The sequence below is a fragment of the Convolutriloba macropyga genome, chromosome 2, assembly GCF_964194025.1.
Source record: "Convolutriloba macropyga chromosome 2, txConMacr16.3, whole genome shotgun sequence".
Taxonomy (NCBI): Eukaryota; Metazoa; Xenacoelomorpha; order Acoela; family Convolutidae; genus Convolutriloba; species Convolutriloba macropyga.
The window spans coordinates 13,620,816-13,692,904 of record NC_134469.1 but is presented as its reverse complement, the minus strand read 5'-3'; the positions used below and the strand labels follow the sequence as shown (position 1 = coordinate 13,692,904).

At 35.4% G+C, this 72,089-nt stretch overlaps 3 protein-coding genes and 1 non-coding gene across 4 annotated transcripts in view; 3 read left to right on the top strand and 1 right to left on the bottom strand.

Moving 5' to 3' along the window:
• The window catches only part of LOC142356857 (uncharacterized), a 16,138-nt gene extending 7,339 nt beyond the window's left edge, over window positions 1-8,799 (top strand). The window contains exon 2 of the mRNA XM_075408629.1: window positions 8,401-8,799. Coding sequence (XP_075264744.1) covers window positions 8,401-8,693 — 293 coding nt within the window. The 3' untranslated portion in view covers window positions 8,694-8,799. The remainder of the gene's footprint in view (window positions 1-8,400) is intronic.
• A 5,884-nt stretch (window positions 8,800-14,683) lies between these two features.
• On the top strand, window positions 14,684-28,301 carry LOC142356784 (nucleolar complex protein 3 homolog). Its single transcript, XM_075408582.1, has 6 exons — window positions 14,684-15,229; window positions 15,529-16,344; window positions 16,691-16,841; window positions 22,227-22,406; window positions 22,751-23,011; window positions 27,938-28,301. Exons 1-6 carry the CDS (start codon window positions 14,689-14,691, stop codon window positions 28,281-28,283), a joined length of 2,295 nt encoding a protein of 764 aa, XP_075264697.1. The 5' UTR covers window positions 14,684-14,688; the 3' UTR covers window positions 28,284-28,301.
• Window positions 28,302-28,518: 217 nt separating this feature from the next.
• LOC142356756 (uncharacterized) lies at window positions 28,519-62,870 on the top strand. Its single transcript, XM_075408557.1, has 4 exons — window positions 28,519-28,889; window positions 51,229-51,282; window positions 56,826-56,941; window positions 57,241-62,870. The coding sequence occupies exons 1-4, from the start codon at window positions 28,521-28,523 to the stop codon at window positions 62,759-62,761; spliced, it is 6,060 nt and encodes a 2,019-aa protein (XP_075264672.1). The 5' UTR covers window positions 28,519-28,520; the 3' UTR covers window positions 62,762-62,870.
• On the bottom strand, window positions 57,107-57,179 carry Trnav-cac (transfer RNA valine (anticodon CAC)). Its single transcript has one exon. It is a non-coding gene; the product is annotated as a tRNA-Val (tRNA).
• Window positions 62,871-72,089: the final 9,219 nt, after the last annotated feature.

Below are 72,089 nucleotides of genomic sequence, written 5' to 3'. Positions count from 1 at the left end.
GGTACGAATCGCTTATCTTGTAACCCCTGCATATAATTTTAAAATTGTAATCATACTGCAAAAAGATTGGTTGTCTTCATATTTGAATAAGTTTAAATATAATTGTTCTGATCCCTCTTGAGGAGGTGGGGAGGAACTATATACTCAACTTGTTCAGACAATTTTAACCGATCGGTATATCCATCGTAGAGTTGTGAGTGTTATTAATAGCCGCACAGCGATCGCTTGTGCTATTATTGGTCTTTAGTTTTTTCCATTTCGTCGTCGCGATTTTTGTTACGACCATCTGACGTCACAACCACTTCAAATCTGCTTTTTGTTCATTCGTTCATGCAATTTTAACTGAAGTGCATGTGTGACGTCATTTTCGTTCTTAGTGGAGCGAGTTTTTTTGTTCGTTTGCGTGATTAAATTTTTGGTCACACTTGACTTACCTAACTCTCAAAAATGACTTCCTCACTTTGAAATTGACGTTTATTTACTTTAATTCAAGAGATAAGGTCAAATGGGTGTGTGTGTGTGTGTGTGTGTCACTCTAAATGAAGATTATTTGAGAGCAGCTAATAGAGGCAGAAAAAATTTATACAGATTAAATACAAATTAAATACAAATTAAATCAAAATATAACATATCAGCCTTCAATGAAAAGACGAATTTTTTTAGTCTGTCTTTTCACTGTTTTTTTAGACTGCAGATCTACGAAGCTATTGCGGCTATTATCTGGCAATCTGCCGTCTATGTTCCTTAAAAAGCCAGTGTGATATTTGAGCGAGTTTCGTTTTCTGAGTTAAATTTTTGTGAATGTTAGATCGATTTGCGTTAATTTTATTCACATTTTCTGGAATTTTTGTCTTAAGCGTCAATTTTGCTTAAATATGTAAAAATTGTTAACAATGGTACTGTTGATTTCATTTTTAAAGACAAAAAGTATTGTTGACTATATGATTTAATTTTTTGGCTAAATTTTTTAAAAATCAGCCGTTTTCATCAAAAACTGCACAAAATGAATTTCTGTAGTCCACTTTGATTAAATTTGCCGAGAGTACACACCCAAAATTAACTAACGCAATCTTTGTATTCTACAAAAGGAGCCAGTTCTACTTCCACTTCAATTGACAGTAGTCTGGAATTAAATTGTTGCCGTTTTTTGCTAACTTTGTGATTATTAAAAACGCAGCATTTATTTTTGATCTTTTATCTAACAATTCATCTAGATATATATAACATTCGAAACAATTGAGTGTTCTTAAGGGACGAACAGCAATATCAGGGCTGGTTTTGGTCCAATCTTGGTCTGTTATAATCCAAAAAATTGGGATTGTAATTAGTCTTTTAAAAAAATGCAATCTTTTTTATGTTAATTAAAGAACAGAACAATTCAAATCAGAGCCAATTGTTGATAGGCCCAATTGACTTCCTAAACATTCCCAAATAAATGGGTCTACTTTCTTTACTCGAAAGATTATGGTCGTTTTGACTTTTAAAATTGTTTTATTTTTAAATAAACAATGGCTTATTAAACTTTGCCACTATTTTTCTTTTAATTTGGTCAACTTGTGGCTTGGTGATTTTTTTCACGGTGTTTCTCGTTTGTCACATTATCACATTATTGACAATTCGTATATTTCTTTGTTTGCGTTCAAAATAAGGCACAATTGAACATACTGAAGTCTTTAAAGGCATAGATCAAGGTTTTAACGGCTTCAACACCCCTTTCTCGAAGAATTTAATTGATTTTTTTTACCTTTGTCTTTACCTCTCGTTTTTACTTTGTCGTTTTAGTACCATGAAATTTCCTGCTTAATGATAGGTCTCATTGGTTTTTTATTGAGGAACAAATTAGCCTATATTCTGATTTGAGTAGATAAATGATGGCCTTCATAACTTTGAAAACAATTGTTTCCAAAAATAAAAAAACACTTTCTAACTTCGCACTTTTCTTTTTTTTGTCTATCTGTTACCTTTTCTCGTTAATTACAGATCACATATGACATTTCGGTTGCCGATGGATGGTGCTAGTGTACAAAATCTAACGTTTTTAAAGATTTTTTTATGAATTTACTGACTTCTACAAGGGTTTTTCGCAAAAGAAGTAAACTAATTTTTGATTTTTGTCTACATTTGACCTTTTTGTAGACTTAAGGCGTATTTTAAATAATTACAGGTCTCAGTCGCTTCCTTTGGACGAATAAATGAATCTATTTAATAATTTCTTTTTGCAGCTAATGGGTTTCATGACTTTGAAAATAATTGTTTTCTAAAAATACAAAAGTACTACTTAATTTTGCAACTTTTTCTCTTTGTCTACTTATTAACCATCCTATTTATGAGAGGTCGCACAACAAATTATTCGTGTTCGGGGAAGTTTCAATTAAACATATTTTGTGGAGGAAAATATGGCTTTACGGCCTCGACAGCGTTTCTCGCAAGTTATAATTGATTTTTTGTTGCCTATATTTGTTGTTCTTTTTGTAACTACATACAAAATTGAATGATGTTTTTGTAACAACACAAAAAAATTGAATGATGACAGGGTCTTAATTGTTGATAATTATGAAGTGGTCCCACATTTTTTGTACTGTAGTAGAACTTATTTTGTTTAGTTTTAGTTTTTTCTGACGCTATTTTAGACCTTGTTAATAAGTTTTCTTTTTTATATAAAAATTGAACAGTAAGTTTTGGATGTAATTAATGTTTTTTGTTATTGGTGTTAGATTTTGTTGTTCGTCTTCATTTGCTTTTGAATTAATGGCTTATCTTCTGAGTCTAATGCGGCATTTTTTACTCCACTGAGTTCTTTGCTACACATTTTTTTTTGAAAAATAATTTTTGGGGTTTTTATCTGTGCCTCATTTGGTAGACATTTATACCAAAAATATGGATGAGCGTGTCGGAACTTTTTGTGCAAACGCACATTATCGAGGCTACTTGTATAATAATATGAAAAGGAATGTGAAAATATAAATTGTTTGTGGTTTCATGATCCCATTTAACCAAATTTTGCTCATTTTCGACGAATTGGATCACGCTGTCTGATTTGTTTCGAGAAAGTTAAATTTTGTCCTATTTGGCTGTGTTGCCCACCGAGAGTTGTCGAGTTTTAATACGATTTTTGTTAATCTATTATAACTACTGTTTCTCATGCATTGTAAAGCTGTCTTCAATTTTGTTTCATATTGTTACTTACAATGAAGACACTAAGTTTAGTTCAAATGCTATTTTTTGATTTAAAAGTATTCGAAGATTTCATGTTTGGCCTTCTATATTAGAAATCTTCTTCTAATATTTGAACACAACTACTTTTTCGAGTAGTTTTAAACAAACTGGTGATGGCTGAACGTGTCATAGTGGTTTTCAGACTTCAAGCAGCAGGTTCTGACTGAATTACTTTTGGTAATCCTGTTTCGTTCCTGACAGCTTTCGTTTTCCAATTCCTACTTATCTTTGGTGTAGTATTCATTAAAGCTGCGTCAACAAATCCTTTTGGGGCCTAAAAAGTCAAGTGCATAAAGTCTATCTTCGCCTGGAAAATGTTTGTTTGTCCTCACTGACTGAATGCTGCTTTTCAATTTCTGGTCAGGACCAGAAATTGAAAAGCATTCTGGTCACGCTGGAGCTGTAAATGAAAAAGAAAAGCGAGTTTGTGTAACGCGTGTTTTTTCTACCTCTTTTAAAAGATTGTGAAGGGGCTGAGTTTGTGAGAGGCAGCTTTCTATTCACGTGCGGCAATTCGATTTGTTCACTTTTTATAGAATTTTTATCCTTATTTGTTGAATTGTGTTTACAGTTCGTCCCCAGTTCCTTTGGTGTTTTAGTTTTGCAGTTTTTTCTGGAGAAAATCGTTGAATTGTTGTTCATGACTTGTCTTGCTGTGCTTTTTGCAACGCAAAGAATTTTAATTATTTGAAGTGTCTTTTTGGTTGACTGTTAACTTTTCTGGTTTCTCTTGTCAACAAGAAGGTAAATTGGAATAACAGCGTCTGAACAAAAATAGTATTTATTGGTCTCGAGAGATTTTTACGTGCGGTAGTTTGACTTTTTTTTTTTACTTTCCCGGTTTTCTCTAATTTATACTCCGAAATTCTTCTGCTGTATTTAATTTGTGGTCAAAAATTTTGTATCTGTCTATTGGCCCCTTTCAAATAAGATTTTAGTTCGCTAACGCAGTTCGTAGACCAGGTTTTGATGCTAGTTTTTGATCTCAATAATAAATTTTTCCTTTCGCATAGACAGTTTTTTGCTACATAAATGAGTATGCTTCCAATGGAGAAATTTTCTTAACTTTGCTGTTTTTGTTCTTTTTTTTGTCTAATTGTTACCGATTATTATATAGTGGTTCCATATTTTTCTACTGTAGTACAATTTGTTTTGTTTAGTTTTAGTTTTATCTGACGCTATTTTGACCTTGTTAATAAGTTTTTTTTAAAAAAAATGAACAGTAAGTTTTGGATGTAATTAATGTTTGTTGTTATTGTTGTTAGATTTTTTTGTTCGTCTTGATTTGCTTTTGAATTAATGACTGATCTTATCAGTCTAATGCGGCATTTTTTACTCCACTGAGTTATTTGCTACACATTTTTTTTTTGAAAAATAATTTGGGGTTTTTATCTGTTCCTCATTTGGTAGACATTTATACCAAAAATATGGATGAGCGTGTCGGAACTTTATGTGCAAACGCAGAATACCGAGGCTACTTGTATAATAATATGAAAAGGAATGTGAAAATATAAATTGTTAGTGGTTTCATGATCCCATTTAACCAAATTTTGCTCATTTTCGACGAATTGGATCACGCTGTCTGATTTGTTTCGAGAAAGTTAAATTTTGTCCTATTTGGCTGTGTTTTCCACCGAGAGTTGTCATGTTTTAATACGATTTTTTGGTAATCTTTTATAGCTACTGTTTCTCATGCATTGTAAAAACTATGTCTTCAATTTTGTTTCATATTGTTACTTACAATGAAGACACTAAGTTTAGTCCAAATGCTATTTTTTCTAAAAGTAATTGAAGATTTCATTTTTGGCCTTCTATATTTGAAGTCTTCTTCTAATATTTGAACACAACATCCTTTTTGAGTAGTTTTAAACACACTGGTGATAGCTGAACGTGTCAGTGTGGTTTTCAGACTTCAAGCAGCAGGTTCTGACTGAATTACTTTTGGTAATCCTGTTTCGTTCCTGACAGCTTTCGTTTTCCAATTCTTAGTTATCTTTTGTGCGATGTTCATTAAAGCTGCGTCAACAAATCCTTTTGGGGCCTACAAATTCAAGTGCATAAGGTCTATCTTCGCCTGGTAAATGCTTGTTTGTCCTCACTGACTAAATGCTGCTTTTCAATTTCTGGTCACGACCAGAAATTGAAAAGCATTCTGGTCACGCTGGAGCAGTAAATGAAAAGGAAAAGCGAGTTTGTTTAACGCGTATTTTTTTGACCTCTATTCAAGCATTGTGAAGGGGCTGAATTTGTGAGAGGCAGCTTTCTATTCACGTGCGGTAATTCGACTTGTTCACTTTTTATAGGCTTTTTTATCTTTATATGTTGAATTGTGTTTACAGTTCGTCCCCAGTTCCTTTGGTGTTTTAGTTTTTTCAGTAGAAAATCTTTGAATTGTTGTTCATGACTTGTCTTGCTGTGCTTTTTACAACGCAAAGAATATTAATTATTTGAAGTGTCTTTTTGGTTGACTGTTAACTTTTCTGGTTTCTCTTGTCAACAAGAAGTTAAATTGGAATAACAGCGTCTGAACAAAAACGGTATTTTTTGCTCTCGAGAGATTTTTACGTGCGATAGTTTGACTTTTTTGTACTTTCCCCGTTTTGTCTAATTTATACTCCGAAATTCTCTTGCTGTATTTAATTTGTGGTCAAAAGTTTTGTATCTCTGTTTTTTCGGCCCCTTTCAAATAAGATTTTAATTCGCTCATGCAGTTCGTAGACCAGGTTTTGATGCTAGTTTTCGATCTCATTAATAAATTTTTCCATTCGCATAGACAATTGTGTTGCTACATGAATGAGTATGCTTCCAAATGGAGATATTACAGCCGACTGAGGCCGCCTCGTTAATTGAACTTTATCTGAGGTCAAATTTAGAAACTACTTGAGACATCACAAGACGTGATAATATTTAAAAAGACTTGAAACACATTGCCGAGTCATTCTAAGATATTTTTTCAGTTTTTTGCGCTGCGTGTCAACAAATCAATAACCGCTATTTCTCGGCCTCTGCCATCTTTGATTTTTAGTTATCACACTAATTGTAACGTAATAACATTTATATTGTGTTAATACTGATGTTGAGTGCCTGATATGCAGTTTCTCGAGTTCTCTGTTATCTTGTTTTCCGCGTGCCTTAGATTTTTCTTGTATGTTTTTTTATAGTAATATTTTCAATTTTCCAAAGTTTGAAACTAGTTTTACCCCAGAATTTTTGTCATGTTTCATCTTATTTTCTCAATACTAAATTTCGTGAAGTAAATTGATTTTGGGTTTTCGGCGCATTGAGCGACATACGATAATTGAATTCAAGGCGAGTTGATCATCATCGGACAGACGAACGGCTAGCTAGCACGAAAGTGCGGTTAGCATTGTTATATTTAGCTCTGTTCTTTGCATGGTGATACGCTTGTAAAAATATAGCTCGTGCGACTGGAGGTTGCAAATAATATGCGCCCACTCAGCTGGGGGACACAAACGGAAACAAATCCCTTTTTTGTGAGATGTTTTCACACTTTTTTTCCAGGACTTTGATCTTTCAAAACAAGATACAGTTAACGCACAGTTGGCATTAATTTTCATTAGAGGCCCATGGCTGGCTTTAGTAGTCTTTTAGGATCTTAGAGTGCTGCAGCTGCTGGGAAAGCTTTTAAAAAGTCCTTTTCAGGAGTTTGATTCAAAAATGGTGCAATTTACGTTTTTGCCATTAGAAATGTCTCTGATCATTCCTAAATTGAAAATTTTAAAGTTGACAAAGGTCTGTTGCAAGACATAGTTACTTTTTGTTACCGTTTTGTTGGCTATATGTCTTTGTATTGCAAACATTAGCACGTAAAATGATACTATTTGTGCTTTTTGAAGTTTAACGAAAATTTTTGTCATTTTTGAATGCTCCAGCCTCAGTAGCCAGGGAACCTCCTCTAGGGTTTGTTAAAAGGTTGTTGCATAGTTAGTTTCTAATGGCAACAGACTTGTTTTCAAGATTTTAATATTACGAATTTAATTTTTTTTCAAATTTTCTTAATTTTTAAATCATTTTTCAAATATATCAATAACTATCTTGGCCTTTTTCAGGCTTGAAATTATTTTTGGAGATAATTCTTTTTTGATAGGTTTTGGATAGTTTTTGGAGACAGCGAAATGGTTTTGAAGATTTTATCAACTTTTCAATAAAATTTGCAATTCTTTTCATTTTTGTCATTTTCTATGTTCATAGAAAAACTAAGGTAGAAAACAAAGGGAGAAAAACTCGAGAAACAGGACAAAACCACTAAAACTTAAGACAGAAAAATTTACTGAAAGTTTCTACATTTCGCAATATTAATATGTTAAAAACCATTTTTGAGTCTCGAATCTGTCCAGTGGCACATCTGCAAGACCAAAAAAAATTTCAAATGCCCTTAAAGATGCCTTTAAGGGCATTTGAAATCTTTTTTGGTCTTGCACATGTGCCACTGGACAGATTCGAGACTCAAAAATGGTTTTTAACTTATTAATATTGCGAAATATAAACTTTCAGTAAATTTTGCTATCTTCAGTTTTAGTGGATTTGTCCTGTTTCTCGAGTTTTTCTACCTTTAAGTGCCAATAAACCCTTATCAATGCATGTAAATGAGTGAATGGGTTTATTTAATTCGATGAAATGTGGCTTCCAGGGTCAAAACTCATGAGTTTTATCTATGTATTTTTGTTTAGTTTGTTTTTTTTTAGTTTCTCTAAAGTGATACTGTTTGGCTGGAATTTTTCAATTGGTCTGCTGGTCGGGTACATTAGTTCTAAGTTTTTCTTTCAGTTCTAAAGATTGTATTTCAGGACTTGTTGAAAGCTTTTTTTAAAAAAATCTGAATTTAATTGATATTTATGATATTAATTCCTATTAAAATTTGATGACATGTCTTAGTTGACATGGGCTTTATTGTTTTGATTTGAGGGAAATAATGCTAGAACGGTAGGCACAAGGACCGGCGCGTCAGGCTTTGCCCTTCAATTTCCAACTGGTTAACAATGTTGAATTTCACAGCTCAATTTCTGCGACGTTGTCGTTATTTTGAGAGCTGGATCGATAGACACAGAATTTTACCTAATGATAGAATGGAGAATGTTTTTTTTTCCTTTAAACTATTCTTTTGCTATGTCAATTAAAATAGTCACTTTTGACCAGGATGAAGAAAAATTGGGTATATTTCAGACACATCTGTACAGGAGAACTCAAATGTGACGTTCACGTGCGAGGCAAGCAGTCCTGCTTACTGGCAATGGTTCAAGAATGACCAGGTGTTCATGCAGTACACTGAGATGATGAGGCCTCAGAACAACCTTAGCTTCTACAACATCTCAAGAATTGATGATGGTGCTTATCAGTGCATGTCCTTCCTAGCCGAACCTTTTTGTGATATGTCGGGACCCTTCAACTTGGTAGTACTGGATGCGGCCAAATCGAAAAGGGTAGAAATTGACGATAAACAGAAGAATTTGAGATAGAAGAGATAGCTAGAAGTACGTGTTTGTGAATGTAATCTATTTTGTAAAATAAATGTATCTTTGTTGTCTTATTTTTGTGTCCAATTTACGAAATGTATCTTCTTAATCATTTTCTTGTGACAGATACTTGAAAAGAAATCAAGAACTATCTCATCGTTTTATTACAAATCAAAGAGGAGTTATTGGGATCTCCTGTTTTTTTAAATTTATTAAATGTCACCGAAACAGAATGTAAATGTCGATGCCGCATGTAAAAACAATAGTTTTGGTCAATCTGCTGAACAAAAATCAAACATGAAAATGAGAACGATTCATGTTAATAGCCGCAAAGCTTGTTAATAGTTGAGGATATTATTGGACATCTCTCGGTTTTTTTACGACTCGAAGAGGAGTATTGGAGGTGTTGTCCTTTTTAAAATTATTTTGGAGTGAATTTTGAAGCACGAAAAAACGCGTAAAATTCGGAGTGGTTTGGTTGCTGAAGAATATTGAAGAGCGGAGCAAAAAGAGAGTGGCTTTTTGTTCATACCACTATTTTTGAGAGAGAGAGAGAAATCGAGGTGTGAAAAAAAATTTCTAAGCGAGCGATTTTTTGTTCAGATGCGGCTCTTTAAAACAGTTTTAATCAAAACTATGATTAAGGGGTTTGATTATGACATTTTACTAATTGCTCCCAAAGGAAGTATATTAGTCCTGTGCTTTTTTAATGCGATTTTTTCGCTTGACCGATTTTTCGTCTGACCCATTTGAATTATCGTCCTCAAAACGTGATAAACAGGTAGTGCTCGGAGAGCATTCAAATCTGTTAGAGCCCTATGCCTTACTGTACTCTAAGAATGTGATTCACTGAAACTGTTTTGAGGAGACATTTTCAATGTGAAGGGCGGTTCTTCTTCATCTTAAATATTTGACCCCCCCCCCCCCCCCCTCAGTCACCCCCTCCCCCGCCCTCCGCGCCTCTCAACACTCCCTAATGCTAGCATCCCTAAGCCCCAGCTGGCTACTACCGGAGCCAACCGCCCGACGTTTGTTTGACAATAACTGGCCCGACGGTAGTCGGTTATGTATGATTTTTGATTTTTTTTACAGAGGTTTAAAGGTTGTTGGTAGTTTGTGTCTCAAGCCAATTCGGAGATTTTTCAGATATTTTGCTAAATTTTAGCACATTTAAGTGATTTTTTGCCTATTGTTTTGTTTTAGTCCTTTAAATAGGATTTGATAAGAAGCCTATTACTTAAGGAGTTTCTAGATATCAAGTGATTACAGTTTCGTCTGTATGAAACATTTTTCGTTGACAAATATGAGAATTAGACAAATTGTAAACTTTTTCCTTTTTTTCAGCTTTTTGTTTTTTTCTCATCTTAGACAAGTTCACAATCTTTATTTGACTTGTCTAATGTTTTGAAAGCTTTCCAATACTCTATTTGCTCCAATGAACTTTTTTGGCTCTATTTGTGCTCGTAATATTAAAAAAATTGTTATTTTCACGATTTTTTTAGTTAAGTTTTTTTAAATGCGTTTTGTTTTATTTTAAAGGCTTACTTCTTGAGAATCGGGGTTTTTCAAGCTCTTCTTCTTGTTCCTTTTATCTGGTTGGAAGTGAGAACTAGTTAACTCAGAATCTAACCCTGAGAGGAAATAATAGGTGGTCAGTTTATATATCTTTATTCGATGCTTGTTTCAATTCCAGTGAAGGTCACGCAGCCTATCGCAGCTATTTTCCAGCAATCTTCAGGAGATATAAAATATATGGAAAATATTTTCGAGTTTGTACACCAAAATTTGTACACCGGAATTCATTGCTACACCAAAAGGCATTACTTCTTTCTACTTTTCTATAGGAAATCTTATAATTTATTGCATTAGCAGATGTTTGACATTTTTGGGCGATGAGTGTCCTTTAGTCATCCGAATTCTTGCTCGATTACTTTTAGAGCCAGTGCGAGATACTTTTTGTTACTTTTAAATGTTAGCAGTGTTGTGAGTCTCCATCGATTTGACGCAGCACCGCACCAACTTCACACGTCAACTGCATGTTTATACGGTGTCCCGCTTTTTCACCCCTATTCATTTAACCCCCTATCATTTAACCCCGATTTAATCACCCCTGTATCATTTAACCCCTCTATCTTTTAACCCCTCTATCATTTCACCCCGATTTTAATCTTTCTATAAAATAAGGATAATTAAATTAGCAATATAGTCATTTGGCCATGCCTCACGGGCCATGGCCATGCCTCAGCGGCCCGTGGGACTTGATATGAAACTATCACAACCGAACGTGGGATTAATTTATCCACTTAATTATGACAAAACATGCCTTTAATGTCGACTTCTAAGTGACGGGATGAAATGCTAGAGGGGTGAAATGATAGAGGGGTGAAAAAATCGCGGTTAAATGATAGGGGGTTAAATGAATAGGGGGTGAAAAAAAGTAGAACCGTTTATACAAATCCTTTCGCTTATGGCAGAATGTATTGCCATAGTAGATAGATATTCTGGCAATTTCTGGGAATTATGAAGCATAGTGTGTTTATTCGCATCAATTGTGGAATTTAAAAAAATATTGTCAACGTCGCCTGAAAAAAAATTGTTACCAACGGCGTTAAGATAGTGACAAGTGTAACTTCCTTTATTGATATATTCGGTGCGCAAAGACAAACGGTCATGCGTTCAAATGTTCAGTGCGATAATTGCTGTCAGTTATTTTCTTCGTCCTTTCTCGTCCAACCCTAAACCCGCTCTCTCGAAATCCGGCCGTTGACTTTTGAGACCCCACTCCCGCTCGAAACACCCCACCCGTTTGAGAGCAATACGGCCGACCTTAGTCTGTTGTTTCTTTTCTAATAAGGTTCTAAGAAAAATGTTTTTTTAATTACCGTTGAAAAGGATTTAAACTTTTGAGGATTACGACTACTGTTTTATTTTGACTTATTTGACATAATGTACTTTAGTAATTGATTTAATGTTATTTTTGTCTCTTTCCATGCGATATGAGCTGTGATGAAAGATTTTGACTGAATTTGTGTTTGTCTTTATCTTTCAACAGTTTTATTCAGGGATTCGTTTTGAATTTTTTTGCGATTTCCTGTTGGTTCAATTTGAAGTGTTTAAAGTTTACGTCTAGCAGTGCTTCTAGCAAAAGGTAATGAGCAAAGAATTTCGGAGCGAGATTTTTGGAACTAACTTGGTTCGAAATCTCCTTCTTTTCTAGATTTTAGTTTTCAAGATTAGTTTAAACTTTGACACAGATTTAGCTGAATTTGTACGATGCCAAAACGAGGAAAGAAGTTTCATGATAGATTTTTGTGTTGTCGTTTATAAATTTAGTTGGAACAGAAACTGTTATTGGATCTACAATGGTTATTAATTGCTCTCGAAAGAAGTTTGAACCAATTATTGTAAACGTGTTTGTCTTTTTTATGCAAAATTTTTGCTTGACTATTTTTGCGCTTTTGTTCTAGAACATTGTGACTTTTCAAGATAATTGTTCAAGCTTCACTTCTTCATTTTGAGTAATTTCAATTGCTCTCGTTCTAAAATGAAGTTTGATGCTAATATAAAAGTAATTACTGGCCGCCGCAGCTTCCTAGCCGGCGCTCCTATTTTTTACAATTCAAAGAATTTGAATTGTATTGGGGCGCTGTCTTTTTACGACTCGAACAGGAGTATTGGAGAAGTCCTTTTTTAATCAATTTTTTGGAGAGATTTTTGAAGCGGGAAATGAAACGCGTGAAGAATTTTGGAGTGATTTTGGTGCTGAACAAAAGTAAAGAGAGCGGAGCGAAAAGAGAGTGGGTTTTGTTCATACCGCTGTGAGAGAGCGAGAAGTTGATGTGTGAAAAAATTTTCTCTAAGCGAGCGAAATTTTTTTGTTCACGTGCGGCTTTTAAAAGCAGTTTTTTTTGCAAGTTTTGATGGTTATGAGGTTTGATTGTGATATTGTATTAGTTTTAGGCTTGTTTTGATAGGAATTGAAGGTTTCAAGTAGTTAATTTGAGTTTAATGCTAATTGGAGGTTTTTGATCAGTTTTGCTGTTTTTAGAAGAAATTTAATGATTTTTTACCTGTTTTTTTGTTTTACTGCTTTAAGTGGGATTTGAATGGAAGCTTGTTACTAAAGGAATTTTCAAATACCAATTGATTGAAGTTTTGTTGGTATAAATCATTTCTTTCCTAGGAAAAATGACAGAAAAATTGAGAGATTTTAAACCATTTTTCTTATTTTTTTGCGTTTTTTCTTTTTTTGAATCTTAGACAAGTTTCTCAGTCTATTTTGACTTGCCTATTGTTTTGCGAGCTTTTCAATGCTTTAATTGCAAAGGAACTTTGTTCGGCTTTATGTTTCCTTGTGCTATTAAAAAAAACTCATTAAGTTTTTATAGTTTTTTCTTGTTCAATTTGTTTTTGAGTGCCGTTTCTATTCTTCCTTAATTTTGTATGGCATTTGTGGAGGTTTAGGGTTCGCAATAGTTGTTCTAGTTGTTTAGTCATAAGTATGGGCAATTTTCTCCTTCGAGTCGTTTCCGGAATTCTTCCGGCTATGTTTTTTTTTAAGATCTGTTCACACATTTTAATGATTTTTTGTAGTCAAATTGGAGTAGTGATTTTTGTCACGCCGAAACAGGAAGTGGAGCGAAAAAGCTAGTGGTTTTGCGGCGTGAAATTTTTTCACTCTAATTTTAAAGTAGAGTGAGAAAACGGTGTTTGAACAAAAAAATCGCTTTCTCGCTAGTGGTTTTTTGTTCACATGCGGCAATTTCACTTTGATTTTTAATTTTTGGATCAGATTTTTTTAATGGTTTTCCCAATCTATTCATAGTTCATTCTAGGCCTTGTTTTTTATTTAGTCATTGAAAATTCTTTGAATTGTTCGTCAGGACTTGTCCTATGTTTTTTACTTTTACTTCTCATACTACTTTATTTTCGCTTTAACCTTAGTTTCACGTCTTGTTCAACGTTTTGCTTGAAATCTTTTTGACTTCTTTAGGCTAGTTGCACTGTTCTCTCATTTTGCTTAAAGTGTTTTTAGACAGTACTTGCTCAGCAAAGCTATTTAAATTGAACTGAGTCAGTATCTAAAAACGAAATCAGAAATAGAAACGGAATAAACCCATAAAGCCCAATTTTAGATGCCCGTTACTTGAATTTTGTTCTTAGTTATTTAATGGGCAGGCGACAGGACTAATGTAAGGGATCAGCGGTGTAAAAATCTTCTTCACAATGTTATTTTATAACATTATTTTATAACACTTAGTTTTGCAGTTCAGTATAATTCATTGGCTTCTAGATCTCAGCCATTGAATTTGTTTGCATGTGGTCATTTTTCATTTTCTAAACTGCCGAACGTGCGTTTTCAGCTCAATGAGGTGATAAGATTTGATCATACACGACTTCACTAAAGAAAGCTGTATTCCCTACTGAATTAAATTTTATTGAAACTAATTGAAGGTCATCGGGCTGTACCTAAAGTAGACGTCCAAGGTTTATCGTGACTTTGAGCCTTAAAAAACTTTTGGTCATTTAAAAATTACTCCAAATTGAACCCTTTCAAATACTGATCTAAATTGGATGCTTTTTAACGTTTTGAAAATAACATGCCGTCACGTTTTTCTGCTTTTTGATGTCTATCAATCTTTATAAGGTTTAAGGATGTCAATCACGGCTATTTTGTGGTAAATTGTCGGCAATGTTTTTGCTTAATTGATGATGCGCGATTATCTAAATGCGGTCCGAAGGTGTTGCTACAGTTCTGTCAAAGCTCGAATTTCAATGTCGAAGCGAGTTTTTTTGAAGTGGCAGAAATGAACGACTAAAGCTCAAGTACGCGTAGAAATTTGATAAGATCAGAGCATTTTTTTCTGTTGACCATATCCATGATCTACCGTTTTGAATCAATACGTCTTAAATGCATCAAAGGCGTGTTTCATTACATTATGCACTCCTTGTGGCTTTACAATAGTGGTTGTTAAACATTAATTTTCAGGTAACTCAAATGGGTATCAAATTCCCGGACGCGGATGCCAAACGCGTCCTGAAACTTTCTAAAAGGTCTTTAAAAGTTCGGAAAGCCTTAGACAAATCACATCTGAGGGATCTCAAATCCCAAAAGTCAACTTCGACTTTCAAGAAAACAGATGCGACTATCGAATCTCGAAAAGCGGACGATGATGACGTTGAAGCCCAGAAATTGTTTTATGAAGAAGCGGGATTCTCAGCTGACGAGGCTGATGATGATTACGAAGGATTGAGCGACGATGAAGAGTACGAAAAACTGCATAAAGGATCATTCAGGAATGTCGACCAATCAGAATTGCACAATAAGAAGGCGGGAAGGTTGCCAGTCAAGTTCGATGATGGGAAGGTAGTTGCGCAAGATGATAATGAAATGAGTGATTTTGACATTAGTGAAATGCAAGAAGATTACATGGAAGTGAATGACGTTGAATTGAGTGACAAAGAGGAAGATGTTGAGGATGATCATCAAGAAGACGAACTGATTTATGAGGAAAGTGGTAAAAAATTGGGGAAAAGAGGTAAGGATCATCTAGAAACTTAAACTGTTATTAGTCAAGTTCGCTACTTTTCTATTAACATTTCAAATTCTGTTGTAATAGAGTTTTAGAAAATTCACACCAACGAATGATTGGATGTAGTGTCGTAGAATTTAAGAAGCCTAGTTTCTACCTCAGAAAGTAAAACAAGTTTTGTTTGCAAAAAGCGCTTTAACCTGTCAAAGTTTGATTTATTGGCTCAAATTTATTTTGGCTAATGCAAATTTTTGGCTATGTTAGTTTGTTAGGCTTGTGGCCAACACGACATTGAATATTTATAGGTAAGCAAAGTGCAATGAGAGATCTACTATCGGAAGCAGAATTCTTAGAAGAAACCAAAATTAAAATTGCGTGTCTTTCTCAAAACATCTGCGAAGATCCAGAGACAAATATTAAACAACTTACGGATTTGGTGGCCCTGTTCAACCGACCTAAAGTTCGAAAGAGTTCAATTTTAATGAAATTACTCCTACTTTCTGTATGTGAAGTTATAAAGGATATCGTACCTGGATATAAGATCAGAGAATTAACTTCGGACGAGAAGAAAGTACGTGTTAAGAAAGATGTTAAGAAGCTCCGCAACTTCGAGGAAATTTTGCTGCGAGATTATCAGTCGTATATTAAACATATGGAGTGTATCTTAAAAGGAGCGTGTCCATTAGGAGCCAGAAAGCTTCAAACAACGAGTGGAAATGACTCAAAGGTTTTTCAATTAGACTATCTAAGAAAACAGGCTAAAATACTTCGACCTGTCGTTGCCCAATGCGCTGGTTCTTTATTGGTAAACATATCGCATTTCAATTACCGCACGAATATTATAAGAATTGTGTGTATGTTCTCCACAGCTTCGAATAAAGAATTAGCCGAAATTGCGAGTACAGCAATTGCGCAAATTTTTGAAAATGACAGATCAGGTCAAACGTCACTGGAGATCATGTTCTACCTGGATAAAATTCTGGTCAGTAAAGCGTTTACGGTGCACAGTTGCTGTTTGAAAACATTCCTATCTCTTCCAATTACTGAGGTGAATTATGAGAAGATTCGAGAGTTCGAGATCAAAGAGAGACGAGAGAAGAGAATGCGCAAGAAGCAGAATGGTAAGTTTTCCGCATGTTGACTTTTCTTAGTTGCTCTTAGACGAATTTTGTAGAAGTTACTTCAGGTTTGCTGGATTCAGTTATACATAACCGATTTGGCTTCTTTTATGTCAATTTATATGTTATAAGCCCGTTGCTCTGTAGAATATAAAATGGGTACAGGTTTCAGCTCAGAAAGCTGAAACAAACGAAATAAATCATAGGCACTTTTGCTATTGTCCGCTATCTATATAAAGTGGCATTGTAATTTCTAATTGCGCTCATATAGTTCATGTTATGTATAGACTTTTAAAGGTTCTCCTAACTTGCTATATCAGTGCTAAGAGTGATGTGGGCAATGTTTTAGCCAGATATGACTCCAAAATTAGAAAGAAGGCCAGCAAGATTGAAGAGAAGTGGGTGAGAGAGTTAGAGGAGTTGAAGTTGAAAGAAGACAAAGACAGAATCAACTTCATTCACGGAAAGATTATAGGGCTGGTGTTTGCTTCCTACTTCAGGTTAGAGGCGCAGTCGACAGACGCTGTCTTTCGGTTGTGGTTTAATATAGTAATAATAATAAATTGTTTTCAAGTAAGTTGGCATTGCTGTACAAACTAGGCCGCACAGAACCGCCACTTACTTGATAGGTCATCAAAAGGTCCGATGGTCCTCGTCAAGTGATGCCAGTAGCAGTACTAAGAAACTTTAAAAGACAGATTGTCAGATGCTAAAGATGCTAAGGATTTGAAATGATCGGCTCAATATATTAACGAAACTAATTGTTGGTTATTGCTAATGTAATTGTCTCTAAAACTATACTGATAACGTTTCAATTCTTTTTTACTCAAGATTTGTACTTCTGAAATGAAATTGGGGTTAAATTTTAATATAAAATTTAACAATTTTCTTATTCTTACTCCTAGTCGTTTAGGGCTAAGTCCACTAACCGCGTTTGTACTTTTTAACTGACGGGATGATGTTCTTTTTAACTCAACTGACTCTATTTCTTTCTTTGTTATAAGCAATTTTAGACTATTTATTTCGCATTCTGATCTAAGTATCTCTGTTAGTTTTTTAAACAGTTCATAAATGTGCAAATCTTTGATCGAATGCATTTTATACTTTTCTCGATTTTGCAGTGTTGATTCCGTTTTTCTCTTTTAAAAATGATTCTGGCAATTTGTTTTACTTTTGCTTCTAGAGGCTGAAGTGTTGTCTTGCTACTGGTTCCGTAGACTAAAACACCATAATTTAGTATTGGTTGTACGTAAACTTTATATGTTACAAGAAGCTGTGCAGTTGTTAAAATTGATCTCAATTTATAAAACAATCCAGAAAATTTGGACAGTTTCGCACATAATTCGAGGATATGCCGATTAAAATTAAGTTTTTCGTCAATATGTACTCCTAAGTATTTTAAAGACGTTTTTTGACAGATCGCATAATTCTGCAAAATTATCTATTGTTGAGAAGATTTTCTGATTGCGTTCAAATTCACAAGATGCGTTTTTTCTAAATTGAGTGTCAGTTTGTTTTGCAAAAAATAGTCGGCTACAGATTCTAATGACTTCTCAAATTTTTCTTTACTTGAATACACATTTTGCTTCAAAACAGCGTCATCAGCAAACAAAATTGCAGTTGAGTCACCGCAGAACTCCTGAATATCATTTATATAAACTAGAAAGAGCAGTGGTCCTAGCACCGAGCCCTGCGGCACTCCATATTCTATTGGTAAGAATTCCGACCTAAACTCAACCGATTTGACACATTGTTGTCTGTCACTCAGATAAAATTTCAGTAATTTATGTACAGGTCCTCTCATTCCTATGTTTTCTAGCTTTTCAAGGAGCAAATTTTGTTCAACTGTATCAAATGCTTTCTTCAGATCTATGAAGACAGCCTTCACTTCTTTAAATCCATTTTCCCAGTCTTCTCTGATTCCCTCGAGGAAATTAACTAATGCATCAGTAGTCCCTCTTTTTTGTCGGAACCCAAATTGATTTTTATTAAGCAAATCGTATTTCTCGAGGAATGCGGTCATTCGATCACAGAGTAATTTTTCTAGTGTTTTTCCAATCGTTGGTAATAAACTAATTGGCCTGTAGTTCTGAGCTTTGTAAGCATTCTCGCACTTATGTATAGGAATTACTACTGCTTTTTTCAAACATTTTGGGAAAGTTCCTTTTTCGAAACACTTATTGACTAGAAACGTCAATGTAGGAACTATAGCATATTCTATTTTTGTAAGTATAAAGTTGTTGAGACCGTCACAATCAGTGCTATATTTATTTTTCAATTTTTTAATGACTAGTGATATTTCGGCTTCATTTGCTGAGGTCAAAAACATGCTGTTTAAAGTTCTTTTTTTGTCTTCCGTTTTTTCCAGGATCAATTAATTTATTCGATAAAATTTTTCCGATAGTTGTGAAGTAAATGTTGAAACCTTCAACCTGTTTCTCTGACAACTCTTCTTGTTCTTTTCGCGTATTTCCACTCAATGTTCTCATTGTATTAAAAAAGCTGCTGGAATTCTTTTGTGCGTTTCTGTGCAACATTTTCTGATAATAGATTCTTTTGTTTTCTTTTATTTTCTTTCTCAGCTTATTCCTGATTTTATTGAACTTCTCCTTGTTTTTATTATTTTTGTGTCTCAAGAACGTCTGGAATAAGCTCTGTTTTTTTGCAGCTAAATTTTTTATACTGTTGTCAATCCAATTTGGTTGCTGAGAAGGTTTTGATTTTTTCAATGGAATGTAATTGTCAACTTCCTCAATGATAGCCTCTTGAAACTTTTCAAAAGCAAGATCACAATCCAAAACAAAAAAGTGCGACATAAGTCTGCCTAATTCGTCTCTTATTTTAAAAACCATTTTTTCTAAAATTAAGTGGTTTTCAAGAGCCGTCCAATCCCTGTAAACTTTGTTTTTCAGTGGTACAGTCTTTTCCACGTAGTCAGAGAACACGATTTGGACAGTATAGTGATCCGTTACAGCTGACTTGATGATTTCAATTTCTACTGTCTTCGAGCAGTAAACTACGTCAATATTAGTTCTCGACTTTGCGCTTTCTCTAGTATACCCAACGTTAGACATATTCCTTAAGTTGTAAGAACTAAAAATGTCTTTTAATTTTGTAAGCTTGATGTTATTGCTACTATGGTCAATGTTAAAATCTCCGCAAACAATGTGTAACTGTTCCGGTTCCGGAGTTAGTTCTTCAAAAAACATCTGCAAACATCTTTATACTTGTATTTGGTTTGATATAGATCACTGTTAATAAAAAACTTTTGCCATTTTTTGTGTTGATTTTCACAGTTAAAATTTGAATACTGGTACAGCCAAACTTTTTAATAATTGTTTGTTGTAAATCCAATCTTACAAAGATCCCAACCCCTCCTCCTTTAGAGGTATTTCGGTTGCTTGTAGCAATCTCCTGGTAGCCATCAAGGTTAATGCACTTTGTGTTAGATTGGTCCTTGAGCCACGTTTCCGTCAAACATATTGCTAACGGTTGACTCTCCTGTTGTTTTATCAACACTTCAAACTCGTTCAAATTTTTGTAGATCGATCTGATGTTTTGCAAGATTATTTTGTTTGCACTCATTTTGAAATTTTTTTTCCCTTGAACACATTACCAATTTTTAATTTTCTATCAGGGTTTCAAATGCATTTTTGTCAAACCTAAAAAAGAGAGAAATCTAAAACTTGTAAATTTGGACAAAAGATAGAGTAAAAAGAAAAAAGAAGAAAAAAAAATCAATATGAATGTATGAATGTGAATGACCGCGGATATCGCAGGCCTCCACAATAAAAGAAACTGAGTTTATTTCTTTTTCTAACCTAATTTAATTTCAGAGTTGCGGATATCGCAAACTTTGACTTTTTAATTCTAAAAAATTTCTTTTAATGAAAAACCTAAAAATGCAAATCATCTAAGGCAGCTTTGTCTGCGGATATCGCTAGACATATATTGCCACTAAAACATTTTAAAATTTCCATCTAAATTGTCTCTTTGCTGCGCATACTGTAAGCAGGAAGGGGTTTGATTTTTCTACGTAAGGCGACAGGTATACCCCTAAAATTTTCTCATCTTACCATTCAGCTGCGAATATGGCGAGCTAAAAAGGACAATGAGAACTTGCTAGGACAATGAGAAATAGGACAATGAGATAAGAAGTCTAAAATGAAAGAAGACATATGCCTTAAACTTACTACCATCCCATCTTGCTGCGAATATTGCGAGCAAAATGAATGAGTAGGAACATTATAGTCTCATTATTTTAGTACTGCTACTGTGTGGGGTTATTATGAAATTTACTACAAAAAATTATTTAATAATCAGATCAAAAAGTTTAAGTTTCCACTGTTAATGTATGAAATTACGCTATGGAGTTCATTTTTTCATTGGTCTCTTGTTATCAGGTGAAAACCTCTCTTGGCCCTTTTCACATGAGAGCTCTTCTGCTTCCTTCATAAATTTTCGCTTGTTGCGTCCACTCTCCCGTAAGACAGGATTTTGGATTTTATTCAATTCGTCCACGTTATTTACTGCTCTAAAGGATGTTTCATTTTGCAGATTCTTAACCATAACTGACACTGTACAATTTTTTGTTGACGTAATCATTCCCATTTTCTTCGCCTCACTGTTTATTTCTGCTTCATGTTTAGGCATGTATATATCATTAATGTATATATTAAGATTATTTAGTGGACTCTTGATTTTCTAAAGTTTCCTCTTTGCACCAAAAACCCTATCTTTTTCTTCAAAATAGACAAACTTGCAGATCACTGACTCTGGGCATCCATTTGCTGCTGTGCCGGGTAATATAGGACATGCTTTAATTCTGTTTTCGTCCAGTTTGATATTCAGAAAATTTTCAAAAAATTTCAATGTGTTTCGCAACACATTTCGATTGTCTCTTGAGTCAAAGGGTGGATTGCAGATTATAACACAGTCCTTGCTTGTGTAACGTTCCTGAGCTCTCAGTCTGTCGTTTATTTCAACCTGTTTTTTTTTCGAGATCAATAATTTTTTGTTCCTGTTTTTTGTTCGTGTCTATTAATCCGGACACTACTTTCGATAGTTCATCAACTTTTTTAGTCAAAACAGTATCACCACTCATACCTGTTGCAGTATTTGAAAAATCGCTGGAAGATACTTCACCATCCATGTTGTTGCCTTTCTTCCTCAGTAATTGATAAATGCTCTTTAATAAATAAATCAAAGGGTAATTGTTCAAGGAAATAAAATAAATTACTCAACTTTCATTTGGTTTTTACTGAAATTTCCAATGCTTTTTACTTAAAGAATAAGAGGAAATTACAATAGGGTGGATATAAACTGTACTTCTTTAAAGCGCACTTTGTCGGAATTCTAAACAATCAAGCACTATTGTTTTCTTGTTTAGCAACGTTTAATAGTGTTTGAATTGGTTTCATTACCTCTACTCTAAGCAAAAGTTTTGGTTTTCGTATGAACTATTTAGTGTCGAGCCCCCCTCCCCTCCCCTCCCTACCGCTCCGCGTTGCCTACCCTTCTGTAATTGTATATAATAAGTTAATGACTAGCTCAACATCCTATTGGGCTATGCAAACAATTATTACTGCAAAAGCGCAACTTAGTTTGTTCACGTGTTCATGAAGATAACTTTTCTTCATGCGGCGAAAAAGTAGATCGTTGGTCTTGTCGACTATGGGTGGCAGGACAGTTTCTAGTACTTGAAATTGCTTCTAGCAAGAATTACTGATTATTTAAATATACACTACTTGTATGTGGAAAAGATAACTGGACCGTTTTGAAGGTTTTTTTGACGGGCTATTGGATTTTTGACTTCTAGCTGAGGGTCTGGGGTACTATTGATGATAGTTTGGAGGATATTTTAATCTTGATGTTGTCATGTATAGAGTGCTGAAGAGACTCACCAATTCCAAAAATCTAGAGGTGGTGTTGGAAGGGGTGGCAAAGCTGGGACATCTGATCGGAGTTGAGTTCTATGATGATCTGCTTGTGCTCATCAAAGACATCTTGAAGAGGCTCGACCTCAATTACAAACAGAGACTACACTGTGTGCTGTCTGTTTTTAGGTACGTACCCATCGGGTGAACATTATAAAAAGTCATGTGTGAACATTTGAGCGAAAACCATTGTTTGAATTTAAAAATTGTACTCTTTTTCGTTACGCACAGGCGGGAAATGTGATTCGGTCATATTCCCTGGTGTTATTTAATGGTTTATAGAAATTAATTGGCTGTGAACTATTTTAAGCAAAGATAATTGTATTTCTTGAATTTTTTGTGGTTGCCCTGTTTGTGACCTTTTGTGGTGAAAAATCATCTCTTCAAATGGCGATTTAATACAAACCAAATTTGTCCTACAAAAAAAAACATTTTCTCGAGCTCATGTGAATACATTCAATCTGTTGTGGCAGATTAATGAGTGGCTGTGACATGGAACTGGTCAATGTCGACTTGCAACAGTTCTATTCATATTTGTACGAATCCTTGCTTGCTCTTGGTCAAGTAAGTCGCCAAGATTTCAACATGGCGCTTGACACTATAGAAGAAATTGTTGCTCGAGAGCGCAAGAAAGATATGAGAACATCGAGACTGTTGGCCATGTGCAAGAGACTGGCTACTGTGTTGTTGAGTGTGGACAACAGAAGTGCCATGAGACTTTTCCAGACGATCGGGTAAGCTTGCGATAACAATGAGTTGTAATGACAAGTAATTGTTGTAATAAGCCTTAAATTTGAACTAATTTTTGACGGAGCTGTTTTCGTTCTCTGGTCTGTGGCTACTACTTGCTATAATAACGTCCCAAAAACTATGCAAAAAAGTTGTAACTTTTTAATAGCCGCACAGCGATAGCTGGGGCTATTATTGGCCTTCTCTTGGTTTTTTTTTATTTCGTCGTCGCGATTTTTGTTACGACCATATGACGTCACAACCACTTCAAATCTGCTTTTTGTTCATTCGTTCATGCAATTTCAACAAGTGCTTGCGTGACGTCATTTTTCGCTCTTAGTGGAGCGAGTTTTTTTTTAATAGCCGCACAGCGATAGCTGGGGCTATTATTGGCCTTCTCGTGGTTTTTTTTTTATTTCGTCGTCATGATTTTTGTTACGACCATATGACGTCACAGCCACTTTTTGTTCATTCGTTCATGCAATTTCAACTGAATTGCATGTGTGACATCATTTTTCGCTCTTAGTGGAGCGAATTTTTTTGTTCATGTGCGTGATTAAATTTTTGGTCACACTTGACTTACCTCACTCTCAAAAATGACTTCCTCACTTTAAAATTGACTTTTATTTACTTTAATTCAAAGAGATAAGATCAAATGGGAGTGTGTCACTCTAAATGAAGGTTATTTGATAGCAGCTAATAGAGGCAGCAATAACTCTTACAGATTTTTAATCAAAATATAATAGATCAACCCTCAATGAAAAGACGAATTTTTTTGTTGTGTTTTTTTTTGTTTTTTAGACTGCCGATCTGCGAATCTATTGCGGCTATTTTCTGGCAATCTGCCAGCTATGTTTGTTAATTGACGTGATTAAATTTTTGGTCACACTTGACTTACCTCACTCACAAAAATGACCTCCTCACTTTGAAATTGACTTTTATTTACTTTAATTCAAAGAGATAAGGTCAAATGGGTGTGGGTGTGTCAATCTAAATGAAGGTTATTTGAGAGCAGCTAATAGAGGCAGAAAAAACTTATACAGATTTTAAATCAAAATATAACATATCAGCCTTCAATGAAAAGGCGAATTTTTTTGGTCCTTCTCTACTGTTTTTTTAGACTACAGATCTACGAAGCTATTGCGGCTATTTTCTGGCAATCTGCCAGCTATGTTTTTCAAAAGCTCTCAAATTTAGATATCAATCTCGTGCACCTGCCCATTTGGCCGGAGCCTCGAGTATTTAGTCTACTGACCTTTAGAGGAATGAATTTCAAGCCAGGGTAAACTGTGTTGCATCGGTGCGAGGACCCTCTGGGGTCCAGCTCTTTGCTCTTTGAGGTGTTGTGTCCCCAGAGCCTCAAGTATCTCTGTATTCCAACCATCTTTCGGGACAAGCAGAGCAAGTGTTGTCTGGACCAAATATATAGTGTAGTCACTCTTTATCTTTTTGGCTCTGCGATCACAGTTGCAACACTACTCTGATGTTATTTCTGTGACTATCACTGCATCTGTCTTGTCTGGACTTTACACAGTATTTCCGATTAGAAGACTTTCATCTCAGATACCAATTGTGCGCAGGGATCACAAACAGTTTTCTCTTCCACTACTCCGCAACGTTCAGTGAATAATGTGTAGCAGTCTTCCCAAGGTCCCTCGCATCTCAACCATATTAACCTTGCGTTAGTTGCCTACTAAAAAGGGTTTAAGGCCGATTAGAGTTCACAAGACTTTCCAAATCACTACTAAATTATCAAAATTTCAGCTACTAGTCTATGTCACTTTCGTTGCTTTGTTGACTTTCGAATGTGTTAACTTTGACCATCTTTCGTTCATTGGAGACATTTCCAACAGATAGAAGTCGGCGAGACATGACTACAAGAGCCACTTTTGTTCTCAGGGTCCCGCCAACATCCACTTTTGCTCCCTTCTTTCACGGGCGCTATTCGATGCTCTGCTTCAACACCTCGCATCTCAGGCTCTTGCATGCGCTGATGTGAAACGGATTGACAAGGAAGTCTAGAAATAATTTGTTTTAAGTCCATGGTGGCCTATTCACGGCTCAATTTTCGGACTGTCAGCTTAGCTAACTTCCACTGACTGAGCTAGCGGCAGTTACACAGGTGGCCCCAGATGGAGGTTACTGACCAAGGTTGCGCCCTACGCCTCAGGTCCTTCTTTAGAAAGCTGTCTTTGTAGCATTGCACTATCAAGTCATCCCATCAATCTTTTGTTTTTGATGCCACTCTCGTGATGTTTTTGATGCCACTCGGCCTTGATTTTTTGCAAAGCCAATTACACGAAAAGTGAGTACTTCTGGAACGTTTTATTCAGTTCAATTTATTGCGCTTCACCTAATTACCAAACTCTAAAGATTAAATTAGTATGATATCGAATTTTGAGCTCAATTTACACATTAAATTTGGAGTTCAAAATTATGTCGGGTAAATTTTTTCCACTCAGTTATAATTTTGCCGTTCTATTTAGCTTTTCTCACGCAGGTTTTTGGCTGCTTGCTACAATAGTTTTGGATGACGTATTTTTGCTTTAATTGTTCTAACGTTTTTAATGACAAGGGGTTAAATATTCGCCAGGCTGTATTTTCCGTATGTCTTTGACTAATTGACGGAAGACATGTACCACGTGAAAGCTCTTAATAAATAGAGTTCATTGATTTTTTTTTACAAAACGGCAATATTTTGACACCCAAATAATCGCTTGCATTTATCACTAACTTCAATCTATGAAAGACTGTCAACCCATTTTTGTGATCTTTGATCATTTCTGTTCATTTTTTAACAGAAGAAAAGCCATAGCGAGGCTATTACTGGTCTTATTGTAGTTTCTACGACTCGAAAAGGAGTATTGTTTTTCTTGAGGTTTTACGTCTCGCTGAGGCGTTATGTTTCTCTGTATTTTAAAACTCCAAGAGTCTTTCTGGTTCTGTTTTTTTTATAAGTCAGCGAGCAATAAAACCGGAAGTTCAGGGAAGGAATAAAGTGAAAAGGCTGTCTCAGTGAACAAATTCGAAGATCAGAGAAAAGAGAGAGTGGTTCTTTTGTACGTGCTTTCTTTTAATAGAGCGAGAAATGTAGGCCTGAAAAAAAATCGCTAAATGAGAAGTTTTTTTTGTTCACGTGCGGCTTTTTCAAGCTGTTTTTTGAAATTTATATTTTGTCTAAAAGGTGATTTCAAGCCAAAGTTATAATTTTCAGGTTGTTTTGATAGCCTTTCAAATGTTTTTGCTTATTGCAGGGTTACGCTAATTTGAAGTATTTTCAACTAATTCTCAGGTTTTAAGGCTATTTTTGCAATTTTTGGCCCATTATTGTATTCTATTGCTTTTGGTTGTAAATGAATATATGCCTGATGCTCGTGGCTAGTTTCTATTACAAATTAAATGCAGGTTTTTGGTACCAAGCTTCTGTCTTTGAATTGTGACAAAAATCGAGAATTTTTTTATAGTTTTGCTTAATTTCTTTTTTGCTTTATTTCAAAATTAGAGATGTTTTTGTGCTTATTTCGGCTTGTCTGAATTTTTATGTGCAATTAAATTGTCTTGGTTACTTGAAGTGTTGTTTCCCCCTTTGTATTTGTTTTTGTACAAATTGAAAAAGCAATTCAATTTTTATTTTCCTTGTCTAAATTGCATTTAGTTAATTTTGTTTTTATAGCTGCGAAGCTGTAAGCTGAGCGTAGCTATATTGCGGTGCTCCTGGTTTTTTTTTGTTTCGTCGTCTGACGCTCTTTTTTCGTTTTACATTTGTTCACACAGCAAAGCTGAAAAAGTCAAATTTTCTGAATGACTTCTTCCTCTCACTAACGGCACTTGCGCGCGTGACGTTATTTCTCACTCGCTTTAGCGAAAGTTTTTTGTGTGATTAGATTTTGATCATAAGTGACTTACCTCACTCAATAAAATGACTTTTGCACTTAAGAATTTCAGTTTATTTTGAATAAGTTTAAGGTCAAAGGAACTCATATGTGCAGTAAAGGTCCCTAATAAGAGGCTTCTGTGGAATGAATTTTAACAACCTTTATTGATTTATCGCTGAATGTTTTTTAGCCCAGTTTTTTTAGCGTCGATTTTTTTTAATTTAGATCTGTATCTGTTTCTATCTCTATTATATGGCACGCAGGTCTATTCTTTCGCAGCTCTATTCTATTCCGGCAATCTGCCGGCTATGTGTTCTTTCATGCTCACAGCCATCAGAAACTAGTTATTCGTCTGGCTGCTTTTTGGCAATGCCATCTTCGAGTTTTTTTCCCGAATTCTTCTGGCTAATGCATCTTAAATGAGCGGGCAAAAAAAAACGGAAAGAAAGAAAGTGTAAAAATTCGAAGAGGGAGAGGGGGAGGCTTTGTTTTTTTTTCACTTGCGGCATTTTCAGGCTGCTGTTTGGGTTTAAAATTTTATGTTTTCTGTCAGGTTAGTATTTATCAAATTAATAATTTTGATATTGTTAGTTTTTTTGATGTTTTTTGATTGTTGAGTTTATTTATGCGTTAATTTGAGTTTTAAGCTATTTTTGACCCCTTGTATAGTTTTTTTTGCTTTATTTGTAGCAAAATCGAAACTTACTTCTCTTGGGAATTTTCGGTTGCCAAATTAATCAAGATTTTTTACAATGCATTTTTCGTTGAATTATAACCAAAAGGGGATTTTCTGATTTGTTTGCTTTAATCATATGCAAAGAAATGTTTATAACAATACCACACACGATCTGTCGGAGATACCCTAAAAATCAATCCGTTTCGACAAAAAAGTGTGTCTGGTATCTAGTTCACATTTCAAAAATATAGGAATAATTAATTTGATGACAGTCAATCGCACATTGTTGATTTTTGATTTCGTGATAATGTGAGCTTGTGCAAAATTTTCCTAGTAGTGTCTGTATGGATTGATCGTATATTTCACTCGTATATTTTCAGTCGAACTACGACCAACCAATCAGATCAACTTCTGACTGAGGAGTCAGTGGGCAGTGGCAAGTACAATGCGCTGGTGAACGACCCCGACTTAGCCAATGCCCAGAACACAGCTTTGTGGGAATTATATCCTATGCGCAATCATTACTGCTCTCAACTTGTGCCACACGTGAAATTATTATCACAATTGAAATTGACTCAAATCAAGCCTGATGAAAGAAAAATTGATGATTTGATTGTTTATTTTGATAAATTGAATTCTAAAAAGCTGCACGAAACTGGTAGAATGAAACGAGCTAGTTTGGTGAGCCATGATAGCTTCATAAAAGTAAAAACAAAGAATTTGTAAAAAAAAAAATTGTTGTGATTTTTTTTTTTGAAGACCACTGTTTTACTACCACTCTATCATATCCCGAAACTTGTTCCATTATCCGTGTGAGGACGCTCAATACTTTGTTTTCAGTTATCTGAAAACAAAGATATGAAGGACATTGAATGAAATACATTTATTCAGATTGAATGAAATACATTTATGTATAATTAGATTGCGGCATTGCAATAAGTACTACTTTTCTTTCAGAGAGCCATGGGTGAAGATAGACATTTGGATCTTTATGGTGACCTGTTTAGTGGCAGTTTGGGCAACCAGGAGCCAAACAACAACAACAAGCTGGTTCTGTCTTTAAAATCTATGATTCAGAACAGCCACGATGCACACGGAGAGAATCCTGCTCCCGTTGCAATGTCAATTGTTCGTGGCGTTTTAACCCCAAATGGAAGACTGGCTAATGCGGCTGATGTGACCCTAGCACCAGCTGGTTCTGGTAGCATGAAGGTCGCTGTTAATGGTGTTATTAGTACTACTGAAAGTGAGGATGCGGTAAATGATCATGAGAATGATATGTTGGGACAGTTGTTTAGTGTGGACGGGCACAAAGATTCAATAATCAAACAGGTAAATCAAAAAGCCTGTACATTTTGGACCAATCTTTGACCCCGAGAATGACTGCTCTATTTTCGAAATAGGAGACTATAAGCTTGTGTTGCATGCTTGCAAGAACCCTATTGTTGTGTGAGTAAATACTTTCCTTCGCCATTCGAGAGGAGGTCGTTAGTTGACCTGTAACTTTGGGTCGAGATATCGAATACATAAAAAACGCCATATTTGATTTCCCAAATAAGTGGTGTCTGTAGTTTGAAATGAAGTGATTGCTTTTTACGTTAAGGTCTGCAACCTCCGAGCACTATGCTTGTGAGAGCACACAACTAAATAAAGTTCGATCAAAAATGCCTCTTTTTCTCAATTTTATTGTTCCAACATTTTTTCAATATTGCGGGAATATATATGCGAGACTGCCTTTTTCTTGTCAAATTTTCAATTTTTGTTTACGGATCGTAGAGAAAAAAGAACGACATCATGTTGTAGCCCTCAGGATCTAGTTTTGATTTCTATTATTAAAAATTATCAAAAGTTTCAAAAAGGGGGACTCCAAAACTGGAAGGAAAAATTGAACAGGAAAAAACCACTTCGCTTGGGGGAGGTGACAGATGGCCGTTGAAATTTGAAATAAAAACGTTGGTAAATTGTAGTAACCTTAGTTATGTTAAATGGAGATTTGTCACCGGTAATTCTTTACATTTTAAGACTAAAAATTAACAATTTAAGTTATTTTAACCGCAAATTCCAAAAAATCTAAGGTTCTTTTCTCCGAATTTCATTTAAAAACTTTTCGAACCGTCAGTATGTATTCGGCTTGATACATAATAAAGCAAATAAAGTAAGAACCAATTATTCTCTGTTCTGGTGAAACATTTATGGAATATCGAGGACCTCAGGCAACTTAGATCTCTCAAAATAGCAAAAATCAACTTTGAAATTGTGAAAATAAAACCAGAAGAATGTTTTTATTGTGAATTCTAGAGTTTTGTTTGCAAACAATTCTTCTGATTTCATCCGAACTAACCAATTCAATGTTCTCAAGACTTCGGAGACGTAAAAAAAATTAGCTTCATGTAATGAACATCAAATCAACCAAAGAAATTTCTGAAAATTTCTAAAGTTGGAAATCTTTCTTTATTTGTATTCTTTAAACTGTCAGAGCAGATGATTCGAACTAATAACCTCGGGGAGAATGAAAAATAGAAGAATCTGAGAGTAAGAAATTTATTTGGATCGCCAGGTTGAAAATTTTTTTTCTAAATGTCATTTTTTGCAAGTTTTAAGAACAATTTTTTCACTTCTGTATATTGAAGTTGCTCTTGGGCGGCTCTGTAGATCAAAAAACTAAATCTTTTTTAATAGCCGCGAAGCGATAGCTGAGGCTATTATTGGCCTTCTCTTGGTTTTTTTAATAGCCGCACAGCGATAGCTGGGGCTATTATTGGCCTTCTCTTGGTTTTTTTTTATTTCGTCGTCATGATTTTTGTTACGACCATATGACGTCACAGCCACTTTTTGTTCATTCGTTCATGCAATTTCAACTGAATTGCATGTGTGACGTCATTTTTCGCTCTTAGTGGAGCGAGTTTTTTTGTTCATGCGCGTGATTAAATTTTTGGTCACACTTGACTTACCTCACTCTCAAAAATGACTTCCTCAATTTGAAATTGACTTTAATTTACTTCAATTCAAAAAGATAAGGTCAAATGGGTGTTTGTCATTCTAAATGAAGGTTATTTGAGAGCAGCTAATAGAGGCAGCAAAAACCTATACAGATTTTTAATCAAAATATAACAGATCAGCCTTCAATGAAAAGACGAATTTTTTTGGTCTGTCTTTTTTACTGTTTTTTTTAGACTGCCGATCTACGAATCTATTGCGGCTATTTTCTGGCAATCTGCCAGCTATGTTTTTTATTTCATCAAGATTTTTGTTACGACCAAATGACGTCACAACCACTTCAAATCTGCTTTTTGTTCATTCGTTCATTCAATTTCAACTGAATTGCGCCCGTGACGTCATTTTTTGCACTTAGTGGAGCTAGTATTTTTGTTCATTTGCGTGATTAAATTTTTGGTCACACGTGACTTACCTCACTCTCAAAAATGACTTCTCACTCTGAAATGGACTTTTCTGTGCTTTAATTCAAAGAGAGAAGGGCAATTGAGTTCTTGTCACTCTTTTTGAAGGTTTTTCAAGAGCGTCTAATAGAAACAGCAATCAGTTATACAGATTCTTAATCGAAATTTAACATCTCAGCCCTTTGTGTCTTTTTTACCTTCAGTAGTAATAGGGTGGACGAGTCCCGGGGGGGGGGGTGAAGACCCCCATGTATTAAGATTGGTTATAGCGGTTTTTGACGGCTAAGGATCTTCCCTGATGTATTAAGATTAGGGATAGAATCTAGGGGCGCCTAAATGTATTAAGATAGGGTATAGGGTGCATATATTAAGATTAGGAATAGAATCTCCATGTATTAAGATTAGGTATAGCCGCCATGTATTAAGATTGGGTATAGCCGCCATGTATTAAGATTAGTCATAGCGGCCAACATGTATTAAGATTAGTTATAGCAGCCGACATGTATTAAGATTAGTTATAGCGGTCGACATGTTTTAAGATTATTTATATCCGCTGACATATATTAAGATTAGGGGTATTTTTTGAAAAATTGTTGAGGTTTTTGTACATTTTTACGCCGTTTTTTCAATAATTTCTAAATACTCTCTTCTGATTGGTTAAAAATGACAGCTTTTTTTTAAAAGAAAATTGAATTGAAAAATTTATAAATAACAGACACAGTATAAATTATGCACATCAAACTACAAAATCACTCGAACATTTACATTAAATAGGTATAAATTTTAAAGCATAATTATAAAAATTCACAAAGACAAAATAATAAAAATATCACATATTAGAGAAGAATAAAAGTTATTATAAAAGCTCTACAATTTGAGGGGTTCGGTATGGATAACGTCATCTAGATCTACTCGCTTGGGATAGAAATAGGATAGCCCTTTCTTTGTCTGTTCATATGTAGCAACACAATGATTTATTGTTCTGAAACCTCTATTTGTCGAAGTAAGGTTGATAATTTCATCCATCACTCGTCGATATTTTTCCATTGGTCCATCTCCAGTCTCCTCCAGAGTTCTTTTGTTCAGGCCTTTGCTACTGATTTTGTACTTGTCTGACCTAGCATCGTAGCAACAATAGGTTTTACTACAGAGACAAATCATTTCGGTGCATCTGAATTCTTCCTTGAAAAGACCTGGTTCCCGTTTATCATGCTTCTTATACTTAGAACAACATGTTCTAGGGAAAAAGTTGTGTGAGGCATCTGCTCTGAAGGAATCATCGCAGTCCTTTTCTCGCAAAGTCTCCCATTCTTCCTTTTTAGCAGGTCGAATACAATCATAAATGTTCTCGTGCGCTAGCGCTAAATAAAGAGAATCTGTATCCATCTCTAACACTTCGAATTTATCCACATCGCAAAATCTGTCACAGAAGCTATAGTAGAGCTCCAACATACGTAATTTAGCGTACTGAAGTATGAAGAATCCAACTATTATAGGTTCTCGATGCTCAGTTTTTGATTTTGCAAGCTCAACTTCGTAAATTTCTTTTGACACATTGTTCAGACGCTTAAACATTTTCCCATTGATTGCTTTGTGCTTCTTCTCATCATTCAGGTACTTGGTCTCTGTGTGTCTACTTCTGTCCATAATTTGATACCCATAAGAGCTGTTACCCAACAATTTCATTGTCTCAGCCACAACGCTAGAATCAGGATTTTCATCACCCGCTCTTCTAGCATCTACCACTGACTGAACAAAATTGTTGAAGCATTTTTTGGGTGTGTATTGTAGAAATCTATAAATCTTTGTACATTTCAGACCAAGACTGAGATAAAAGTTGAGTAAAGGAAAAATGATTGACCCATTTTCCAACTTGAAGCTCGAAATCAACATTCGTTGAGGATGTTTGAGTAGGTTGTTTTCAATTGCATACTCTCTCATATATTCTCCAATATCGGCTCGACTGATATTAAATTTCTTAAAAATAGGAGGGAAATTAGAGAACTTCGAGATCGCACTGTACATATCTAAACATTTTCCCATCTCTTATTTTCGCTAAAAGAGACTCTTGCGTCATAGGTAGTTTGAAGGGAAATTTCTTCCTCACGTGATTTCTGACACTTTCCTCTTCAACACGTTCCAACCATTTACACTCCCAGACTTCAACAATATTGTATCCCTTGTTTCTCAAATAATCTCTTCTCAGTTCATCATGTTCTCTTTTTCTAATTTCTCTCTGCATTTCCTCCTCCGAGAGGCTTGCTCGAGATTCTTGGAATGGGCAAAAGTGGAAATAACAACCCATAGCTTCGAATACTGTGTCGCAATGAGCACAAAAACCGTCCACGGTAAAACAGTCAATCTTTTCCTGTTTCCCGGTTGTATAGTAGCTTTCAATTGTGCATTCTGGGCGTTGTGATTGGAGATAAGACATGACCATGTTCTCAAATGTTCGAGATTTATTGTTTCGAGCTTTGAATTTTTGAGAATTTGTGTCAAGCTGCCATCGTGTGTAAAGTCCTGTTGGCATTTCTTGACACATTGAAAAGGGATAGAGTTGACTAGCATCAATACCCACGATAGATTTACATATATTTTCTGAGTTCCTGATGTAGGTTTGGTCAACTACTGCCTTTCTTGTGAACACAATAGAAGGTCCACCAGTCATGTCTTCGCGTATTTTATCATGTAAATCCTTGTCACTTTCAACAAATGGGAAAAATTTGTGGTTTGTTGACTTGTGAAGACAAATGTTTGCCAAATTGGTAAGTGTACATCCGAGTTTTAACATGTCAATTCCTTTGTTGTTATAAAAATCCATCATTTTTTTCATTGCTTCTAGTGTTGGAACAACATCCTTGTTGTTGTACCACTTGACAAAATCTCTATATGTAGACGTTTGCTCTTCCTCCCAAATCACTTTCAAGTAATTGTAGTTATCGACTCCAGATGGGGAAGTTCTTTCAGTCTCAATTTTTTCAGAGCTTCTTGTTGAGATAGTCCACTGTTCAGCAACTTAGTAAAATTAGTGAATTCCTTCTCCAAAGGGTTGTGATCCTTCAGCTTACTGAAGAAACATTCATAGGGGGTAGAAAAGTAGAAAAGGTGCGTCAAGTTTATTTGGAGAATCGAACCATTCATTTGGGAAGAAACCTTTAGTCTCGCTGGTCTTGTAAGCTTTGAGGAATGAATCGAGATGTAGCTCCTCCAAGGAAATTTAGAATGTCAAGGAACTGCACGTCACCGAACTTGAAGGAAACAAAATGATTTGCCTTTTTGATAACTGTAGGTTGAATATCCCGTTCATGAATGAGATAAGGTAGAAGATAGGATTTGATGAGATTCAAATCATACTTTCCACTGTTGAATCCAAATACAGGAAATGTGTTGATATAACGCTCAAAGTGTTGTTGCAAGCCCAAAAGTTGATTTTTCTGCATTTGTAGGAACTGAGTAGACATATCAGCTTCCTCCTCTTCTTCAATACACATCTTCAAAATCAAATGCAGGAGTTGTGTGACCTTTCCTTTCTTTCAATTTTTCAAAGATGGCTTTAACTCGGCTATTGATTATCTCCTGAATTGATGCAAATTTTGCTTGCATTTCGGTTTTACTCTTGTTAGCTAACTCCTCAAGAGTTTCGACAAAAGAAACAATCAGGTTCTTAGGGTCTTTGTCGCATAGAAACACAGGTTCTTCAATCAAGTTGGAGGAAATGGAGACAGATATTGGCTCATGTTTTCCAATCCAAGTAGTTGTATTTGTATCTTTTAGCTCTTCAGTGGGAACGCAGATAGATTCAAAGTCAAAAATAGCCAAGTTTTTGAACAATTTTTGATCATCGTTGTAGGAAATTCCGAATGCATCGAGTTTATCAAACAAAGTTTCTCGCAGAGTATACACACTCTTTGGGTAAATATGCTGTACTCTGTCTTTGCAGGATTTTAAATGAGGGTTGAATTGACCTGCATGCTTTATAAATGTATCGCAACTGGGACAACGGAATCGTTTAAAGAATGTGTTAATATCATCCACGTAGCATATATGGTCGTTGTATCGCAGTAAATTAATGTTCTTTTCGTACATTTCAACACTTCTTCTCGCAAGTTCTCCGACAAATTCTCCTTCCTCTATATCAATATCATAAATAAAGATGTTATGCTTTATCGCATTTTCAACAAACACGAGGTGATCGATTGATACTCCTCTAAAATTGATTGCATCATGTCCACCAGATTCATGAAGAAAAGCACTAAACAAATTTGCAGCATTCGTTTCCAACTCAGATGATCCGTACAAGTGGACAGCTATAGCTCTGAACAGGCAAAGATAATCTTTGTAAGGTTCGCCGTAACCATTCGATACAAGACAATTCACATCTGGTCGTCTAAGATACTGTTCAAGAAGAACAGCATCGATACATCCCATTGGAATGTTTTTTAGGAGAGCGCTGAATATTGTTACGTTAGTAGTCAAAGCAAATTGCCACTTTGTATTTTCCCTCTCCTGTGCACACGTCTCCACTAGATCCATTTTCTCTACTCTGTCTTGAAGAGAGACCAAGTCACCTTTTGAGCAGAGCAAATGATATTTTTCAAAGAAAGTGTTGTTCTCATGCGCATAAAAGTACCGATACTCGTCTATGTCCACATTGCGCAAAATAAATCCAAGAGCCAGATTTACTTTGGCAGCACAATTTAATTTTTCAAAAACTTCTTTTTTTTTCTCGTTGATCTCATTGGGATCGAGCTTGGACAACTTGAAGTTAAACACTCGATGTCTCCCATTCTCCATTTCCGTATCGTGAAAAAGTGCTGACAAGCACTAAGTGCCTGCTGTAATTGCTCGTTGTTCTGGTCTAGCTCCTCTGATTCTAGGACTTCTTTGAGCTTTTCACTCGATTTGGTCCCAATTTTTGTCGAAGTTCCATGCTTTCTCCTCTTGTGTTGTTGAAGAGAATAAAAGCTTGGGAACTCTTCCAAGCACACAGTACACACAGTACTAAGCTGAACATCTTTCGAGGCATGATGCTTGGCAAGGTGATAGTTCAAGTCTTCCTTCTTCTTTGTAAAAAAGTTAGGACATTTGGGACATGATAAAGTCCCACTATCACAAGATTTTTTGTGCCTGGCCATGTTTAGTTTAGCAACCATTTTTTCACACTTTGTGCATTTCACTGGGAGATTTCTATCGAGAGCAGGCATTGTTAAGTTCAAGATGAATTTATGAAAAATTCAGTAAATTGCGGAGCAACTGAATCTGAAAAAACAGAAAGTATAATGATTTAAAGCTGCTATGTAACTTTGCGGTACTCGATGATTACTCATCACTTCCATGTATTAAAATGACGTTGTTTCTATTTTTAGATTCAGGCGTCATGCCAGAACATTCTAGAAGATTGATATGATTCCAATTGCGACAGTTCTGCATATAATTAACTAACTTTCAGTTTAAATGTACAAGTTCATTCCGTGGCGAAAAATTCCAACTTTACATTTTTTTCTCATTTTCCTCTCACTCTTATTTGTTAAACTTTATTTAAGTTTTCCCATACAGAAAATTTCACCAAAAAAATTACAAATAGAAAACTATTCTTTAAAAATTCACGATTCACAGTATTTTGAATAGATGTAGTCCAAAATTGTGTATCTCAAATATTGATAAATTTTACTGTCTGAGATCAAATTTAGTTTTATTGAAAATAGAAACTAGCGCATAAATGTGCTTTCAACACAACAAGAGAGAGATCAAGAAAAAGTTTCCTTCTATTATTGAAGAACAAGTTTACGTTGTACAACTTAATGTTGTTGTAATAGAACCTCCCGCCCAATCAGACTTCAGCTTTAGAAATCTAATTCTCAAGATAAACGATTTCATTTTATGCGTTGCTTTTTCTATTTTATTTTTCTCTTATATTAACAGGGTTTTACTTGATACCGTATTCATTTGTGAAAAATGTTGATCAAAAATCACTTAAAACTTTTGGAAAAAATTTACAAAAGAAAGGAAGGAATCGCTGATGCTTACAGAGTAGACGAAATTGATGTTGACTCTTATTTCTTTTACAATTTCTTGGACGTTTTTACTCAAAACAACAGAATCATCCGATTTAGTAAAGGATTTCAATATGCAACCTTTTCTATAAAAAAATTCGTATGATGACTACATAAAACAATCATTTGATTTATCGTCAGAACTACACATCAACAAGTATGAAATGCTTTTCATATTGAATTCTGTCCCAGAGATAATGGAACAGTACAGAAATTTGTCTCAATCTAATTATATCCCAATTCCTGAATCGGTAACAATTACTTCATCTCTACACAGTGCGCTCTTCTTTCATTATTACAAGGACTACAATGCAGAGGGGGTAAGAGTACGATTTGGAATACGACTCCCCAAAATTTATGTACAAAAATTTAGTTCCAAATTTGGAACATCTTCCGATATCGATTTGAGATTCAACGAGATGGCGAGAATTTATCAAAGCTTGACTTTTTTTTGTCAACTCATTTCCTCTAACTTATCCATCTTTGGCTGTTAACTAGGGTAACACGTGTAAAAGTTACCTTTTTTGGTCTATTCAGTTTTGAGCTTACTTGTTTCGAATAGTAATGTTAGATTTTCTGAGTTGATTCCTTCTTTGGTCACTTTACAATTGAGACATTTCCTTTTCTGGAAAATAACGTCACTTTTTCTGCTAAACATTACCCTTTTTGGAAACTTTGTTCTCCATGGTTGGAGTTTAGTATAAATAGAGCTGAAAAATTTACCCAGCATCACTTGCTTTCTCTTTAAAAACAACATCACCTCTGTCTCAACTACCTTTGACTCTAGTCTCACCACATTGAGAAATGGAATTTACAGTGCAGAACAACAGCCTTCTCTACTCAGTTTCTTTCTTAGAGGAGACCGGTCGGATCAGCATCAGAGACTTGTCGAATGGGCTCTACGAGTCCGTTGTAACCCTACCTATCACAGTGTGGCACATTATTGAGCACCAGCGACAACAGTTTGACACATATCATCAGGGGCAGGTTCCAATCACGGAGAATCAGCTTGGAACTCACGCTGTTCCAATGGGCCACGAAGTTGCTGTGATCAGTGGGCATCACTGCCCTCACGTTAACGGAACAGATTTTCCCGACAACTACGTTGCTGGAAGCATTCAGTACACATTTCCGTGGGAGGAAGGACAGATTCCCAACAACTGGTTCCATACACCCGAGACAAGTCAAGTATCCAGTCCAGAGCAGCAAAGCAGCCTTCTCCAGATAGTGAGCAATGCTGGCAGCAGTCAACAAAGCGAATTGAGTGTCGATACTAGCACCACGTGGTCATTTAACGATCTGGAAAACTTCGATCCAGCTCAGTATTATGGTTCGACTGATATGTCGACTACACCGTCAATGACAACCCCCTCCATAGAGGACGGAACAGCTCACAACCCCATTGTGCTGACAGATGAGGCTCTCGTAACTCCCATCAGTGTTCGACCTACAGAGCCTCCAGCAATTGTTGAAAGAGTCCGTCCATTTGGCAATGAAATTCAATACTTGCCAGATCACGTTGTGAGAACTCTTTTTGAATAAATTTGATATTGTAAATTTTATAGTTGAATTCTTTGTGATGTATTTATACTTTTGTTTGAATTCATTTCTTTTAAGTTGAACTTTCTCTTTACTCCAAACACTATGCAAGCTATGTTGAAACAAAAACACAGCAATTTTTGTCAAAATTTTATTTTAACTTTGATAGAAATTCTGTTTCTTAACAAAAAAAAGTCGTTTAAAAATTGATTTTTAGGAAAAGAACTGAAATAGTTTTTCGATTTTTAATAAAATTTTTTGTTTTGAGATTTGATATTTATTGAAACAAAACAAGTTTGACAGTTGTCATTTTAAAATTTAAAGAAAATTTCTTTTTTTGCGCAAAATCATATCGTAAAATGAAGAAAAATGAATATTTTTCTGCGTTTTTAAATAACAGTTTTTGAACAATTTTTCGACATTTAAGAAAATTTTTCAAATCCAAATCTCGATATTTAAGAAAAAGTGTTGAAAAAATTTTCGATATATAAGAGAAAATATTAAAAATTTTTTCGATTTTTAACAAAAAAGTTGTTTGAATTTTCGGTTTTTTTTAAAATTGATTTTTATCAATACGTTCTTTCAAATTATAAACACAGATACAAAACACAAACAAGAAATTATATACTTTGTTTTCTAATTTCAAGATACAAAACAAGATTATCAATTATGCCATGTCCATCTAACAAACAATCAACAATCTTTATAAGTTCACTCTCATACTTTGAATTTCTAAGGGAATGCACCCTATCTAGAAAAGAGGATCCAAGGGTTTGAGTGCTCGCATTTCTTTGCTCAGCGCGTAGTAGGTGACGCTTGAACTTCTTTCTGCTCAATCGTTTTTTGGAGATACTGATCACTTTTTCCACGTACTTCTTCAAGTTGTGCTCCACCGCTCTGGTTAACTGAGCAAAGACCAGTCCTGACTCTTCTATAATGGAACCAAAGAACTGGTGTTTATAGAGTGTGTACAAGCAATCAACTGTTTGATAAACATAAGACAAATTTTCTATTATCTCTAGTATCTCCTTCACTGAGAATGAAATGAGAATAATGTGGTAGCGACAAGTCTTTAAGGGACAAAAATTGTCATTATGAGTAGCAACGGAGTATTTTTTAATGAGTAGATAAGGTTTATACTCCTTAACAGATACAGAAAGGAATAATGTCTTGTCATTATAATCTCTGTAAAATTGAGGTAAAACCTGACACATTATTGCTGCCATTTCTATATCGGGATAACAGAATAGAACCTATATATGGAAACAAAAAGTACGGTAACGTAATTTTCTATTTTTAGAGCTTGCAATTTCTGTTTTCATAAAAAGCTAAAAAATCATTTTCATAATGATGCAGTTGCAGTTCAAGAAACAGAAGACTAAAAGAATTCTTTGTTATACTTGTTCATAATATTTCAAGCACTATTTTTCTTTAATGCAACACAGACGAGCTAAACACCAGGATCCGTTTGAAATTCTGGTTAAAAAATTTACGAACCTCAAGATTTCCGAATAGATTACCCTATAAGGAAATAACGTCATTTAGCATACCTTTTATGGGTATACATGACGTCATTACTTACCATAAAAAAGGAAATTTTAAGTTATTGAGGGGAATTGCGTACAAATACAAATCATTTATTTTCTATTTCACTCTCAGCTCAAGCTGTTGAAATGTCTCTCTCTAAAGTATCACCTTTTCTTTCGAGTGCTCCTTCAATGTACACTCAATCCTAACCAAAACCAGGGACTGATTCGGTTCCTTTTTATATGGACTTTGGATCCAATTCGAAAAGATTTGGGAGATTAACTATGTCCCAGATTTCAAGAAACGGACAAATTTATACTGAACCAACCATCCAAGTCTTTAGAAAAGACAATTCTGGGACTTTTGAAATGTACCAGCAACTGCGAATTGGAGACTATGAGTTTAAGAAATTCTGCTTCCTCAAGGAAGATCTTCTCAATGGAGAACTGGAGATGAGAGAACACCAACCTCAATTCGACAAAAATATAGGCATGGAACACGTGCTGGAACAGTGTCACAAGGTGAGAGAGATTAGCATTGGACGAAACCGCAGACTCTATGTTACTTTCCTCCAATACATCAAGGACCAGCCAGCTTCAACTTATGTACAAATTCGACTTTTTTGTAGAAAGGAGAACAACGAGTTCAAACAAGTGACTTATGTCAGCTACACTCTGGATGAATTTAAGGAGTTGATACAAAATCTGAAGGACTTTTCTAATATTCAACAATGTACATTTCAGTTTGTAATTTTATAATGTATTTGTCTTTTTAATTCATATTATTTGAATCATTTTTGTTTTTTTCAAACTGAAAATGAGTTGGAATATTGGTTCCTCCAGAAATCTTATTTTGAGTCTAAGAAATAAATCAAAAGTTTTCCACGTTAGATTTCACTACGAACTAAAAAAGTCTTCTTATACAGTTCTTGAAGCTCTAAATTTTCCCAAAATTGATAAACTTGACAGTAAGTCCAATTATTCAGAACTAAAGTGGGTTATTTATAACGGATTACGACGCACTACTTTAATATATCTATCTGATAAACACGAAATTTCCATTTCACAACATCGTTGGAACGGAGTTCAATGGAGTTTTTTGACAAAGATTGAACTAAAAAAGGAGGAATACAAAGAATTATTGGAACATCTTCCTGAACTTCTTTCTTATGTAGAGACTTTCAAAAAGACTAGTATCACTTTAGATAAATAAAGAAAAAAATTGATGGATATTGTCACACTTCTAAACATTTTTAATTGTTACAGTAGTATTCTTCCAATGTTTCCCAACAACGAAAAACGAAAAAACTGTTTCCTGGCTGCATGTAAAATTTGGGATCAAAACATTAATTTGGAGGAAATTGACCAAAACTTCCCCCACGGAGGACTTGGTTACGGTAATTCAATTCTGGACTTTTTCCTCGCAAGATCGAAAGTGTTTCGTTTACATGCAATTTTACACGATTCTGCTGGAGCGGTTAAAGCAACTACAAACCAAGGACCGGGTTTTTGTTACATGTTACCTCAATTTCCGAGCTCTTGTCTCTTGGGTCACATTACTGGTCTGTTCTTTTGTGTCTTTATAAAATTTGTCATCCACGTATTTACAAAATGCTAGACTGTTGATCATTTTTTGAAAAATCATCCCAGAAGAAAGAATGCCTCTCGTTGTACTAGATATTGAATGCTTAGAAGGAAAAGTTGTCAAAGAGTTGGGAATCTTTAAGGACGGAATTGTACTTGGATACAGTTTTCTCCCACCTAAAGACTACAAGCCGAATTTTCAAGCAAAATGGAATACAAAAAAATGCACGGTATAAATTGGAACCCTGGAAAGCTCGATTATTCTGAGCTGGCTTTTATTATACATCATCATTGCTCACCAACAACAGAGTACTTTGCTAAAGGACTTGAAAAATGCAAAATTTTATCACCCTACTTGTGTAAAGATGTGGAAAATCTTGATGATCTTGGTTGTCCCAAGGCTTGCAAACTGTTAGAAATTGATGATGCTGATTGGAATTGCAGCAGCTACCCCTATCAACACAAGAAGACTCTTCAATGCGCAGAAAAAAAGGCTTACGTTTATGGGATATGGACTTTAAATTTTTTTGATAATGTTTAATGTTTGTGTTTGTGATTGTAATTTATCAGTTTTATTTGTATTTTTTTCCTCTGAAATTAGTATAAGAGAATGAGTTGATCAACAAATATCAAAAAATACTGTGTTCCCATACTGTACTATTCTTTCATAGTCTTGCTCCTAACTTTGGTACATTTTTCAATTTTGATGCTTTTTCTCACTGATTCCTTTGACGGAACAATATTTTGGTTGTGTGTTATGTTTAGTTCAGTTATTTTTGGCATTTTTTTGTTGTTTACGTTTCAATTCAGTTGCTCAGTTCCTTTATCCCTAGGGAAGAAGATAGCGTATAAATGACTTATCACACTGATAAGGGGCTTCAATTAGGTAATTTTGTCTTTGATGACAATAATAAAGAACGTCAATCTTGGAAATGCTTTGGACAGACGTGTAACCGGTCTTTAGTAGTTTTTTTGTCCCAGTTTTTTGTCATACTATTGATTTTAGCTTGTTGTATCGTAAAAATTACATTAGCTGAGACTTGTGAGGAGACAACAGTTTGGATCGCCTTTTTGTCGAGTACAGTTGGATATATTTTACCTTCCCCAAAATTATGAACAAAATAATTTCCACAAAAGAACGAGTTTTTTTTTCATTGGTTGGACCAAGTGGATCTGGGAAATCCCATCTCATCCATGATTGGTTAGTTTTTGGAACTTTTCAACCAGAATTTGACAAAATTTACTATTTTTATCAACACTATCAATCTCTTTACGGACTAATGTCAAAAAATATAAAAAAAACATTGAGTTCGTTCAAGGTGTTGATTTTGAGTTGATACAAAATTTACCTAATAATGGAACAAAGTATTTACTTATTTTTGATGACTCTTGTGAAGAAATTTCTAGTTCGAAAGAATTTGTGAAAATAGCTACTGCTGGTAGACATAAAGGTTTAAGTACAGTGTACAAAAAGCACAATCTCTTTCATCAAAGCCAACTAGGAAGGGATATTGAACTGCAGAACACCCATTTTGTTTTATTCAAATCACCCAGAGACGTCTTACAAATAAACCCGCTCAGTCAACAAATGGGATTGGGATCTCAACTAAAAGACGGGTATACCACAGCAACTTCAGTTCCCTATGATCATTTACTTATTGACTTGACTCCAAAAACAGTCGACTCTGAGATACTGTACTAACAGTGGTTCAACGCCATCTTTATTTTTTCTACCTCAAAGCAGGCAACAGATTACATTTTTGAACGATGAGCACACAACATCTCTCTACTCTGATCGCGTTCCAGAAATATTCCCAGAGCTTCAAAATAATTTTTCTCAAAAATTGTCCCAAAGACTTCATCCAGTTTCTAAACGAGTGAATAGTAAACCTTCTGAGAGGAGTGCTGAGAGAAATTCAAAAACAAGAAGTTTTAAAGTTCAGAGAAGAAATTCATCTTATTTTAAAAAGAACAAGTCTCAGTAAAAGAAGAGAGGTCCTGAGTTCCAAAAAAGGGATCAGTCTTATATCAATTTTAACTCCGTCAATCATCAATCGTCACTCAGGATCATTTTGTTTTGATTCCTCAACAACTTTATGATCAGAAAATCAGGTTATCACCTCAAAGATTGGACAAATATAACGAAAAACCGGATTCGGTTCCAAAAAATTTGGAAACTGTTTATAGAAAAGTTAACGCTAAAAAGAAGTTTTCCAGCAACGAATCACTTTTCAATGAAATTTTAAATTCACCTCGCATTAAGCTATCCCTATCTGACTCCATTTTGTTAGACGGAAGAGATACAAACGTGGCATTTGTCGATTTCGTATACACTTTAAAGAGGAAAAACGCCGAATGTCCCGATATTTATTACACAATTCTTGACGCAATTGGCTTAAATCCACATAAAATTATAAACAAAGATGCCATAAGCAAAGGACGAGGAAGCTGGAATCTTTCCAAATCTGAAAAAGCTAAGCTACAGAGGTTGTACAGGGAAGGAAAAGCCGCATATGGTTCAGTTCAAAACCTTCAGAAAACTAGCGGGTTGTCAAAGAAGAAGGTTACTGATTTTTTATACAGAAAGAATTCTTACACTAAATTTCGACAAGCGATTCGACATTTCAAAAGATTGCCTGCTTTTGCAAAACGTATCAATGAGATTTGGTGTCTTGATTTGGCTTTTATGGATAAATTGTCTGAATTTAATAACGGTGTGAAGTACTTATTGATATGTGTTGTCTTTTCTCGCCTGGTCCGTGTTCAATCAATGAAGTCAAAATATGCCTCTGATGCTGTAGCTGCCTTTAAAAAAATGTTGAGGAAGAACACTAAACCTGATAGAGTTTGGGTTGACCAAGGTACTGAGTTCGGGGGAGAATTCGAAAAATTAATTTTGCAAGAGTAAAGACATCAAAATCTACTCTACAAGAACTGAAACAAAAGCTGCTATAGCAGAAAGAGCAATTAGATCTTTAAAAAACATCATTTATCGCTACATGGAGGAAAACGGTGATAAATACGTTCACAAAATGGATAGTTTTGTTAACAATATGAACACAAGAGTTAACAGATCTATAGGTAAAATCCCCCAAAAACGTTAAAAATTCAGAATTTTGTCAATTTTTTTTTTTTACAAAAACCCTATTTTTGAGTACAAAAAACCACGCTTCAAAATTGGGGACAAAGTTCGAATCTCCAAGTACGATATCCCATTTAGAAAAGGTTACAAGTCTCAATTCACATGTGAATTTTTTCAAATTGTTTAAATTGCGACTTTAAAACCACCAACCCATAACCTTCACGGAGAACAAGGTGATGAAATTTTAGGCAAATTTTATGAACAAGAGCTTGCAAAGTGTATCATTTAGAGATAATTCTTTTACTGTAGAGTTGGTTTCGAATGCTTCCTTTGATTGTTACCCAAATAATACATTAAGTTCTTTTACAAACTTTCTTCCGGAACAAATAAATCTCGAAGGAGAATGGGAGGTTGCAATTACAGAACTATCTTATCCTTCCTTGTACCAAAACATCACGGAAGGGAATTTTTTCTATCTAGACGAAGCAACACCGAATACAAAACCATCAGTCTATTACACACTTGATCCAGGTCTATATCCTTTGATCTCTGATATTGTAAACGAAATGAACAAAAAAAGTTCAGGAACGAGAAAAGTATGAAAAAACACCAATCAGATTACACGTTAACAAAATTACACAGCGAATTTCTTTGAGTCTTCCCAATGAGAATTCTTTACTTGTTATATTTAGTGATCTTTGTCATGTCTTTGGATGTGAAGATGCTGTTTATGGGATGGGGGCTTTCATGAGCGGTGCTGGTCCACATTTTCCCAAGTTCCCTTATGACATTGTACGAATACATACCTTGATGATATATAGTGATATTGTTGAATACAACATTGTTGGTGATACAAAAGCTGCTCTTTTACGATGTATTCCTTTTATATCAAAGGTCAAGAATGGAGACATCATCTCAACTGGGCAATACATGAATTATCAAAATTTTCGCAACCTACAATTTAAAAAGATTCTGAAAAATTCATTCCACAGCATAACATTTGAGGTCCGAGACTCTTATGGTGAAAAAGTACCTTTCAACTCTGTTGGAGTAACTAGAGCAGTACTAATGTTTAGAAAAACTTCTGAAAATCGTTTTTAGAATTAAGACTGTAAGAAATGGTTGCTGATAATGATTTACCTATTTTCGCGGATATGCCAGACAAAGGGGAAGGGGATTTGGAGCTTTAGCGCAAACAATTGGGAGGACAGCAATTCCGTTTTTGAGACGATATGTTGTCCCAGCAGCAAAAAGAGTGGGAGCTGATTTAATTGAAATGGCTGCTCCTGAAATTGGAAATGTTTTGACTGGGAAGAAAAAACTCAAATCTGTTGCTGCTGATGTTGGAAAGAAAACTTTACGTAAACAGCTAGGTGCAGGAAAAACAAGAAAGCATCGCATTTTTCGTAAATCACCTCCAAAAATCAGTCGACGTCGTCGAACAAGAAAAGATATATTTGCTAATCTAAAATGAATTCTAGATCATCAAACGTTCCAATTTTCGATATGGACACTTTACAAACTCGTGCTTGGAGATTTTTGACAAAATTCCTGTTTTGGAACCAATTGAGTCTTCTCCTGTTCAAGAAGTTTATCCTAGTACTTCACTGGATGAAAGCAGCATTGAATTTGAATTTGAAACAGATAGAAGCATCTATCTTGATATGAGAGATATTCACCTTCAAATCAAAGTTGGACTACAAAAGGGAAGATTGTTTGATGACTTCATGAAAAAAGATGAGCATGGAAAACCAGATATGGGTATGTCTTTCACAGATGACAATTTACATTATCTAACTCACGTCAACAATATTTTACACTCACTCTTCTCCAACTGTGAAGTGTATCTGAACAATCAACAAGTGTACAACTCAAATGGTCTCTATGGACACAAGGCTTTAATTTCCAATGAATTTAATGCTTCAACGAGAAATAATGATGGTATTTTGGCTTGTCATGGATACGAATTTGAAAAACAACCTAGTGATTATGAGAAGAGCCCGTTTATAGACAGAGAGGAAGAACTTCTGCTGAAAAATGGAAGCACTTACTACGGTAAATTAGCTATTGACTTGTTCCAATGTGAAAAATTACTGCTTCCAAATACAAAAGTAAGATTGAAATTGATTTGTGCAAGACCTAATTATTACATGATTTCCTACAATCCTCACGTTTCCCTTAAGGTTCTTGACTGTTCCTTATTTACACGACGCGTGGTTGTTAACGAAGTGTATCACCAGACTATCAAATACCAATTAACTCATCAACCTGCTTGTTACAACTTTATGGAAACCATTGCACGTACATTTATTATTCCCTCAGGACAGAACCAGTTTATTCAGGAAAATGTTTTTAACAATGCTCCAATCAGAAGAGTAGCTATTGCGATTAACACCAATTCGGCATTCACGGGACATTTTCAAGAAGATCCTTTCCATTATCAGAAATTTGGTTTGCGAGAACTTCGAATTGTTCGCGGAGGTAGAGCTATAGTATCACTTGATACAACTAATGACTGAAGAGCATACGTAACAACAATAAAAGCAATGAATTTTAACGAGGAAATTCCTGCGTTACCACATCATCAGTTTCAGAACCACTACATACTAGTATTCGATCTCACTTCACTTCAAGATGCTGGCGAAAATATTCATTATCCTGAACTCAGCGGTGAAAGTTTTCGATTGGAAATGTTTTTTGATCGTTCGCTAAGAAACGTGACAGAAATCATTGTTCTGGGAGAAAGGATGTCCACTGTTAAAATTGATCAGTTTGGGACTGTTGCTAAAAATGTCTAATAATTTTTCATTTTTTCGGTTTTATGTACTTTGTTGGAACATTTGTAGTCTTAACCTCTCTATCTAGCTGTTGTTCTCTACATCAATTGTTAATTCACTAATGGATGTGAACTGGAGTAGACTAACTTCAAATATATATATTTATATTCCTTTGCTAATTTTCCTTGGACTTTTTATAATTATTGTTTTGTTTCATCCCAGCACCCAGGACGAAACGGTTGACAAAATCCAAAGATTGTTGCTTCTCTCAACAGAACGAAAGTTTTCAACTTGATTGCTCTGTCAGGAATCCTTGTACAAACGGAGCTTGTGAGATAAAGAAAAGAAAACTTATTTGTCATGGATAACACCTCACTTCGTGACATTATTGAACGTAATCTAGAGCTAAAATTCCGGTATATTGGATCCTTTCCAGCAGATTTTGTCCCAAATTTACCCTATTTTACTTTTGCAATCATCAACACTTCCCCAAGCAGTGAGGTTGGTTAACATTGGATAATGATTGGTCGCCTCAATAGGAACTATTACTATGCGGATTCTCTAGCACGATCAGTCACACATTACAAATTTTTGAATTAAAAGTATCAGAAAATGATACACAGACCACTCCAGAAAATGGACAACTTGTGTGGGTTCTACACTATTTATGCTGCTTTTCATCTATTTAATTTTTTACAAACAAACTTGAACAATGTTCATGATGTGCATGCACTAAATTTTTTTAGTAATTATATGTAAATTTGATTACTGGGTATACACTAAGCTGGTGCCCAATAAAGTCGACATTAGTTTTTAACAATTGTACCTTTTACTCAGTTAGCTACACAAGTTTTTCCTTTTTGTCGGATTTATAAACCCACTCGGCTAAATGTACCTCGGTTTTCACTTATTTTGATAACAATTTATACCTGTTGAATGTAAATGTTAGAGTGATTTTGTAGTTTGATGTGCATAATTTATACTGTGTCTGTTATTTATAACTTTTTCAATTCAATTTTCTTTAAAAAAGCTGTCATTTTTAACCAATCAGAAGAGAGTATTTAGAAATTATTGAAAAAACGGCGTAAAAATGTACAAAAACCTCAACAATTTTTCAAAAAATACCCCTAATCTTAATATATGTCAGCGGATATAAATAATCTTAAAACGTGTCGACCGCTATAACTAATCTTAATACATGTCGGCTGCTATAACTAATCTTAATACATGTTGGCCGCTATGACTAATCTTAATACATGGCGGCTATACCCAATCTTAATACATGGCGGCTATACCTAATCTTAATACATGGAGATTCTATTCCTAATCTTAATATATGCACCCTATACCCTATCTTAATACATTTAGGCGCCCCTAGCTTCTATCCCTAATCTTAATACATTAGGGAAGACCCTTAGCGGTCAAAAACCGCTATAACCAATCTTAATACATGGGGGTCTTCACCCCCCCCCCCCCCCGGGACTGTCGTCCACCCTATTACTACTACCTTCTTTTTGATGGTCAGATCTATGAAGCTATTGCGGCTAGTTTCTGGCAATTTGCCAGCTATGTTTTTAGTTTTAAACTACTCATGAAAGAACGAAGAAGGGAGAAAGAAAGGAATTTTATTTTCAATTCATTTCAGAAGAAAAAGTTTCCTTTTTCTCTAAAACTACACTTAATTCAAATGTTGAAAGGTCCAAAACATAAACTTAACTGTTAACTAATTTTTTTCAATTCTTTGAAAAACCTAGAAGGCCTATTTTAACTGTAACATGCCCTGAATAAAGATTATATGCCAAAAAGGAAAATCTTGAAAATGTTTTCGGTTGCAAGGTTTTTGTTTGTGGGCGCGCGCACGCTTGTGGATGTACGCATGTGTGCGCATTTTGAAATGTAAGGTATGTCTGCAAGAGAGACAAAGAAAAAGAGTTAGTGTGAGTGAGCTCGTTCCTTTAAATGATAGGTATAAATTCCATTAGGCTCATCAAACATCAAAAGCCTTGTGAAAAGTTCTTTTTGAAGTTCTTTGAGGAAAAAAGCTTTTCAAAAGGATCATTTTAGTTTTTAGTGTGAATTTCACCACTACAAATACAATTGCCTCCAAAATTCCACAATTATTTTGTGAATAAAAAACAATTAGAATTTAGACTAACGGTAATTAACCTTGAGTAAAGATGCCCAAAAAATCTTAAATTGTTTTATTTCTTTGTTTGTATTTGTGCTTGTGTTGGTGTATGCATGTGTGTTCGAGTGTGTTATATTTGTGGTTTGTGTTTATGATAGAAAAAAGAAAGAGAGGTCTAGATTGAGAGAATTGGTTTCTTTAAATGTTGGATAAATTTAGAGGGCAAAAACTATCAGCGAACATGAAAATAAGAAAAATTACTTATTTGCTACGAATTACGGCTTTTTTAAGACGAAAACTAAAACCTTTTTTAAAGCTTGCTGACGGCTGGTCTGCGCCGTATCTGGCTTAGCCGTGTCTGACGGCTTATCTGCGCCCTATCTGGTTTAGCCTTCGCCTATTGGTAAAAGGATTTTAGTTGTTGTTGGTGCTGTATGTGTGGGTTTGTATGGTTTTTCCGGTGTCTCGTAAGACGACTTTTTTTCGTGTGACGAAGTTTGGTGAAGAGTGTTCGTTTTTATCTGCCGAGAAACGACGGCTTATTTTGTGGTTCAAACAGTTCAAGTAATTGTCTCCGGTGCATATAAGTTGCTTTCGGATACCCACAACTGTTTTTTTTGACAAATTTTGAAGGTTTTCGCAACCGTGAGAGGTATGGAACATTCTGTGCTACAGAACCACGTGCTACGCACGAGCTTTCTTGCTCAGTTTGCTAAAAAGGTTTTTAATTGCTCTCAAACGAACTTTAGCAATTATATTAGTTCTACTAGTCTTTTTTAATCAAAAATTTTTTTGATCGTTTATTCGTCCGACCATTTGATTTTTCGTCCGACCATGACTTTTCGTCCGCAAAAACTGGATAAACAGTCTAAGTATGCGATTCCCCAAAACTTTTCATGCTGTGAAGAGCCGTTCTTTTCTTGGAGTTAGACCCCCTCCCACTTAATCCCACCCACACACCCGCCACTATCGCGCCTCAGCTACACCCCCTCGCCCTCATTCTACCCGTAACCATGCACGCTCGAGCTGACCCCTTCCCCCAATGCTCAACGCAAACTTCACGCCACCCTCAATTAAGCTCTTAAGCTAGCCTCCTTTAGCCGCAGCTAGCTATTGAAAAAGTCGGATGTTCCTTGTATGTTTTTATCAATGTCCTAGAACAAACACTCTGGTTTATTTGTGAAAGGGGTTGCCTTTGAATCCAATGCCTGAATTGTTTTTAAAATTCTTAACACCACCCTGTTTGCAACATATCTCTGCAACCTGGATGCTTCCGGGAGAAAATTCTGACTGGAAGTATCAGTTTGTTGGCATGAAATTACAGCAGGACAATGTTGAAAACGAAGTTAAAACAATTCAGGCTTTGAATTAACTAGCAATCCTAAATAGTTATCAGCTATCATAGCTAGGCATTTTGTTCTGATGTTGCACAGGGATTTTTTTTGATGTGATAACAATTATTTGCGCTGTGATCATTGAAAGATATCTTGTTATTTAGTGCTGCTAACAAAAGGATATTAGAATTCCAAAAATAGGAGAGATGCTATCTTCAACCTGATGAAATCGCACGACATTGTGTTTCAGATAAGAGCAGAGAATACCCAGTTACGCCTTGAGAACATCAAATTGTCAAATGAGGTGGGTTTCGTTATTAAAATTTAAAGTATAGCCGTTATGACTTAATCTAGCCCACACCCAACCACCCCCCCCCCCTCAAGCTTTTGCAAAACGTGTCATTTTTAAACATGGTAACATTTGAAATAATTTGTAACAAGGAGGCTCGGTAATGTGCGTTTGCGCATAGTGTTACGACCAGGCTTAGCCACGCTTTTGACCTAAATGTCTACAATTGAGGAAAAGATAAAAAATTTTAAATGTTCATATTGTTCGAAAACATTTGGTATATCCATCTAACACGCGACTTAAACTCAAACCACTAAGCAATTAATACAATGCTTCATTAGAAGGCCGATAGTACCTGTCATTGAGGAGACCAGAAAACGACAAACAACAAAATCAAGTGAAACCAACCAGCCTTAATTACGATCAATTCTCAGTGTCTATTCTTTTTTAGAAAAACTCAATAAGAAATTCAAATTAGCATCAGATGACAACTAAACTTTCGCTACAAAATTTTACTACAAAAGATGGGTCTTCTCTTTACTGAAAACAATGAACAAGTAGACAAAAACAAAGAGGGCAAAGTTAAAAACTACGTTCATACTTTTTGAGAATTCATTTCAAAGTCGTGAAAACTATGAGCTGACAAATGAAATCATTAAATGGCTTCATTTATAGCTCCATGTGAATTCATTAAGAGTTTTCATTATTCAGAATATCACTCGACTGCAAAAAAAACAAATACAGGCAAAAACCAAAACTTAAGTTAAATTTTATGGGAAAACGGCGTCGAAGCCTTTGAAACAGTAATCTATGTGCTTAAAACTTTTAATATATTCAATTTCGCCTTCATTGAATGACACTAGGGTAATATGTGAATTGTCATTAATGTGGTAATTGAAAAAAAAACAGCAAAAGAAGAACCTCAAAAATTGAAAAAGGTCCGAAAAATAAAAACGTGTATCAGCAGAGCCAGAAACGAATTTTTTTAATTGATAAAAAAGCAATTAGGACTACATTCTATTTCACTTGAAATGTGATGCGAACTCTATATTTGCTAGACTGCCTACAAGGAGCTGGAAATAAGGTAAAAAGTGACGAGTCTTAAACAGTTGTTTTTTGTAGAGACCAATTTTTTTTGAAAACTAAGACCTAACAAGCGTAAGCTTTCAATTGAAAAATAGATTAACTTTTCACCGTTTAAAAAGGTAATTGGAGCTGTCGTTATTGAGGTTGATCAAAATACATCAAATATAGGCAGAACTCAAAATTTCACAGAATTTTATGCAAGTGAAGTTTTGAAGCAAAAAAGTTTTCCGCTGAAATTACGATATATGTTCCTTTTTCTTTCTTACGCAATTGTGATCTGACAAAAAGTCTTATAGAGCTTCGATATCTCTAATAGAGCTTCGATATCAAGTCATTCAGGGCTGTAGTTAACATGAAAAACAAAAAAGGAAAAAACTTTTTAAAGGACCGCTCTCCGGATAATTGTTGATAATTGAGAATTGTAAAATTTCAGAATAAGACCAAAACTAATTATTTTTGATGTTCGTCTACTGAAACGGATGGCTGATTCATATTTTAACGATATAGATAGTTTGACAAAACAGCAAATATTTCAAAATTAACGGATGAAATGTGGACAGTTATTGAGTTATATTAGGGGAAAAACCATTAGTTATGAACTGAAGGCATCACTTACCTTCTTCAATAGCTCCATGGGTAGCACATTAGACCTTTGATTCTTTAGATTTGGTCATACAACTACAAAGAGAGAAACAAATGTTTGCAAAATACAAGAATTTATTGAAAAACAAAGACATTTTTTGGGAGCAATAAAAACAATGAGCTTTTCTCAGAAAACAGTTTTTATTCATTGGGCCTCACTATAACATAAATAGGACCACTTAGTAATTGAACTTCCCAATTGAAACAGACTTGCCTGTAGTTGCGATGTAGAAGAATGTATTAAAATATTAAAAGAACAGCCAGAATATAATCCGAAACCATTTTCATTGCAAAAATGAACGATGAAACCGAAACTGGCCTTCGATCGCTGCATAGCTGTTAAAAACGTCAAATGAATGCGTCAAATAAATAGATATTTTGGCAAACTATAACTTAATATATCACTTAAGTGATGCATTTTTGATAAGAAATTGCTTACAATTAGCGATAGGCTGTTGTTAGTTCCAGAACACTTTCTCAGGAATTGGAGGAAAATCATCCCTCATCTGAGTGAAGGTTTTTTTCAGCATTTTTGTGTCTGCACTACCGATCAATTTGGACAAAAGTTGATTCAAACAATTCAACATTTTTCTAGTATTTTGATTGTAAAACCAACAAGGAGGCTCGGTAATATGCGATGGCACAAAAGGTTCCGACCCGGCTCATCCACAATTTTGGCATAATTGTCTACCAAAGGAGGAACAGATAGAAAAACAAAAATTCAATTATTTTTCAATAAAACTGGTGTATGAACGAAAAGATAGCCTCCAAAGCAAACAACTCAGTGGAGTAAAAAATGATGCATTAGATTGATGACTTATGCCGATATTAAGAAAGCGAGCGAAGACGAACGACAAAATCAAACAACAACAACAACAAAGATTAATTACATCAAAAAATTTATGTCCGTTTTAAAAAACAAAACTCAATAACCAAGTCAAAATAACGTCAGATAATACTGAAACCAAACAATCTAACTTGTACTTCTCCAGAAAAAAAAATGATTATTCAGCAGTTCATAATAAGTCTTGGTAACGACATTAGACAAAGAAGAACAAACTTTAAAGTTGGAAAATTCGCTGGATTTTTTTTAGGAAAAACAATTAATTTCAAAGTAATGAAAAACTTTAGGAATCAACTAAAATATCCCATAGGTTTATAATTACCAATGCTTCTATAAAAGTGAATTAAGAACTGTCGGTATTCAATTTTTCATGAAGTTACAAAAGGAACAACAAATAGAAAACAAACAAAAAATCAATTACAACTTGACAGAATGATTTCGAAGCCGTAAAGCCATACTTTGGCCCTCAAAATATGTTCGATTGCACCTTCGTTGAACACCGATATTATATTATGCGACTCCTTATTAATGAAACTAGGTAACAAGTAGACAAAAAAGAAAAATGCAAGGTTATGTAATACTTGTTTTCGAAAAAAAATTATTTCCGAAGACATCCGAATTCTTTCAAAGCATTGAATTTTGTGACACCAGTGTTTTGACAGCCTTCCTTGAAATGTATTATGTGATCTCTCATTAATGAAACTAGGTAGCAATTAGACTAAAGAAAAAAGGCAAGATTTTATTATGTAATACTTGTCTTTTTCGAAAAAAATTTATTTCCAAAGACATGAAAGCCATTAATTAGAAAATGAAAAATTTGGAAAGGTTCGTATATTCTTCCAAAGGAAGCATTTGAGACCCGCAATTATCCAGAACATGTCTTACGTCTACAAAAATATGACAGAAATCAAAAATTAATTTACTCTTTGTGAAAAACCCGTGTCGGTACCAGTAAAGTCATAACGAATTCTTTAAAAACACGATTTTATGAAACCAATCCCTTTTGACACCCTCCCTCGACAATATAAATGTCATCTTTAACCTTTAATTAACGAAATTAGGTAACAAACAGACAATAAACGGAATAAAATTGCGAAATTAAAATGTTTTTCTTTTCCAATTTGGAGAACAATTGTTTTCAAAGTCATGAAAGCCTTCATCTATCTTCTAATATCAGAACGTTGGCTCATCCAGTCTTCCATGAAAAGCCAACCAAATTGGGTCATTGTACAGGAAATTAAATACGACTAAGAAGACAAAGTAAAAACGACAGTTAAAGACAAAATTAAAAAAAATTCAATTATATTCTTCGAGAAAGTATTGTCGAAGCGGTAAAGAACCAGAATCTATATCTTTAAATATTTAAACATTATCAATTGTGCGTTATTTTGAACGCAAATAATCTGATATGTGGACACCCAATAACGTGATAATTTGACAAAACTAGAAAAAAGAAAAATGGGCAAATTAAAAAGAAAATTGTGAAATCTAGTATCATCAAAGCCATAACACCATAACTTAAGGCGTAACACCGCAATAAAGACTGATTTTGTGATTTTGAATTCAGTAGAAAGAAGGAGCACTCTTTGGTTGTTGACACTAAGCTACAAGTTGAACAAGTTAAGAGAAAAATGGAAGCAAAGTTCAATAAGCCATTCATTTAAAAATCAAATTTTTTAATAGTCAAAACGACCATACGCTTTCACGCAATCAACTAGATAAAATAATTTGAAGCTGATTAGGAAGCCAATAGGACCTATCACTAATGCGCTTTGATTCGAAATGTTCTGTTATTTAATTAATATAAAAAAGATCGATTTTCTTATATGATAAACCGACTGATGAAAATCCGAATTATTTTTGGATTCTAATGGTTCAAGATTGGTACAAGACCAGTCCTGCTAATACTGATTGTCCATTAGAAATATTTAATTTTTCGTATGTCTTAGATATAGATATTTTGTTAGTTTAAAAATTAAAAATAAATGCTGCGTTTTTGATAATCAACGAATCAAGTTAGCAAAAAACGGCTAAGTTTTAATTACAGAGCACTCTCAACGGAAGTTGAAGTAGAATTAGCCCCCTTTTCAGTCTACAGAGATTGTTTTAGTGGTGTTTGGGTGTGCACTTCCTGCAAATTTAATCAGAGTGAACTAAAGAAGCTTATTTCGTGCTGTTTTTGATGAAAAAGTCTGAATTTTGTGAAATATTTAGCCGGAATTTTTAACAAAAAAATTCAATAAAAATAGCCGACAGTATATTTTGTCTTTAAAAATAAACTCAACAACATTTTCTTGAAAAATTTTATTAAGTTTTAGCAAAATTGGCGAAGTTTTAGTCAAAAATTCCGGAAAATGAGAATAAAATCTCACCGGAATTCATTCTATTTTCTCAAAATTTAAACCTCTGTAACTCCCTGTAAAAAACGAAAATTAAAAAATTCCATATTCTACGGTGAACAAGCGGTCTAAAGATACCAGTCTCAACTCTCTACGATGAATATATCGATCGGCCAATATTGACTGAACAAAAAAAACCAGTTGAGTATATAGTTCCTCCCCCCCCCCCCCTCAAGAGGGGTCGGAACAATAAGACCTACGCTAACAATTTGTCGTATTTTAGCATATTTGATCAAAATTTCCACAAAAATTACGAAAAATGTGAACAAAATAGCGGAAGTTCACAAAAGTAAACCTCTCTAACTCCTCGGAAAAAGCGAACTTCAAAAATCTTTTTGATATTCTACGCTCTACGCTTGACAAGCTTTCTAATGATACTCTTCACAACTTAACTGTGAATTATTGATCGGTGAACAAAAAGCAGTTGAGTATATTGTTCCTCACCCACCTAAGTTGGTCGGAATAACTAGCATTCATTAACAAACAACGTGAGTGAAAGGAAAGAGGGAACAAGTCCAAAGCATCATTTTCCCACTGCCTATGAGTTGTGACTTATTATATTGCTATGTTGTTCTGTTGTTTTTTAGATGAATGAACTGAAGACACGCTGTGAGGTGCTGAAACGAAACATATCAGGGCTATACAAGTTTGCAGGTTACAATTTGCACCGTCAAGAGCAAGCTATTACAGAGCTGAGCGAAAAGTTAGTTAAAATAATATATTATAGCATTTTTTTAGTATCAACCGTTGATTAAATAGTCCAATGTTTCTATTTTTGGTTCCGATTGCGAAAACCTATGTGAAAAACTATGCGAAAACCTATTTCATTTTTTATCGGGATCTTAAGTTGTTATGAACGAAAAAGTCATGTCACCACGCGGGCTCGAACCGCGGACCTTGTGCGTGTGAGGCACACGTGATAACCACTACACCATGGTGACTCGGTATTAGTATAATGAAGGATTGTTTTTGTGCCAAATGTTCTATACCGCTTTGTTTTAGATTGTCGGTCTGTAAAGAAGCGTATGGCGAGAAAAAGATAAACAATTTGATATGGATGAAAAGAAAGGACACCGACATTGCAGGATACGGTGCAAATCCATTCAGAGAAGATTTCTTGCCAGACGCTTCAAGAGCCCCGAATAAAGTCAGAGAATACTACAAATGGTACTATGAGCAGTGGGCGGAGAGGAAGAAGAAAAACATGCAAAACAGAGCAAAAAGCAAAGCTGAGAACGGCTACAGAAATGATAGAATTAGCAACAGGAGACCTGCAATAACGTCCGAATTGGGTCAGAATACAGAGCAAGAGAGGGGGACTAAATCACGGGATAAACATCACTCTTTAAAAGGTCGCAGGGCTGACGAGGTCTGTGACAGCTTGATTCCAGAAAGCAACGTTACTCAAAATTCCAACTCAGCTGAAAATTTAAATAATTCGGAAATCACTGAAGATGCTTCTCGTTTTGCGAAAATAAACATTGGATCTAATGATACTTCCTATTGTAAATTGAGAACAGAAAATGAAGAGCAACTGGAAGATCACGTTCGAAGTAAAAAGGTGGACCGACATAACTCAGATCGACACGAACCCGAGAACCAGCAAAGAAGGAACAGCTCCCGTAGTCTGAAAAGCGGATCCGAAGAAAGCGAGCGGAGCCGGAAAGACCGATCTGATAGACGTCCCGGTAGATCTAAGTGGAGGCGTGAAAGTAGGAACGAGACATTCAGACAAAGTATGAGTGATCGGAGATCTAGACATGATTGTAAAAGCGCTCGGAAAAAGGAAAATGTTGATCTTGTTCCGGACAGAAATATACAAGAGCTTGCTATGGGTGACCAAATTCGAAATGATGAAGATTTTAAGAGAGAGGTGGGCGACTGTAACGAGCAGCCAATTTCTGAAAACAAGCTTACGGAAGTCGGACTCCACGAAATTGATAATAAGCCAGCGGATAATCACTGTAATCATCAACAGGTTTTGACAAAAACTTCGGAAACTGACGGTGAAACTTCTGACCCCCAGGACAAAAGACAGAGTTGTTTGAGCTCTACGCCGATCGACATGACTAGCGCAGAGTTTACAGAAGCTATAAATGCAAAGATAGAAATTACCTCTATTAGCAGCAAAATTCGGGATGTTGCACCTGTTACCATTGAACAGTACAACGAAATCCAGAACACGTCTCCTACCAGCGAATTGAACACCGACGATGATTGCTTGCATTCTGTAAATGGACACTGTCTGACGTTGAGTGATGCACTTGAGAATAAAGTGGAGGATTTGGTAGCTGGGTTTAATTTGAGCAATGATCCGGGGACAACAAACGAAGAAGAACTGTTGACAGTCCGAGAAGATTACGATTCTGGGGGACAATTTCCTACCCGCGGCGAAATCAAACAGAACGACGTGAATCCTGCATGTGAGCAAAATGATATAAATATCGACTCTATTGAAAATGAGCCAAACCAGAGAGACGAGCACATTGATAGAGAACGGATGATTGAAACTCAAACTGAATGGTCCAAAAGAAGCGACCAAAAGCAAAGCGCAAATTCTTTTTGTGGTGTCGCTCAAGAAATAGAAATTGAAGAGGGAGAATTTGTTCCTGATCCGTTGATCTGGGAAAGTGAAGATCTTGTCAAAGAAGATGAAATTAGTCGTGAAAATTGCAAGAAATGTGATAGAAGTGAAGAAGATCGTGATAAGAGCAAAGAAAATCATGAACAGAGCAAAGAAAATTATGAAAAGAGCAAAGACAGTCGTGACGAAAGCAAAGAAAGTAGTATAAATAACCAGGAAAGTCGTGAAAAGAGAAAAAGTTCCGAGAAGAGCAAAGAAAGTCGTGCAAAGAGCAAAAAAAGTCGTGAAAAGAGCAAAGAAAATCGTGAAAAGAGCAAAGAAAGGCGTGAAAAGAGCAAAGAAAGGCGTGAAAAGGACAAAGAAAGTAGCAAAATTAACCAGGAAAGTCGTGAAAAGAGAAAGAGTGAAAAAAGCCAGAAATGTCGTGATAAAAGCAAAGAAAGCCGTGAGAAGAGCAAAGGAAGTAATGAACAGAGGAAAGAGGGTTGTGAAAAGAGCAAAGAAAGTCGTAAAAATAATCAGGAAAGTCGTGAAAAGAGCAAGCTAATTCGTGAAAAGGGACGAGAGGGAAATGATAATAAAGGGAAATGTGAGAGGACTCAACCAAAGAAGAAAGGTTCTGTTAGTGACAAAACAAAGAGATCCAAATCGAGATCCGGTTCTAGATCTGGTCGTCGTCGTGGAATAAGTGATGACGAAAGACGACCCAGGACTTCCAAAGGCGACAGAAGAAAGCGATCAAGGTCAAAATCACAAGAGGTTAAGAAGAACGGTCGCAAGCATTGCCGCAGTTCGCAATCGCCGGATAGGAAAACACGGGACGAAACGAGAGGAAGTAAATATCCGCGTTACGAGAATCGCAGAAGCTATGAAAATCGGATGTATGAGAGACATAGATCTCGAAGCAGGTACAGAGGATCGAGCAGACCGAGGTCTCAACCTTCAGCATGTAAAGAAAATCAGAAAAGCTCTTGTGTTGAAAATGGAGCAGTGGAAATTTCTAACAAGAATTGGCCAACAGATAAACCATCGAAGAAAGGCAAAGAGTGTAAAACAGTTGAAAAACCCAGTTCACAAACACGTGTAGTTGGATCCAGAGAAACCACAGCTATTTCGGAATCATTTGATGAAAATCATGTAGCGAAAGAACAAATTGCTGACCATCAAAGAGCGCAAAATCTGTTCACGTACCACGAAGACTTTCAGGATTGTGAGCTTTTCTGCACTGAGTTGAAAAATTTCAACTATGATCAGACAGGTTTAGTGAATGATTTCGAAGAATTGATGAACCAATGCCAGCAGGCTAAGTACTTGGCCCGAACACGAACTTGTTCTGATTTGAAACAAATGGCCGAATCTCCTGAAGGAAAGAAATTGAAAAAGGACTCAAAGTTGTCCCTGAATTGGAACGCCGTGAAAACATCAAGTACGAATGGTAAAGGTCCAGAGACACGAAATATGGCATTTGCACAAGTTCCAAGTGTTGTTGAGGTGAGCTTAGAACAGAATCTTGCGGTTGGGCTCAGTTCAACATCGAGTCGGCAATCCGAATCAAATCGAGACCAAAACGGTGCTATGAAATCGACTTTCAACGAATATGACAACGAAGTTGTGGATGCCTCGACACATTTAGAAACTGAAGCTAACGATGAGGCTATTGATTGGAATCTAATAACTCGGATGCTTGCTGATAATACGTGTGGAGCGGAAGAGAGAACTCTGCGTACTTCAAGCTTAGCTAACCATCCATTCATCTCTGAAAAAGAGACCCCTCTTATCGGCGAATGGTCCACAAAGGCTGTAGAGACGAACAAAAGAGAATTGTATGGTTCAGACATCCATCTCGAGAAAAGTTTGATTGACAAAAATTACATGAAGGAAATTGTTTCTCAGAACATAGACTCAGTTGAATATAATTCATTCAAGACAAGAACTTATGCTGACCCAAAGCAACACAACCAGTTGCCCCTCTGTGAAACCGAAAACCCCGTTGTTGCAGCGTTTGCTCCATTACTTGAGGAACAGTCTGTTTTGGATTGCGCTCGAACACGGCCCGATACACTGGAAAAAGTGCCCTATAATATAAACGCAAATGAAGTTACTGAAGATGGCACTGAAAGTTCTTCATCTCAATCTAGCAAGAGTCCTCAACGACTTCAAATAGAATTGACTTCAGAGGATGAGCTGAGGAACGAGCACGTTGAACAAACCGTGACTGAAAATTGGCGCGATAAGTTTTCACCCTCTGATGAATCACATGAGGATCAAGAAATTTTACTCAGCGGCGATCTGGGAAATTCACGCGACGGATCTTCTGTCAACGACGATTCTTTCTTTAATCCAGCTGTTGAAGATCAAGTTGTGAATTCTACCTGTAACCTTTTATCCACAAAGTCCGGTAATAGTGGTTCGGTCAATTCGATCACAAAACCCGATTCGATTAAAGTCCATTATAATGGAATAGTCAACAAAATTGAAAAACCAGAAATAGATCAAAATTTTGAAAGTGAAGATGACTGCTCGTTGGAAGAGTGTTTTGATGTGATACGAAGTAGATTGAATCAAAGTTCAGCTGAAAAAATTGCACCCAAAGTTGGGCTATCGTTGGAATCAGAATGTGGGGAAACACAAGTAACCGAAAGTTCAAAACCACTTTCTTCCTCAAATTACCGAAAAACAGATGACATTTCAATCAAAAATTATCCTGGAAATCGAAGAAGTCATATTGTGAATTTCCGTGAAAGCAGGTGCTGGAAAAGTTTGCGGACAAAAAAGCCGAAAAAGATCGGTCAATTGAGAATTTTCAAGGATAATTTGAAACGCAGGGGATTGCAAAAGCGTAAATTTGGTAGGATGTTTCACTGCAAAAGAAAGCTGCAGTCTACTAGAAAAGGTGTGAAATCAAATCGATATTGGGAATCTTGTTACAATATTGACAAAACAGAAAAATACGCTGATGTAATTGATTCTGGTTCCGAACAATTTCTCTTGGATTGTAAAAGTAAGGAGTTCAATTCAACGCCCGAGCTAACAGAGACAGCGTCGTTTACCCCTGATGATAAAAGTGATACCGAAAGTATGGCAATCGAGAACCATGAATATTCAGATTCGCTCGAAAGTATATTAGACATGATAAGTGACACAGAAACTGATGACGAGGAATGTCTGAGCATGGTTACTGATACAGAAATAGATGATACCCAGAATCGTATTGACATGGTGAATTGCGGAGAACACGTTGAGAATGTGACGAAATGTGAGATCAAAAATTATCAACAGACGCTAGCTCTTACAGGAAGTACTGAATTGACAGAGTTCTCGAAAAGTAATTCAAATAAAAAGAGCCCGTGTCTTCAAAATGCGATCCAGAATGTTGAAAATCTTAATGCTGATTGCAACAAATTTATGCAATTTGATCAATTAACAACAATTGATCTAGTAAATACTGTTGACAGTAACTTGCCGGCCGATGAAGTCATTTCAGATCTTACTGGTACCGTTACTATGAGCGAAAGTTTTTGTCAAGCAAGTCAAGGGTCCCAAGTTTCTTCAAATAGTGAGGCAAAGCATATGACCACTAAATGCATGGCAAATGAATTACCGAACCCGAATTTGTCCGCTAATAACAATGTCATTGATATTAATGAGCCCGCCGCGAATAGTAGTGTCATTTATGGAAGGGCTGGCACTTTTGAAGATAACATTATTATCGTTGACTTAAATCAGAGCAACAGGGAGCCAGAAACACAATCAGACCACATGGCCAAAAATTTACTTGAGAGTGCCGAAGCAGCAGGAAGTGATACCGAGAGCTGCCGCTCCTTGTCTCCAGTTTTCGAAGGGAAATGTTCACCACTATTTGACAAGACTAGACATTCAGCATCAACTACAGTAATAAAATATGCACCAGATACGGATTCAGAAGATGATTTTTTCTGATCGTTGAACAATTCAGCAGTGCCCTTTCATTTTTGTGAAATTAGACCAAATGATTTGATATTTGCTCCTTTGTTTTTTGAATTTTGTAATTAATAGTTTTGATAATATACGTTTATATGTACATTAGCATTGTGCTCGAGTTTTACAATTGCGTTGGCCACCGTTCAGACAGCAGATAAGGTTCTGTTTCTTTTTTGTCCAGTCGCCATTTTTGTAACGCGATTGCACATCTTTTGAATAATTTCTGTAAATAAATTATGTTTTTATAATTTTCTGTGTGAATTCTCAGTTGAAAAAAATTCTTTTCCACATCAAACGACATAAAATGGGTTAAGATTTTGCCTATCGAATAGAAATGCTACTAAGTTTTTTGCGGCTTTTTGATTTTGAAAAAAGAAGTTCTGTTATGAGCTGTCAACTCACTTTGGAATTCATTATTCGAAAACTATCCACAAAGAAAGGTAACGCTGAATTCACCACGCTGAGTGATCACCGTATATAAACAATTTCTTTGTTTATTTCTTTAAATATGTAATTTTGTCATTAGAAGGGTTTTAGATGGGGAGTGGCTAAGCTAGAATGGCTAAAACTCTTAAGATTGAATGGATCGTTTACAAACAGTTAGTTTGTCAACTTACTAAATGAAACAGTTGACACGATTAACAGCTCAATGCAAAACAGTACTGCAAAACCTTCAATAGACTCAATTGATATCTCAAACCTTTTTAAACTAACTTCCAGATCAGCTGATAAAATTATACATGATTAGTTGACGAACTCAACTAATCATGTATAATATTATCAGCTGATCTGGAAAATAGTTTATTATAGGTTTGAGATATCAGTTGAGTCTTTTGAAAGTTTTATAGTAGTGTTTCGCATTGAGCTGTTAATCGGGTAGACGAATCGCTGCTAGAACTTCTCAAGTACGTTATCAGATTGATAACAGAAGTAATTTGAAATTGCAATCTACCATTTCAAGCCGACCTAATGAAAGGCACTTGCAAACACAGAATGATTGATGATTATGTGTTCAATTAGCACTGAAATGTTAATTTCGATTTCTTAGGTGGTCATTTATTCCACCTTTTGAACTGCGCTTTGACTTTGGGTTTTTCTTTGTTTGGCTTCTGTTGGTTTATGTTGAATACTTGTTTAGAGGATAGGAGATATTGGAACTTGCGAAAGAATTACCCAGTGCAATTACCCAGTACTTTTAACTCTGATGTGGTAGGTATTTTATTCGCTTGATCTTAATTACCACACTAGAGCTAAACCTATATGATTGTAGCGACCTTAATTACGTGCTAGAATAAGTCTCACTATATGCTCACAATGTTCCTTGCTAATTTCCAAATTTATGTGTTGTTTGCTAGAAAACAAAATTGATAAGATGTAAAGATTAATTAGAAAATAGATAGAAAGGATAGAGCACAATTAGGGGGTAAATCTTACTTGAAAATATGGTGGGATATCTAATCTTAATCAATAAATTGAATCCATCTTACTGCTGGATATGAACATTATTCTAACTCTAATTTGCTATAAAATTGGCAGACTTACAATCGCTGCTGATTTTTCCCTCTTAGCTGAGGAGTAGATATTTCGCTCTAAGAGCAGTGAGAGGAAGAGAGAGAGAGAAATTTTTTGGTTGAAAATCAAGCGTCTTACGTTCGCGCTGGTTGAGTTTGGTCTGATTTCCTTCAGCAGCAAGCTCTAAGCTCGTGCGTGTTTATACGTGAGTCAACACGACTAAAAAATCACAAGACCTATCACTAGCTCCGAATCAATTCCTAGGTCATTCGTGGAGCCGATTATTACTCGTCTTTAGTCATATATTCCTTTCAGGCTTGCTGCTGAAGAGCGGCCTGGATAGCTTCAGTATCCTTCACTTAGTACGCGTATTAATAGCGGCAGTGAATCAGCCGGTATGGCCTGCTCCATATTGTATTAAATAATACACAGCAGTATTTGGCTATGAATAATGTATTCATTCACTCAACGCAATTTACGCAGCATAGCTCTCTCTTAATATTCCGTCAGTTTAGACTAAGTCTAAAGTGTTCACAAAGTCGACGGTTAAATAATTATACTCTCTGTAGTATCGGTAATTGCGGCGGCAATTATCCAATTAGCAATACTACAGCTCACCCCGGTTTAAAGAAGAGAAAAATTGTGCTCTATCGTACAAAGTTTACATTAAGATTATTAAAGAAACAATAATAGTTTTTACAAAAAGTTGCAAATTAAAAAGCAACATATTGAGATAAAAACACGTTAAAAGTTTACAACATTAGTATATAGAAGGAAACTGATTAATACACCGGTTATTGAGCTGATATGAAATAAATATTTTGCTTTACAAAATTGGAGTTTTCAATCGACAGATAGACAAAGTTTGTTAGCAGGAGAGCGGTAATAAAATGATTAAATGCAGTTTTAACCAAATGTAGAAAAGAAACATACGTTCGAAACTTATGTATAAATAAATGGGGGGAAACTATTCAAACATTTAAGGATAGAACATATTAAGAAAGTTAACTTCAATATTAGAGTTAGATGGTAGAATGTTTCTTAAGTTCTTTGTTCTCCTGTCTCAGTCTCTTAAGTTCTGAGGCCATCTGCTTATTAGCTTCGATTACGGTCTCGGCCTTCTTTATCAGCTCCTTTTGTTGGTTATCTCGGATTTTGAGCATCTGACTGGACAGGATGTTTTGTTTTCGGTGTCGCTCCTTCTCTTCATGTGCACTTATAGTGAGGCGATCCAGCTTCATTTGGAGCTCACTAACAGAAGACTCTGTCGTCTGAACTCAACAGAACACAGCTGTCGTCTGAACTCATTTTTTTCCATTAGAAGCTGGTCTGAAGAGATCGTTTCTACCGACTCATCTTGTGGAGGAAAAGCCGTAATCATTTCAAAAGGAACGTTGATGCGACTGTGGCATTCTTTATTCTCTATCTCATATTTCCTTTGACTCACATCACGGTTTCTGAGTCTCCACAAGTTTAGCGATCGGACCAGAGAGAAGTCTGGTATTACAGGAAGCACAGACGATGGAACCGAGATTTTCTCGCCTGTGGTCTTATTTTGAATAATGGATTGCTCAGAGAGGCACCACTTGTTGTATTCTGGCCTGAGGGAGTAGTCAAGCGACTTGACAAATAGTGGATTGTCGTTCAAGGGGAACTGCTCTCGCCCAAATTGTTCCTCTAGGCGCTGTGGTTTCTCTGGAAAGTCACGCCCCTTTGGAAGTCCATCATCGATGAGACTTTTGTTAATGTGTTTGAGAAGTGGCTGGGAATACTTTGCGTTTGGTTGTCTTTGGTGTTGTTGTGGTTGATGTTGCTGTTGATGTTTGGAATGACCACGTTGACGTGGATGTATCGCTCGGGGTTTTTGGAGAGTGGTGGAAGATCACTCATCCAGTTTGTGATGGGGTCATACTGCTCCTCTGGCAGTGTGGGGATTGTGTTCTTGTAGGATCTTTTCGACATCTTGTCAAACATAAATATAAATACACTTACACAGAAAGGTTAAAACGAAATCTAGCTGTGCTGAAAAGAAAACAATCGTACTTTGTAACGTACCAACATAATCTTACTCTTAGAGTATAGGAATAAAATCACACATTATGTGCAAAATTGATTTTTGCGAAGCTCCCACCGGGGTGGAAAGAAAAGAAAAATTCGAAAGAATTGAAATGTGGAAAACAATCTCCGTTTTTGAAAATCGGATTATCCTATTTTAATTAACAAAAAATTTAAATTTTTAGAAGCTTTGAACAGATTGTGTCAGATTTAACTGACTAAATTGGGTTTCGGACCTCGTGGCTCCCCTCCGTGCGACGACCCGCGCAGCTGGGTTTTTTGTTTTGCGTTGCAGTATATACCTGCTGGTGATGAAGGGTCGTTAGATGAGGAGAAGGAGGAGAACTTCTATGAGGAGGCCAACAGAGAGGGCGATGATGAATAAGAAGAGAATAAGGATTGGGACGAAAATGGGGTGCATTGTTAAGAACTTTCCGACCAAACGTCGTGAGAGTTGATCTTCTTCAAACAAATGGGGCAATTATGTTTCTCTTGGGCACAGGGATTACACACAAAATGTCCAAGGTTCTGGTGACATTTTATGTGCGGGTGAGTGGAGGAGGTGACACATTTCTTTATTTGGTTGCAGCAAAAACATCAGTAATAAAAACTAAGGGATAAATGTGGCGGAGGCAAAGGTGGCAGTTTGGTTGGGAGGAGTGTTTGAGTAGGTTAGTTCTGCAATCAGTGCAAACTAGATGAGGGGGTTGGTCTCCGTCGGAAGGGTGCAATTTTTTCCAGCATGAAGTAATTCTTAAACAAATGGGACATTCATCACGATATTCGACAATAGGGGGGCGTGATGAGTTCTGGAGGGGAAAAACTATTCTGAAGGATAAACAATTTCCCATTTTAAAAATCTCGAGATGGATAAATAGTTTCGTTATTGAAGTTGTTTGGGGGATTTAATTGATCTAATTTCAATAATAGCGATTTTTCGATTTTCAAATAGAAATTCCAATGGGGTGAAAGAGGAGTTAGGGTTTTCGTTAAACTTTGTTGGGTATCAATGTTAACATAATAAATTTCTAACGAAGGGGAGGTATAGTTATCAGTCTCTATAAAGGAACGTTTAATGTCAGTTATTCTGACTAAATGCTGGTTTAAGTGAAAGATCATAATTATATTAATTTATTGGTTTCTGTTGAGATATTTCTAGCACATTTGGACTCGTTTTCGAGTAGGTAATGGAAATAATTCCAGTAAACTGAAGTGGGGTGGACTGAGAGGGTTGATTTTTTCTGGGTTGTGACGTTCTTCAAGTTTACTAAAATAAATGCTCTAAGGGAAGGTTCAGTTTCGAAGGTTTTCACGAAACTACAAATTTCAACTAATTCTTGGTTTAAAAGGAAAAACATGATTTTAAATAAGGAAATAGGGTACTTAATTGTTAATTCGGCGTTTGAATAGAAGGATAAGAATAGGGCTATTTCGAGTATCTGGGGGTGACTAATTTTTAAAGTTAGATAGTGATTTAAAATGCTGTGGGGTTGTCGAATGTAAGTTATGAAGGAGTTATGGGTGGTGGATAATCCAAGGGTAATATATTTTATGTTATTCAACTTAAGGGTAAGGGATCTATTCTGTATATTAATCATTACCAGTTGGAGATATCAATGGAGATCTGATCTAAATTTTGCTCTGAAAGCATCAAAAAAAAGTTCCAATAGGGGGAAAAAGCTGGTATTGTTATCGAACCTTCGTCCCAAGAGTCTACAAAATCAAACAAAACTTCTAGAGTGGGGGTTACTTGATAGGGAAAATGGATAGTAAAAGATCGATTAATCTGATAAGGTCTTACTAAACTGCCTTGGTAGTGAAAGTACATTCCAAAACGATATTCTCGTGCTGATGGATCTCGAAGTGTTTGCAATGTACTGTGATTAAGTTTGGTTCTCTGAAACGTTTAAGAGAAGGCAAAATTTGTTGAAACGTATAAAATAGCCAATAAAATAATCATTTCCCGAAGGGACTTTTGAAGATCGAGGTGCATCATTTCATAAAAGAAAGTGGATGTTGCTTCCTAAATCGAGTAGACCATATTCACAATCAAGTAAAAATTCCTGAAGAGTATAAAATTTTTCGTGGTCTGAATAAATTAATATGTCTACTAAGTCAGAAAATTTGGGTGCGCTAACTTTTAAATGCACTAAGTTTTCATAAGCAGGTATAAGAGAGTAATATATATGTCCATAAAATTCGTGAAACTTAATAAATAAACCTTTATGGTACTCGGATACAAAAAGATCATTAAAGTTTTGCATCTCAAATCATAATGCTGAAACAGTTAAGTTAGACTAATAAGAGTTGATTAAGTGTGATGAATTTAGTATAAAAAGACAAATTGGATGACTGAATTATGGGGGAGCAATTGCATTTACTTCTTGCTCAGTAGGAACTTTAGGGTAAAGATGTGGTATTTCTGGCATAAGAGGTGATGCCACTTCAGGGGCAGTGAGTGGTGACAATTCAATTTGACTGTTGTCGTGATAGGTGTTATTATCTGGTGTATGCTTGAGGTATCGACTTCTGTTTGGTTCATTGTTTGTATTGTTATCAGAGTTTTCATCATCTTTAGGTGTTTGATAAATTGATGTTACAATGGAAAGTAGAAACAAATTGTACGACGCTCCTAGTAATGTTTTCCAAAAAGCAATAGTGTTTTTCGACAGTTTTTGTATCTCGAAAACTCTTAAAATAAAAATTACGACAAGAACTTGATCAACATGAAATATGCAAATAAAACTCCGGCTCTTTCTATGTAATAGCCAATTTCTCCAAAAGTACTCTTAAAGTGATCAAGGAAAAGAGATGGTGACAACATTGAATCTAAGTATAGTCGATTATTGAGGCCTGCGGCGCGATAGATATCGCGTTGACTATTGTCTACATGTGCGTTTTGAAGCACTGTTCGAGAAATCTTTATCAAAACTGAATTAGATGCAGATTTGTGTAAAATTGTTCTCCAAAAATCTTTCAACTGGTTTACAGTGTAAGTACCAGCACGACGAGAATCATAGTCTGGGATTTTTTGAATATAACCAATTTGTTGTGGAGCAAAAACAGCGGGCGGTTTAAAAGGAACTGGCGCCGGCATCAACTGATACCAAGAATTATTATTATCTAAATCAAGTTGAAACAAGTTTTTGAAAGTATCTGTACAGTCTATTTCAATTGCAAATGGAAATGTTTGGCGCGTAATAGGATTAACAAACATAGTTTTTCCGTCATAAAAGATTGGAATACGGTCGTAACAGCGATCAAGTACTTTAAGCGGTGAAATTTTCTTTGGACACGGATATAGAAAACCTATAACACCTTCAATTTCTAAGAACACTGAACGATTTCCGGTTAACATGTATCCGGCCAATCTATTGTTTTCGTAAGACAATGCATTGATGATTTGGATTTGAGTGCGTCTGAGCTCGCACATATTTTGTAAAATAAGGAAGTCAGACTGTTCCAAATCACGATAGACCTTATACATCATGAAATTAATTTTCATACGCATATGAGCATCATAATCGATAGTGTCTTTTCCAACGTTTTCAAGAATTTTTTTATGATTTCCAAAATGTTGGCTACCAACTAGCTCGTTTTTAGGTGTCTCGTAAAAACCGTTCACCCTTATTTTATTGTCGGTGCCGACTTGCATTTTGTAATAATTAACATTATTTTTCGAAATTACGGTTTTTCCCGTATTCATATCAAATCCGCCTGTAAAGGAAACAAATAAATCATCAAAGTTTGTAATAAACAAAGGAGTAGGCTTTCCACAAATGTAAGTTCTTTCATTATTTATCCTCAGTTTTATGTCTCGCGTGTGGTCTATTTTCATGTTATTTTGCAAACGATAAACATCATTTTGCATGTCTTGCGTACTTATGATGTAGTATTGTGGTGGATCTGGTTCGTTTGTGAACTTTATCATTTTTGCGACTTGAGTGAAAAGTTTTGTAACAATGAAATTTTCTGGCACATCCCATGAGTAAGCGAAGGGGTCTAGTGATGTTGTTTCACAACCTCCTTCCTTGAGTTCGCATGGAAGTTTTAATCCTAATGGGGTAAAAACTGATTTTGTTTCCTGATCAACTTCGAGTTCAACTCTTTGCATTTGTGTTTCAAAGGAATAAAGTTTTACTTCTCCTGACGCAGAGCAATCTGTGTTATCTTCTAAGTGGTCGTCCTCATTCAGACCACCGTGTGTGTATTGGTGTTTTAAAACTTCATTTGAAATGTCTAGCTTATAAGTTCTATCGTACTCTGTTATTGCAATTTTTCCTGTTTTGTTTGCACGTCTGCATTCTTCTGGCGTTACTATGACGTCAGTTGTAAGAGAAATTTGGTCATATGCTAAAGAAGAGTGCGATAAAAATCCACAGTACCATCTTAAAGCTTGCGATTTTACTCGACACATCACTGCCTCTACTTTTGTTCTGTATGATCTTTGATACAGTGTCACCGTTGCAGGCGCAACTTTAATATTTTCCGGTTTAATGTTGCATTGAGCTACTTGATTTAAAGCATACATTTTGCTTTCTTTCATTTTTGAACAGTCATAATGAACAACTTTTAACGTAGGGGAGATGTCATCCAACTCATTTCTAACTGAGGGTCTACAAAAAGATACAACAGTAAAGACAAACAAAACAGTTAAATATTTATAAAGGAAGTTATTGTTTTTCATAATAACTTTATTTCATTAGTGATTGACTGAGTTTTTGGTTTTTTTTTAGTGTCAGAAAGCTAAGAGTAAGTCAGGAAGAAGTAAGAGAAAAGGTCTCGGAAGTTAATTTTCCGATGATTTGAACCTTTAAAGTGAAGATAAGGTAAGATTTAAGTAAATCCCGCTTGATAGCGAGTTGTAAGTTTTTTCAATCGTCCCGAAATTCGACGATCGATTCGAGATGAACGTTGATCATCCGAGGGAGTTGGGTTTGCTTCGGGTGATTGTACACGGGTTTGGGTTCTAACAGGGCTGACTCTAATGTCAGGTGGAGCTGCAAAACGAATACGTGTTTCGGGATATGGGGTAGAACTTCTAGTTCTACTACTACGGTTATCAGGTGTTTGTTTGTTATCTACAAACGTAGTTGAAAAACCTTCTTGAAATCCTGAGTCAGGTTTTGTTATTGTGGTATTGTTATCTTCAAGTGTTTTTTCATGATTATTTTCATTTTGTATGTTATCCGTATTACTTGTAAAATTGTCTACTGGGAAAAATTCAGTTTCAGTAAAGGGTTGTTGAAAGAAAAATTTATCCACTGGCTTATTAAGTTTTTCAACTTGTTTATTCATTAAATTTTTGTAGAACTTGGAAGTTTTCATTCCTTAAACCATAGTCAACAACTAATTCTGAAATTGCGTTTTCGATTGGGAAGTACCCAATTAGATGGTTTCTATGGGCAACTTTTTTGACAGTTTTGTTTGAAACAAGTTCTATTTCGTAATTTACATTTGTCAATTTTTTTGTTACTTCATACGGTCCTGATCTTAGTTCATGTAACTTTTTGGATTTTCCGTCCTCGAATGAATGATTTTCCATTAACACCAGTTGTCCTACGTCTAAAGGCTTACCTATTTTATGTTTGTTTCTGTTTTGATGTGCTTTGGAGTTAACTTCTAGGCTTCTGTTGTATGCAGTTTTGTAAATCTGTTTGAATTGATTTTCACGAGCAAGCAATGAACTACTTAGTTTTAGTAGTTTATCTATCTGATCGTTGTTGCTACTTTGTTCTGA

Bases quoted from the DNA above. Each gene is read 5' to 3' on its own strand.
- LOC142356756 (XM_075408557.1), top strand. From the start codon at position 28,521: ATGGGTGAAGATAGACATTTGGATCTTTATGGTGACCTGTTTAGTGGC. The intron at 28,890-51,228 runs GTAAATCAAAAA...ATTGTGTTTCAG, and splicing joins AAGATTCAATAATCAAACAG to ATAAGAGCAGAGAATACCCA. The intron at 51,283-56,825 runs GTGGGTTTCGTT...GTTGTTTTTTAG, and splicing joins ACATCAAATTGTCAAATGAG to ATGAATGAACTGAAGACACG.
- LOC142356784 (XM_075408582.1), top strand. From the start codon at position 14,689: ATGGGTATCAAATTCCCGGACGCGGATGCCAAACGCGTCCTGAAACTT. The intron at 22,407-22,750 runs GTACGTACCCAT...CTGTTGTGGCAG, and splicing joins TGTGTGCTGTCTGTTTTTAG to ATTAATGAGTGGCTGTGACA. The intron at 23,012-27,937 runs GTAAGCTTGCGA...GTATATTTTCAG, and splicing joins AGACTTTTCCAGACGATCGG to TCGAACTACGACCAACCAAT.